Raw genomic sequence first — 65,785 nt, 5'->3', positions numbered from 1 at the left:
CTTGGTGGGCCTCATTGCCTACGATAGAGTTAGGACTCCTCAGCCTCATGGACAAGTCCCTCCATAATCTGTTCCCAAATCTCTCTCCTGCCCTGTTTCCCCTTGTTCTCCCAAACCTGCACCCTGTGGCCCAGGCAAAATAAACTAGTTTTGGGGGGTTTTGGGGGTTTTTTTCCCTTCAAATACTCCCTACATGTACCTTTGCCTATATTTCCTTTGCTTGGAGTTCCCACCTCCTCGTCTTTCAAGGCCTGTGTCTCATATATAAGCTGTCATTGAAGCTTCTCTGATCCCCTTACTGAATTAGTTGCCCCCTTCCCATCTTCCACAGCAGAGGCTACACCTCAAATATAGCTCTGATTACAGTCTGCCTTGGGATATGTCACCCCATGTGTACTCTGAGTACATTGGTGGAAAGGGGCCGTGTCTGTTTCACACCTCCTCTTCCTGGCACATAGTAGGCCTCTGCAGTGTGTGCAGTCGAATGAGTCAGTGACATTTTTTATTTACTCACTTTGGTCTTTGCTTTATGAGCTTTCATGTTCAGAGTGGGCCTTTGTGTTCTTCCTTCTCTTTGTGCCTAAGGAGAGCCATAGTTTAGATTGATGGTGCCCTAATTAGAAGCATCAAAGGTAAAAAAAAAAAAAAAAAAAAGTGCAGTAATTCTGCACAAGGCAGGATTCTTCATTGCTGCTAATGTTTTCAGGCTTTTGTCTTGCCTTTGCTTTGAGTTTTGTTGGCAGGAAGGTGGTGCTCTGTTCAGGAACCTGCAGTGAATGTGTTATAGTTCACACAGGGGGAGGTTCACAGGTGGTTTACTAATCATTTGTCATGGCCTTGCCTTGGCCTTGGCCCCTCTCCTCTGGGAACCAGCAGATACAATTTTTCCTTGCCAACAGCTTCAGCATCTGGAACAGAAGGCTTTTTGTTGATCATAGAAAAATATACCTCGTTGAAGGTAGAAGGAGCTTGGGAACCATCTGGTTCTACTTCTTCGATTTTACAGATGGGGAGAGGCCCAGAAACGGGAAAAGACTTAAGATTGGACAAGACAGCAGTCAGTGGTGGAGATAGTACTAGAAGTGAGAAGTGCTGACTCTCTTTTTTCATTCTACTACATTGTGATAAAGTACCTAACACTTATTGAGTATTTACTATGTGACAGATACTGTTTTAAGTGCTTTAAGTGTAACATCTCAGAGCTCTATATTTTACAGACTTGGAAACTGAGGCAGCTAGAGATCACTCACATCTACTTTTGGTTTCCACGATTCTGCTTTTTAATATGGTTTTAATGACTGTCATCTCCCAACCAGTGGATGAGTTCTCCAAGGTCACCCTACCTCCATAAGTGAGAGACGTCCTCCCAGCCATGTTTCCCTATATCCTGAGGAGATGTCTTGAGCAGAGTCCAGAGTGTGTGGAAAGAATGGATGAAAGAATGAAGCAAACCAAGAGTATGGGTGGCTCTTAGTTTAGGAATATTAATATACTTTTAAAATTGCATGTTGATCAAATCAGGGAGTGAAAATGGAATTTTAAAGTAAACTCAGTCCAGAATCTTTCTGTAAAGCTTCCCAGTCAATGGCAGCAAGATTCAATTCAATAAACACATATTGAGCTCTTGCTATGTCCAAGGTCCTGGTATTGAGAAATATACACAGAGGAGAACAGTGCGCATTTCCTGCCCTCCTATAAGTAATTGTCTTCTTAGAGCCTTCTCCCTCCAGTGTAGTTGGCAAGATAGAGAAGTACATAAATAACTGAAATCACACTGACTATAGTAAATGCAGTAAAGAATGTAAACAAAGTGGGAGTTTGGGAAAAGAAGAAATCAATCCCAACACAACCAAAGGGGATCTAGCAAGGATTCCTGAGGGTGGACAATTTATGCTGGGCCTTGGAGGAGGTTCATTCCTGTGAGAAGGAGTAGCTTGAGCAGGGGGCTAGAAGTGGGGGGTGTGTGTGTGTGTGTGTGTGTGTGTGTGTGTGTGTGTATTGGGGAAGAGGAATGGTGTTGGTGTGGAAGGGAAATAAGTTGAAGTGGTGGATTGTGGCCAAAATGTAGAGAGTGGTGTGGGAAGAAGAGCACTAACATTTATCCAGTCTCTACCCTGCTTTGTGGCTAAGAGTATATTAGATGCATTACACACTATAATTTATTTAATCTTCAGAATCCTGTGGCATGGGGATATTTAGCCCCAATTTAAAGATGAAGAAACTGGGCCTCAGAAAAATTAAAGTGATTTGTCTAAGGTTATATAGCTAGTAAGTGACAGAGCTTGGTCCAAACCTATGAGTGTTGGATTTGAAGATCCATGTTCTTTTCATTATGCTGCAAGATTCCAAATGCCATGACGGGGGCTCTGTTTATTCTGGCAGCAGAATGGAGCAAAGTGTGGAGCAAAGAAAGTCCAAGAATGGAGACCTCAACAAGGAAGCAGTTGGAATAGTTCAGTCCCAGCTTAAAGTGTGAACCACTGACCTAGTCTGGAAGCTGCCTGTTCTAGGTCTGTTTGATTCATTTACTATGTGAGCATTTTGGCAGCTCCTGTAGTTCCATTAATCAGTGCATTGCCATCTTAACTAGTAGAATCTTAGAATCATTCTACAGAGGCTGCTGGCACCTTGTTATTTCAGGCTCAGGTTCCAATGCGAGACTAGCAGTTCCTTACAACAGTGTCTGGGGAGGGAGCCCATTTGGCACATACCGTTCCTTCGTTTTCTCACCCTCACATTCAGCAGGAATCTGTAATGGAGGAAGGAGGGCTGTGCTTGCAGTCAGGAGGCTGGCATTCAAGCCCTGGTTGTCATCCTTATCATCCATGCATCCTCACATCATAGCCTTTTTCTCTGGAATGTGGGGTTCTCGTCTGAGGTTTCTTCTCCAGCTAATGTCATGTGTTGCTTTGTTCTTCCTGGCTTGAGGCAGTATAAGGAAGTAGCTGAGAATATGAACTTGGATTCAGAGAGACTAAGGTTTAAATTCCAGCCTCTCATCTTTCTTACAGGGAGACAGTAGTTAGTAGACTCTACATTGGACTGTGTGGTTTGAGTCCTGGCTTCATCACTTGCTAGCTGTGTGACTTGGGCAAGTTATTTAACCTTCCTGGGTCTCAGTTTCTTCACCTGTAAAATGGGGTTACATATATTACTTACCTTATGGGGTTGTTATGAGGACTGAAATAGCTTATGTTAAACGCTTAGCACAGTGCCTGCCACATAGTAGGTACTATTAAATGTTAGATTTAATAGTAATACTATTAATAATTATTATTAATATCCAGTTAGGTATTGTTTTTATAGAAAGTATGTTTTTTAGGGCCGTTTTCCCTACTGTCTTACTCTGTCATTGTTGCCTTCTCTTTCTTTCCATTGTCCCATCAGGAAAATTTGAAATACAGTCATACCTCATTTTATTGCATTTCACAGATATTGGGTTTCTTATAAATTGAAGGCTTGTGGCAAACCTGCATTGTCACATGATGGTTAGCATTTTTTTAGCAATAAAATATTTTTAAATTAAGGTATGTACATTAGGGTTTTTTTTAAATTTATTTATTGATTGCATTGGGTCTTTGTTGCTGCACGTGGGCTTTCTGTAGTTGTGGTGAGTGGGGGGCTACTCTTCATTGTGATGCACAGGCTCCTCATTGCAGTGGCTTCTCTTGTTGTGGAGCATAGGCTTTAGGTGTGCAGGCGTCAGTAGTTGCAGCACACAGTCTCAGTAGTTGTGGTGCACAGGCTTAGTTGCTCTGCGGCACGTGGGATCCTCCTGGAGCAGGGATCGAACCCGTGTCCCCTGCATTGGCAGGCAGATTCCCGACCACTGCATCACCTAGGAAGTCCCTGTACTTTGCTTTTTAATTTTTTTTTTTACTTTTTAAAATTTTTTATAAATTTATTTATTTATTTATTGGCTGCATCAGCTCTTCGTTGCTGTGCACAGGCTTTCTCTAGTTGCGGCGAGTGGAGGCTACTCTTTGTTGTAGTGCGCGGGCTTCTCATTGCAGTGGCTTTTCTTGTTGTGGAACATGGCTCTAGGTGCGTGGGCTTCAGTAGTTGCAGCACACAGGCTCAATAGTTGTCGTTCACAGGCTCTAGAGTGCAGGCTCAGTAGTTGTGGCACACGGGCTTAGTTGCTCTGTGGCATGTGGGATCTTCCCGGACAGGGATGGAACCTGTGTCCCCTGCATTGGCAGGTGGATTCTTAACCACTGCGCCACCAGGGAAGTCCTAGTACATTGGGTTTTTTAGATATAATGATATTGCATACTTAATAGGCTATTGTATAGTGTAGATATATCTTTTACATGCACCAAGAAACCAAAAAGTTTATGTGACTTGTTTATTGAAATATTCACTTTATTGCAGTGGTCTGGAACCGAACCTGTAGTATCTCTGAGGTATGCCTGTACTAGATTGTTCCATCACAGGACATGACAGAAAGTGCCTGTAGTGCTGTACAGCAGAAATTATAAAGCAACTATACTCCAATAAAAAATTTAAAAAAAGAAAAGGAAAGAAAGTGCCTACAGGAAAAGGGCCAATTAAAAGTCAATGGCTCATTAGAAAATCTTATCCGACTTGTGCTTTCACCCACCTGGTCTCCACAGTAAACAGGAACAGAGCAGCATATTTATTTCCTTTTGTACAGCCTTCAACAAAAGTGCTCAGAGGGGATTCCCTGGCTCTTCAGTGGTTAGGACTCCATGCTTACTCTGTGCTCTCACTGCTGAGGGCCCGGGTTCCACCTCTGGTTGGGGAACTAAGATTCCACAAGCTGCCAAAAAAAAAAAAAGAAGTGCTCAGCAAAACCTCTCCAATTCACTTGCCAAAAAGTAGAATAACAGTATCTTTGGAAAAGTGGTGCCTAATTTGGTTCTTCTTTTTCTCCAGCTTAAACCCCTCTGGCCTTAACTTAAACTATTTCTTCTTGTCCCAATTTCCATGAATATGGAAAAGTTCCCTCTGATTATAAGGGGAGGATGAGATCAAGATTTTCACATGAGAACCTTTTGTAGACTTAAAACCAGAATTGAGTTGGGCCCCATCTTCTCTTCTCCAGGCTAAATAGCCTTGGTTTCTTTTACCTCACTCTTAAAACCTATTTTCCGTTGCTTGGATCACATTGGTCATGCTTCTTTTCTTTCTGTTAGGTCTTTCTGCTTCTTGGCAGTGACCCAGACTCTGCTTAGTCTGCTAATAAGAGTCCAACTAAAACAGTTTAAGGGAGGAATAACTTCAGTTGTCTTCATTCATTCGTTAACATTTATTGAATGTTTGCCCTGTGTCAGGCACTGTGCTAGGTGTAGGGGACCCAGAGGTGAATCAGACAGTCTCTGCCCTTTTGCTCGCTCACAGTCTTGGAGGAGAAGTGCAGTGAACTGTTACAGGTGCTGTGATTGAGTTATGCACAAGTGTGGGAAGCTGGAAATTGTTTAGGGTAGTTAGGTAGAAACTGTCCATTTTGCCTGGACTATAGGTCAGGACTTCTGTAGAGGAGTGGTAAGTTATGATGCAGGAGGGGTGGGCTAGGGCAGGATTGTGGAGGCCCTGAGTAACAGCACAGGAGCTTGGTCATTCCAGAGGTCATTCCATTAGAGGTGTTGGAGCAAGGAAGTGCCAGGCTTAAATGTGGCTTTTTGTACCGAGGACAGAGATACCACGAGATTAACTGTCTTATCTGCCCCCCACTGATGTTCTATGGAGGGACCACTTGTTCGTATACTTGGTTTTTTTATTTGGTTTCTTTTTCGGGGGGTGGGGGGGAGTTGCCCTAAAACTTCTATAGAGAGACTAGTTCTTGAACTCTGAAAAAAAAAAATCATTCCCTATACAGCAGCAAATTCATGAGTAATTGAGAGAGAGTTGGGTGCCTGGCCTATATCAGACCCAGTGGCAGGCCAGTCTGTGAGGTTTGGTTTGGCCTCATTCACCCTTTCCCAGCCCTATACCAGGAAGAGGTGCAGGAATGAGGAGAGGGTTCCAGTGCTCATCTGGGTATTTGGTAAGGAATGCTAAGGAGATTCAGGTAGTGTGAGAGTCAGAAGTTCTTTCTGAGGAGGAAAAGAGGCCCAATGGAATTTGTAATAGTGTCAGAAGGAATTAGGGCCACCCAGGCAGTTAGAATCCTGGGTCATGTGTCTGAAAACTTCCAGATTCTATCTCTGCCTTTGTACTTTGCTCTCAGCTTATTTTCTCCTGATGCCCAGGTGTGGTTTACAGAGTGGCTGGGTTGCTTTCCAGGATCACACCTGAACTGGGGAAGTCATATCCCAAGGTAGAGTAATAATTACTATTTATTGAGTGCCTACTGTAAAGCAGGCATTGTGCCATTGACTTGATACACATTAGCCCATTTAATTCTCACAAAATCCCTGTCATGTAGGTGTTATTGACCCCATTTTATAGATGATGACAGTGAATCACAGCGAGGTTAAATATTATGTCCAAGGCCACCTCATTAGTATATGGTAAGGCCAGACTCTGAATCTCGGCCTAATGGCTCAAAAGCCCATGCACTTTCTACCTCCTCAGCCCTAGAGTAACTCCAAACAGCAAAATAACAAAGCCCATAGAAGAATTGTGAAGGTTGTTTTTACTGTAAGCCTACCAGAGGTGGAAATGAACAGAGGGGTGTGTGTGTGTGTGTGTGTGTGTGTGTGTGTGTGTGTGTGTGTGTGTATGTGTGTAGAGAAATGGAGTTGGTGAGGAAAGGAAATAAGCAGGGCTGGCACACTATGGCATATAGGCCATATCTGGCTCACCGCCTGTTTTTGTCTGGACTGCAAGCCATTTACATTTTTAAATGGCTGGAAAAAAATTCAAGAGAAAATTAATATTTCGTGACATGAAAATCATATGAAATTAAAATTTCAGCATCCATAAATTTTTATTAAAATATAGCCACAGTCACTCATTTTTGTATCATCTGGCTGCTTTCACTCTGCAAAGGCAAAATTGAGTAGCTGTGATGCAGACCATGTGACACACAAAGTATAAAATATTGACCATCTGTCCCTTTACAGAAAAAAGCTGCCAACCCCTACTATAGGCAACAAGAAGGAACAAAGGGGTTAAACCTGTGGCAAGACTGAAACCAAGGAGTTAAAGTCAAGGTGTTCAAGGTTGTCCCAGGAAGCATTGTGGCCATAGGGAGAGGGAACGTAACCTGAGTTTCGTTGGGCTCTGGATATAGTTTCATTGGGCCACAAAGATTTGTTTGGCAATAAAAAGCACAATAGGAAAGATTATTCTATGTGCTCACATTCTCTTTTGAACAATAAAGAAATAGTTTGTGGATGAAGTAATCCATTCACATATTTGCTGGAGCCCTTTGTTTGTGCCAGACACTACATTAGATGCTGGAAATACAAAGATGAAAAAGGTATGTCCTTGCCTTTGAGGAGCTTGTGGCCTCACGGGAGAGCCACATGTGCGTGAGTATAGCCAACTCTAAGTATTACCACAATATTTAGATGTGGTTTCAATTAAATGTTGGATGAAGTAGAAAAAGACAGTCAAGGATTATTCCTGTAATTTGTGGGACTACTTTCAGTAATTTATGATGGTCCTGGAAGGATGAATAGGTGTTATTTTTCAAGGAACTATGCATCAGGTTGAGGGAGAGCCTGACAGTGGGACTATTTGGAGTTTACAGGTTAGAGGATAAAGCAACATTAGAAATGGTTTAAAGGTTCTGTGGCTGGGTGACTGGCAGGATGGTGTAATCTAATACAGAAGAAGAGAAAGGAGGAAGGAGGTAGTAGATGGGGGTTGGGGACAAGTCCAGTTTGGGACATGTGATTTGAGGTAATGGTGAAATACATCCGGCTTCCAGTTAGAAAAACATTTTAGAAATGTTGGCATGAGGGCCTAGAATTTGGATTTAAACTACATTTTCAGAGCTTTTCCATTGAGAAAAGGGGAAGTGCATATTCATTGCATAGAGAAATTGACAAATCACCTTTGACATTTGGTAACTAGAGCCATGATATTAAAAATAGCAGCGGGGGCTTCCTAGGTGGCGCAGTGGTTAAGAATCCGCCTGCCAATGCAGAGGTCACGGGTTCGATCCCAGCTCCAGGAAGATCCCACATGCCGCGGAGCAACTAAGCCCGTGTGCCCAAAAAAAAAAAAATAGCAGCGGACATACAGAAAATGAAGTCATCAGTTGGAAAACAATCAATAGTTACACATTTGGCATAAAACCTTGTTCCTGTTTGTGCCACCTGTTACTCTCTACATCTGCTTACCTTTCTAACTGTTGCCGCCTGCCTGTGAGTCTTGGACCTGACCACTAGGAGATGGAGCCAGAGCTCATTCGTCCCTGAAAAAGTAGACAGCAGAGAAGTGGCAGCTTTTACCTTCCACGTGAGGCTTCTCAGCAAACAGAGGTGTCCGTAATCTGTCATCCAGGTCCAGTTACATCTTTTTGGGTCTGGAATCCCACAATGGAAGCATAATCTGAAAACCTTTACCCAGACCCTTGTTAAATCTTCAAATTCTTTGCATCAGCATTTTAAATGCTCCAGTGTCTGATTTTAAAGACTGAGGAAATCTGTGATTGCCTTGTGATTACCTGCTTACTGGTATAACATAGATTTGGGGAACACAAGTTGATCTTTATCTTCTCTGGTTATTTTTTTAAGTCAGCGTTTTTACATCCTTTCTGTTTCTGCTTTCTGAAGATTTTCATGCCAGGTGTGAAGAAGCAGAGGCCAGTGGAGAACTGAAGAATGTCTGCTATGTATAGAGGCCATTAAAACACTTCCTGAAGCTGAAAGACAGCAGCCCCCTGACAGGCGTATTATTGCATTTGGAATTTCAAGTTTACAGAGGATTTGCTTCGCAAAGTTGGGCAGACCTATAGGTAAGATTGGATGCACATTTTACTTAACCTTTTAGATTGCATCAGGTTGAAGTTGCAGGTTCTCCTCTATCTGAAAGTAAAGTTCCCATGAAACCTTTCTTAAGCTGAAATGGTGTAAAGCAATTATCTTAAGACACATCTTTCTCACAGATGCACAAAATAAATGGAGATCAAGTACAGATGCTCACAGACACAGTTCCAAGCTCTGTCAGTTTGATACTGACTGTAGTTCCTGGGGAAGGAGCTTGGCGGTGCCACTCTCACTGCTCGCGGTGCACACTGCCTCTATAATGTTCCCTGCAAGACACATGCTGAACCCTATTTTCACTTTCCACCCTTTCTCATAAAAATGAAAATCCTCTTAGTATGCTTTGAAAACAGGTACATACTAATGTAGGTCTTTCATATAAGTAAAATGGTGTAAAGCGAACTTTCCAAAAGTGAGGGAGACCTGTACCTGATATTTCCAGAGGAAGGGGTGAGTCAGAGATTCCAGTGTTCAGTTGGGCAGCTAGGATTAGCTGGGCTGTCTGGCGTACCTAAGACAGTTACTGAGTAGAGAGGAGCACATTTCTACCAGAATAAAATGGCAGAGAGGGTCATAAGGAAAACCATGCAGTAAGGAAAACATATTTATTCCCTTTTAATTAGAAAGGTAAACCAACTGTATCATAACGAAACAAAATCAAATACAACAGAAGTATAAAAAGTAAAATGCTGTACCCGCTCAATTTCATTCTCCCAAAGTAACTGTTGTTAATAATGGCTTGAGATGTATCTTCTCAGCTTTATTAAATATTTGTGACATATCTGAGGTCTCATCATGCCTGGTGGGTTGTAAACGATGCCTCATTTGTAGATTGTTTCATATGAGGGCTAGGTGAGAATGGCTTTAGCCTTATCTGTGCTATTGACCTCCTTCAGCTGAAGCTTCCCAGGGACACAGTCTTCCCCTGCTCATCCCCAACCAGCTTCCCTTCCTGAATTCTCCCCTTCTTTGATGGTACTACTGCTCTTACAGTTACATGACTTTGGTTAATATACATTTATTGAGGTCCCCCTCTGTGCCTGGTTCCATACAGGGCAGTGGGGATAGGGAGAAATGAGACCCGTGCCTTCCTTCAAGGAGAGTAGTGGTCTTTGACTCCTCCACCATCTCCAGTCATTGGGCGGGACCAGGACCAGCTTTGCCTCTGTGGCTTCATTCCCTCTCCCCATAACACTCCTCACCTCTTTCTCTCCCTTTCTATCCCCTCCTCAGCCACACAGCTTCCCTGCCTCCTTCCCGGTTGTTGCCACAGTCTCTGGTCCCCCTCCAGCCTCCAGTATGTTCTGCCGCCGCAGCCAGTCCGACGGCCCTAAAGCACGGCTCCGGTGGTGCCCAGTCCCTCAGCATTGCCTAGAAGCGTGGTTCACAAGTGTGCTGTGCACACCCTGGGTATCCTTGAAAACCTTCAGGGTATCTGCCAGGTCAAAACTATTTTCATCATAGTGCCAAGATGCTATTTGTTGTTGCAAAGCAACAACAGGCAAAAGTGCTGGTGCCTTAGCGCAAATCAAGGCAGTGGCGCCGAAGTGCGCTAGCAGTCATTGTATTCTTACCGCTGTGCACTCACGGCTTTTAAAGAAGGCTGTTTTTCACTTAAGTACGTCCTTGATGAAGCAGTAAAAATTATTAATTTTATTGAAACTCAACTCTTAAGTATACATCTTTTTAACATCCTGTGTGACAGTGGAAATGCTCGTAAAGCACTCCTGCTGCATACCAAAGCGCAGCACTTGTCTCAGGGAAAAGCACTTGTGAGATTGTTTGTGAACTGCAAGCTGAGCTAGCTACTATTCATTTTTCCTTGAAAGAATGACTGATTGATGGTTGGTGAGGCTGGAAGGTAGATGGGCATCGGATGTTGGAGAACCTTGTAGGCCGTGTTAATAAGCTTGGGTGAGCTGACCTCAGCCTTTTTCAGCTTTTTATACTGTCCGGCTCACACAAATCCAATCCTTTACTCCTGCTTGCTAGTTCTTTCTTTCTTTTTCTTTAAATTGAGGTATAATTGACATACAGCATTATGTTAATTTCAGGTGTACAATATAATGATTTGATATTTGTGAAATGATCACCATAATAAGTCGCATTAACGTCTGTCCCCATACATAGTTACAGAATTTTTGTGTGTGATGAGAACTTTTAAGATCTACTCTCTTAGCAACTGTCAAATATTCAATACAGTATTATTAACTATAGTTGCCATGCTGTACATTACATCCCATGACGTATTTATTTTATGACTGGAATTTTGTACCTTTTGACCCTTTTTACTCCCAATTTCACCCACCCTCCACCTGCCACCTCTGGCAATCACCAGTCTGTTCTCTATATCTATGAGCTTGTTCTTTGTTTTGTTTTTAAGATTTCACATATAAGTGAAATCCTATGGATCATATAGTATTTGTCTTTCTTTGTCTGACTTATTTCACTTAGCTTAATACCCTCAAGGGCCATCCATATTGTTGCAAATTGCCAGATGTCATTCTTTTTTATGGCTGAGTACTATTCCATCGTATGTATATGTGTACGTGTGCGTGTATCTCCCACTCTTTATCTGCTCGCCTATCAGTGATCACTTTGGTTGTTTCCATATCTTTGCTATTATAAATAATGCTGCGATAACATGGGGGAGCAGATATCTTTTCAGGTTAATGTTTTCATTTTCTTCAGAATAATACCCAGATGTGAAATTGCCACATCATACGGCAGTTCTGTTTTCCTGCTTGCTGTTTCTTAAGTGCACCCTCCCTTTACCCCCTCCGCCTTTCCTTTTCTCAGTCCTTCCACCAGGTGATGCAGTGACAGCTCTGAAGGCTGCATATGATCCCAGAATCAGAACAGAGGAAGAAGATGGGCCCTGAAGCTAGGCCTTTTGCCCCTGGGAATCTTGCCATCCCAGTCCTGTTTGAGCCCTGTTGTGAATCCCCACCCCGCTGGCACCTTCGCGGGCCTCGAGCTGCTTTCACTGTAGTTGAGTGAGACGCTGCAACCTGCGTAATGCTGCCCAGCCCCACTACACACTGGACTCCGCGGCAAACCTGTGAAATACCTTAGCCCCTTGGAAGCACATTCACAGACCGTTCTTTGATCAGGATGAGCTGATTTCACAGGGGGCTCCTTTCATCCACCATGTGTTAAATTTGACTAGCTTCCGTTTGAGTGTACCCTTTCCTTGACCTTGTCCCCTACGTAGTAATGGTACGATAAGAAACCAAATCAACCAACTAATAGGTCAGACAGAAAAAGAATACAGTAGCCTTGTCCTGATACCAGAACTGCCATGGGATAATGTGGTTGGACTGGCTTGTGGCTCATCCTACAAAACAGGCCAGAGCACAAAATACAAAGCTATCCCAGAGGAAGGAGAGGAAACTTCTGATAAATTAGATTTTAGATTAATATAATAGGGATAATATGGTAACACCCTTGTGTTTATGTAAGCTAGAGCAGTGCCGCCCAACCTTTTTGACATCATAGCACACAGAGGAAATGATGTTGTTCAGCCTGGTGAAAGGATCAATATCTCACTCACAGCACATCCATGGGGAGGCTCTGTGCTAAGGTTTCTGAATAGGAGCATTCTTGTTGATGCCCAGCTGACTCTAACTGGCTGTCCCGTTCTGCCTTTCAGCGTTAGTGTTTAAGTGTACCTCAATAGTTAAAAGCCTGAATTCCAAGCCAGACTGTCTAGATTTAAATCCCAGCTCTGCCACTTACTGGCAGTGTGATTGTGGCAAATTACTTAATCTGTTTGTGCCTAGTTTCTTCATCTGTAAAATGCGGATAATGATTATACGTACCTCATAGAGTTGTGAAGATTAAGTAGGTCAGTATAGGTAAGCTGTGGTATCTGTAAAATGCTTAGCACGCTGCCTGGCACGTGGTAAGCACCGTGTAAGTGTGTATGTACTACCACGACTGTCGCTACTGCTTCGGAGAAGCACATATTGCAGGCCGGTCTCCCCAGTTCCTCCTCACTGCCTCCCCCTCTGCTCAGATGTCTTAGTCTTGGCCTCTCCTTAGGTTTTTCCGTCCCGCTTCCTTTCACACCCTCAGTCTCCTTTCATTTTCTCAGTTCTCCATTTGTTTGGGGGCCTCAGCCAGCTGATGACTGAGAAGGCAGATGGATTGATAATTACCCTCATCAGCTTACCATCACCGCCATTCCTTCTCTAGAAAGCTCTAGCAACTGAAGGAACTAACTCTCACACGTTGGGCAGTGAATCATAGAGAACTCCGGGGTGCTTGGGAGAGGGACGTGAGCTAAGTTTATCGAGCTGAGTTCGGCAGCAAAGTCATGTTCTTGGGGAAGAATGATCGTCTTTGGTGTCACATACCAGATGTTGGAGCTGGTTAGTTCTCTTTAGGCTCTACCAAAAGGTGGAGAACAGATCTGGTGCCTTTGGGGGCAGTGTGGCTCATAAGACTTCATGGAAAAATGACCCAGTTCTTTCAGAAGGGGAACCTTGAGGTTGTCTTGTGGGCTGAGCAGTGGCTCGGTACTCGCATGTCAGGAGTATCTGTGGCTCTTGTACTCCCACCAGGTGAGACCCCTCGGCCGATCCTCATCTGCTCTGTGAGTCCTCTGGGCCCTCTCCCCATGCAGGAGCCAGGTTGGTGGTTGGATCTGTATCTTTAACAGCTACTATGCTTCCAATCAATACTTGTCTTACAAAGAAATGAGAATATCATCCTACTCTTATTTTAATGGAGAAAACAAGATACACTTATGCCTAGGAATAGAAACACATATAGTGATGATGGTGATGATATATGGTGGTGAAGCTGCATATGATCTGCCCCTGCTCACCCCATCAGCTGACTTGTCATCACTCCCCCACATACTCTACGCTCCAGCCAGCCTGGCACTAGCCAGCCGTGCTGCCTCAACTTCAGGCCTTAGCTCATATGCCTCCTCTGTCTCTCTCCCCAGCCCCCACCCTGGCTGGTTCCTGCTCATCCTTCCAGTGTCAGCTTAGCTGTCCGTTTCTCTAGTGACCAAACTGAGTTAGATGCCTATCTTCTGCTCTGCAGTACCTGGTACTCCCCTGTCATAGCACTTTGTCCCACTGAATTGAAATTGTTTTACATGTCAGTGGATTTAAATTCCATAAGGGCAGAGACTGTGTCTTCTCTTGTGTTCTCACTGTCTAGCACTGGACTATCAGTGGTGCCAAGTAAATGCAGTATTTGTTGAATGAATAAGTCAGCAGTGCTTTCCCTTCTCATTTCTTATTTGATCCTCACAAAAGCCTTATGAGGTAGGTAGCCCGGGCCTTCCTCACTCTGACCTTATTTTGTATATGAAGAAACAGATACTCAGAAAAGCTAAGCAACTTGCCAAAGCTCACACAGTGTGAAGAGCCAGGACTTAAAAGTGTGTATCTCAGGCGCAAATGTTCAATGCATTATTTTGGGGTTTTTTCACAAAGTTTTTCCTTTTAAAAAATAGCATTTATAAAGATAAAAATTAAAATGGCATTTGTTGTTTTTCCGAGATTATAAAAATGGTATATTCAATGCCTCAATATTCCTGAAATGTTTTTTCTTTACCTAATGTTGAATTTCAGTATAAAGAAATCTAGGTATAATTTGTAAAACTGTACAGACTCTAAATTCCAGTGTGCATTGGAGAAATATTATTGTATATTTTGTTGAAAAATGGAACTTGACTGAAACAATAATAGCACTAAAAAAAGTAGTAAATATCATTGCATACAATTTGGAGAATACTGAAAAATATAAAGAAGAAAATAAAGATCACCCCATTACACAGAGAAAACTACTACAGACATGACCTGGACTTGAAAGGACAGCATAGTGTTTGAATCCCAGTTAAACCACTAACTAAATGTTTGGTGTTTGGTAGATAATTTAACATCTGAGCCTCAATTTCCTCAATTGAAATATGGTGAAATATTTACCTTTGGAGATTTTGTAAGAATGAGAGATAATGTATATAAAATACCTGTGCTTGGCACATAATAGGCACTTTTTCAGATTGTAGTAGTTTAGCAGTTTTGTGTATTTCTGTCTAATCTTTCTACTCTATTGTATGTGCATACAGACTTATGCATGCATATATGTTTTGTTTTTTGAAGCGCATTTATATTAAGTAAATCACTGGGTCCTCACGGCATTGCTGGAAAGGGCAGGTATTATTTTTAAACCTAACCTGTAGATGAGGAAATGGAGACTCTCAGAGGCAAAGTAACTTGGCCTTGGTGCTACATCTGGTAATATCTGAACCGGACTTTCACTTAGGTCTCCTGATGCCAAGCCCATGAACCTTCCCTGTCATCAGTGTGCTTCCTCTCCAACTCCACCTCCGCCGATACACGAGTAGTGGATCACCAAGCCTTGCCCAAGAGAAAAGTGAAGTGCTGGAAGCTTCCACGCCAGCTGAGGTCTGTCTACAGACGTGAAGGAGGTGCTCACTCCCTTCTCTGAAATAGCAGACACATCGCCCAATCCTATAGCAAGGACCAGGCTTCTTGCTAGAAAGTTAAGGACCTTTCAACCCGTAGGGCTTTGTTGAGAGGGAGTTTATCAGGGAATTGATAAACTGAATAAAGCCTTATTCTGCACTGCCTGCAAGGGCAAAGGTGTATCCATGTTTCTTTCAGTGTGTGCACTTGGTACTTAGAGGGCCTGGGTGACAGGCCTGCACCTAACCCCGAGGATGTGCGTCTTCTCATATCATTTTCATTTCAGTGCACATTTTCTGACACCACACCACGACTTATAGGAGATGCAGAGATAAACAGGCAAGGACAGCCCTGGCCTTCAGGAACATTGGAGAGAGCTCAAGGCCAAATAAAACCAGTGCTCTAGTTATAGCTGCCAGCAGGGTGTTTGAGAGCAGAGAATGGAGCACCGGATTCGAGTTCTGTGCAGTAACACCATCTATTTGCATAGATTTCAAAAGTTTTTGTGCAAACCTTAACTTATTCTAAGGGGAAAGAGACTTTTGCGCTAGGTTTTGATGGCTGAGAGGAGTTCTTAGGCCGAGGGAAGGAGGTGAGCCAAGGACCAGCTCAGTTGTGGAGCCTCAGGCCCTGACTGCACGCATGATAAACTAAGGTCCCAGTAGAGTGTCTGGACAGGCTCCAGGTGAAGAGCTATCATGACACACCTCCATCCCACTCCCCCTCTGTAAACAGGGAAGTTAAGCATGTTTTTTTCACTTCACTGTCTTCCTACATCTTTTTCTTCCTAGTTTCAAAAACAACTCTCCTTCAAGTTCTGTTTCCAAGGAAAGTCTTAACCATTTGTCCCTTCTGGCGCACCCTCTTGCATTGAAATCCATGCAGAATAGACCAGGTACTCTATCTTTTTGTGTGCAAAGCCATAAAATCTAATATCGCGTATGCGGCAGTGCTCAGAGGTATGCTTCTTCCACGAGAGGCTCCCTCAGCCCTGCTGTGGTGAAAACCAAGTATAAATTGCGGCTAACGGGGTTTTCAAGCTAGAGTCGTAAGTACATCTGCGCATCCCCCGTGAACTATAACGCCGCCAGCTCTCTTGCTGCGCCTCTCCATTGCTGCCTTTGGGCTATTTTGCTTGTCCTTCGGCCTCCCTTCAGAGTGTGGGCAGGGGAAGGAGAAAGAGAAGTGAATCCCAAATCTGTCCACTCTGCACTTGGCTCGCAGTGCTGGTGAGAAAATGGGGGGGGGGGGGGTGCCACGGGACTGCATGCAAAGGCAGGGCAAGAGGGACGATGGTCCCTCCTTCTCAGCCTGCTGTCCCAGTGGCCAGTGCCCCCTGCCTGGGGTCCTGAAGGTGAGTGACCCTGTGTTTTATTTCTGTAGAATTTCTCACTATGTTGGGCAACTTTTTTCCTTTTAATTTCCCCTGGTGAGGGTGGATATTTGGGTGCTGATATTTAAGTTCAATTCTTTGAATTCGTAGCATGTTGCAGTCCCTAGACGTATCTTGTGCTTGAAGCTGTTGGCTAGAGTAATATTTTGAGATCCTCTTGTGGATTCCTTTTCTCCACATGTTTATCTGCTCTCTAAAGTGTAAATGAAAGTCTGCTGTCATCAGATCCTAAAAATGGAAGGAAGAATGCACCTCAGTTGAGCGTCAGACACTTGACTGCTTACCCAGGCTTGCTGGATGGTGGCGTTGAAACGGGCCATTGTTCTGTTGCTTTCTCCTAATGGCTGTTGTGTACTTGCTCCTGAGAACAGTGTACAATAGACACGCATAGGCTCTAATCAATCTTTCTGAGCAGACTTGCCATTTTTCTGATCATGTTCAGCCGGGGTCCTCTGAGAAGAGGGTGGGCCTTTCCCCTCAACTGGCAAAGAGCCAGCTTCCATTACAAAATCTCAGGAAAAAAAAAAAAAATCCAGCAACCCAGAGCCTGTGTTTATTGAAGGTTGGTCTAAAAGTCTCTCACATTGTATGCCCCATCAGCACTCGAGCACCTCTATTTTAGAAGGATGTAAAGGTTTAATCACCCTGGTGGGGATTTAGACCCAGAGACTTCAGAGAAATCTTATTATTTCTAACTGCAGGCAAAGAGTATTAAGGCTCCACTCTGGATCAAGGGCATGACATGTTCTATAAGTAATTTATCTTTAACAGGGGAAGGCCCTTACTAGAGTGTCTTAGAAACAGGAGTACGATTGGCTGCTGGTTCATTATTCCTCCTTTTCTCTTTCCCCCTCTCAGTCTTCATGCTTATTCTTTCTGTCCCTCCCCTTTCCTGCCCAATCTGTCCAATGTCTGAATGTCTGCCTCACAGATCCTCCCTTTAAGGTGGGGAGCCAGGTGCTTGCCAGAGAGATAATAATGTTTCTGCAGTAAAGGACTGCTTCCAGCAGCCTGGTGGAGACCTGTCAACTGCAGGCATCTGAGTGGACCCTACCTGCCTCCTCTCAGATAAAGAGCTGAGGAGGGAGGGTGTGCACTGGGCCTCACAGACACTTAAGTCTGTGCTCTTGGACAGGAAGTAATTTAGGGCCATCCTCAAACCCACCCCCTGCCCTGTTGTACCGTCACAGAGGCAGTCTCTACTGAGTCCCTATGCACACCCTCAGGGTTGTTACTGAGCATGTGATTTCATTTGCATGGACCCCCCCCCCTGCCAAACCCACCTCCCTTCCAGCTTAGCTCCCTGGGTCCTGCCTTTCTGGTGCTGAGGCTGGAGGATGTCACATGTGGGATTCTGCTTTTGGATTCATTGTTCATTTTGGGGGCAGATCTAAATCTATGTGCTAATGAGCTTGGTTACAGCAGGCTTCTGCTATCCTCTTTTAATCTAGCCTGTCTGTCTGAGTTCCTTTCCACAGTTAATGATCTCCTATAATGGTTTTGCTTTTAGTTTTGCCTCCTGGGTCAAAACAGATCAATAGTCCTCATAGATATTTAAAAACCATGAGTGTAAAGCTCCTGGGTACCCCCCCTCCTTTTTTTCCTTCTAGGTGAGCTTATAGCTTGATCAGTCCTGTGATATTTCCCTTCCATCTCCTCTCTTCTCCCAGAGATGGGCAGCAGTGAACCGGTTCCCATTGCAGAAAGTGACAAGAGAAAGAAGAAGCGACGGAAGGCCCGGGCCACGGACTCCTTGCCAGGGAAGTTTGAAGGTTGGTCACTCTCTTTGCTCTCTTAGAGCTGGGTGGGTGGCTCCCCAGGTGTAGGAGGAGTGTCCTGGTAGCTCAGGGGTAAAGGTCATAGGATGCATCATCTTAGAGCCAGCTTCATGGTTCTCCATGTGATAGGCCTGAAAGATAGAAGTGAGAGCGTTTACAGAAAGGGGTTGACAGAGAGAGTGCAGAGGTGGGGAAAGCTCTCAGATGATGCACAGGCCTCCTCTGAATAGTCTGAGCACTTCATCAGGGAACAGAAAGGCCAGGCTGCCACAGTTGCACATGGAGTGAGATCACCTGGTGGGTTTCAGCCAGTTTTCAGATGTGCTGTTTCCCTCGGCTGGCCCTGGAGGAGCTGCTGAGAGGTAAATCAACCATGTCAGAGGAAGAGGGCAGATCAAGGGCTATGGCTGCAAATGAAACTTAAATCTTCTGGGGAATTCCCTGGCGGTCCAGTGGTTAGGATTCCGCACTTTCACTGCTGTGGTGGCCCAGGTTCAATTCTTGGCCGGAGAACTAAGATCCCGCAAACTGCATGGTACAGAAAGAAAGATGGGATGGGGGAAGGAAAGAAAGGAAGGAAGCAAGGAAGGAAGGAAGCAAGGAAGGAAGGAAAGAGGGAGGGAGAGACAAAGAAACTTAACTCTTCTATAAGCAGAGAATTCAGCCTCTAGAGATTACAGCTGCTTGTGCTGGATGAGTTTGACTCCGTTTTCATAGTGCATGTTGTGTTCAGGGGACACGATGTTGGGTCATCAAACATTTTGAACACTGTGTGTGAGGTACCAAGCTCAGTGCTGGTCCTGTTATCACTGGGCACCGGATGGGATGAAGTGACTCAGACACCTCTGCGGAGGACTAAAAGGATCAGTAGCTACTCCTTGGAGTAACCAAGCCCCTATCATCTATTCTGTTTCTTTCATTGTGAGACCTGAAATAGCTTCCCTTTACGGTCCCTCTTTCCAACACTGCAGACATACTAGTGAATTGACTGTTTTGTAGAATGGTTCTAAAAACAAGCCCTTTATGAGTCAGGAATATTGGACCACCAGCCGCCAACCTACCCTGACACGTGCAAAGGCTAATACCCAAGTGTCCATTGTGAGAGAAGCATGTCATGTAAAATACTTACAAACAGCAGTGTGCTTTCTTACAGACAGCTCTGAGACCAAACCGTGATGGAACCAAGAAGGTGCTTAGTGTAGGGTTTTGTCTGTTTGTCTTTAACAGTAGATGTGTGTGTGGCAGAGGAGGTGGGGGAATGAACAAAAGTCCCAAGGTTTTTTAGGGTAGTTTCCAAATCAATAGATCTTTCTCTTTCAATGAACACGAGAGTATTTCCTGTTATTCAAGGGTGGCTTGTGCAATTATGCGGTTTCTCATGACTAAGAGTGACAAAATCTAATTTCATGGTTAAAAGTATTCTGTTCAGTAGTCTGTGGGTTTAAATACTAGTCTACCTCAAGAGGAAAAAGCTGAAGAATGGAGGCCAAGGGAGGAGGAGGTCAGCTTGGCAGAGGCTGTGACGGAGCCATGGCTTCCTTTGGAAGAGGGTCAGAGAGCTTGTGCTTTTTTGTGAGCTTGGGGAGGTCACCTAAATATGCCTTCAATCCCGGCCTATTGCTGTGTTAGAACCACTCTGACTCAGCAGCCTAAAAACCTCGAGGCATTCATTTGCATCTTACTTCTGTCTCCTGTTTCCTGTGGGTGACTTCTGAAAATGTCTCCAAAAGCTCCAATGACTTCCATTGTGTGTAGTATAAAATAAAACAATGCTTTATTCCCCTTCGTATCACCAGTTCCTAGCCCAGAGCTGGGCACACAGTAAGTGCTCAACAAATGAGTAAGTGAATGAATGATGTCCATTCACACCACACCCCTTCTGTGAGGATGCCCCAGATTCCCTGAACAGATTTAACCTTTCCCTTCCCCCGCTCTTTTTTACTGAGTCTTATCCCTCTGCGAGAGAGTACTGACCACTGCCTGGTTTATTCTGGGGTCACTTGTGTACATGTCTGTCTTCCCCACTGGATTGTGACTCTCAAAGGGCAGGGGCTATATTTTATTCCTTGCTCTGTCCCTATCATGCGTCTAATATGTCGTCTGGCACATAGTAGGTATTCGGGAAGTATGTGCCGAATTGAACCCCTTTCACTGACCTCACCTCTAAAATGAGGGACAGGATCCTTCAGCAACGTGGCCCGGTTGTTGTGAAGTTGAGTCCCGAGGCGGCTGGGAGCGCTAGCGGCCTCTCTTGTCACTGCATGCTGCAGGGTCCTCGTGTGCCTGTGCTGTCAGACTGGGAAAGCTGAGTGACACAGCTCTTCTTTCCTTTTCTGCAAAGGGGTGACTTATCTTGTTATTCTTCTCATCCATTTCACCTCTAGATATGTACAAACTGACCTCTGAGCTGCTTGGAGAGGGAGCCTATGCCAAAGTTCAAGGTGCCGTGAGCCTGCAGAATGGCAAGGAGTATGCTGTCAAAGTGAGTGTCTCATCTGGATGCCAGGCTTTACTCTGCAGATAGTCAGTCTTAGCTTGTCCTAAACCAGATAAGTTTTATATTCCACGATATAGTGGCTTAATAAGAATGGAAGCTCCAAAGCTGTGTTCACTGGATTCACTGGTTTCTCTGCTTACTTGCTGTGTAACAGCGAGTGTAACATTGGGCAAGTTACTTAACCTCTTTGTCCTTCTGCTTCCTCATCTGTATAATGAGTGTAATAATAGAACCTACATAGTATTTTTGTGAAGGTTCAATAAGTTAATATGTGTGAAGTGCTTATAGCAATGCCTCTGATGAATGAAGTTAGCTTCAGGGAACAGACAGTCAGATTTGGAAGTAGAAGGCCTATCTGAATCTCTGTTTTGACAAACTACTACTATTTGACTTGGGGCAAGTCGCTGAACCTCGTTGAGCCTCAGTTCCCCCATCTCTAGAATGAAGATAATAATACCTGCCCTTCCTGTCTCATGGAGTGGTTATGAAGATGAAAACAAAAACGAACTGGTAGAAGTAGAAACATTTTACAAATTACAGGATGCTATACATTAGTGATGTACAGCAATGTGGTGAAGAGGACTGAGCACTCACCTTTGTGGCAGGAGAGGTGACTTCTAGCTGCATGACCTTGGAGTCATGGAGGAAGGGATGGATCTAGAGCAGTGGTTCTCACAGTGTGGTCCCTGCACCACAACATCAGCATGACCTGAAAACTTGTTAGAGATACAAATTATCTGGCCCTATCACAGGCCTGCTGAATCAGAAACTAGGGGTAGGCCCCAGCATGATTAATCTTAACAAGCTGTCCAGGTAATTCTGGTATCCACCAAAGTTTTAAAATCATCTACAGGAGCCACCAGGTCTAAGTGCTGCCTCATGTGGGCAAACCCAGCCAAATTGGCTCCTGAAAGAAATGTTTCATCTTTTAACCAACTGGTCATAGTCCCAGCTGGACATATAAAGGAAAACACTTCTGCTAAGCCATGTCGCTTTTTGCTAGACTGTTACTTCATATAATAGCAAAAGCATTATCTCGATTCCTTGTTGGAAACAGATCAGTATGAATTACAAGTAATTTTTTAAAAAAACATTTCTAAGTAAAAATCACAAATGTGAATTGATTTTCAAAGATTTGAATACATTTATGGATGACAGAACTATTTCTTCAAGGCTGCCCTTCCTCCACGTTCCCTGGCATCTTTGGGAAAACACCAGACCTGGGCTTGGCAATTCTTTGGTTTCAGCAGTTCTGCCCATGTCTCACGTCTCTCCTGTTCTTTGAAAGCTCCCCAGACGTGGGCTACTTCTCCAGCCTGGCTCCACAATACTTGGTTTTCTGAGGGCTTTCCCTCCAAGCATCCAACTGATGAACCCTAGAGTCTCATGGTTGGAATAGAATTTCAAGCGAATCTGGTCCTGAACCTCCCCTGTGGCTCCTCACATAGTTTTCCATGTTTTGCACCCCCTGCCCCCATCTCTGGTAGCAGGAGCTCATTACCTCCTCAGAGAAAATTAAGTCATTGCTGGATAGTTGCCTGCTAGAAAGTTCTTCCTGACTTTGATCTGCTTGGTGAAGAACATGCTATATAGTTTCTGTGCCCCAGAACCACACCTCTCTGACAGCTCAGAAAATGGCTCCAGTGATCTACTAACAGACGTGGACTTCTTTAGAAAATTACTTGGTTGTGGATGTTTGTGCCACTGCATATTGGAGAAGTGTGACGTGTCCTTGGCAGCAGTCTTGGAATGAAGGAACCGGATGTCTGCCACTCGGCACGTGGGACTATAAAGGCAGGGCCAGCTCTGCGGAAGACTTGCCCACAGACTCTACTTGCAATGGTTTGGGGCTCTGGATGGGTCTGTAGAGATGTGCAGAGTCAGCCAGTACCTGCGTAAACCACCCGCTTGTCTGTTGGCTCGCCCGTTCCTTCCGTCAGTACTTGCCAAGCATCTCCAGGTATAGGTGGGGAGGGGGAGCAGCCCAAAGTATCACAGGAGAGACAGAGCCTCTCGGTTCTCTTAGAAAAAGCTGAGTAGGACACAAGCGGGTATAGGACAGCGAGGGCTTAGGAGGCAGCTCTGGGCTTGAATTGCAGCCCTGCTGCTTACCAGAGCCGTGGGCAAAATGTTTTACCTCTGCCTGTCTTTCGGGATTGTAAAGATTTAAGGATTAACCGAGATTATGTACCTAAATGACTTAATACAGTGCCTGCCAAAGGGTAAGTTCTCAGAAGAATTGCAGAGGTGGCATCTGAGCTGGACCTTAGGGCTTTAGTTCCTCTTCACTGTACCCCTTATTCCCCTTGCTCTTCCTCCAGCACTAGAAGATCCTTCAGTGGAGCTTGTAAATTCTTACCCTTAAGGCAGAGAGAGATGCCTTCAGGGTAGGAACTTGGTAGAGCTGGTTCTTTGTCTTGCTGGCTGCCTCCGTCTCCCCTGGGCGGCTGCAGGTAGCAACCTCACAGGCTTCGATGGTGAGATACTTGGCCAGAGTCAAACAAGCCCAGGTGGGCTAGAAAGCCCTGGGGCCAGTCTGTGGCTTTGCTGACAGAGCCACAGTGCCTGTGGCACCAAGGCCTACTCCCGACTTGTGCTCGAAACTGAAGTTGGGCTGAGTTTGGCCTTGCATTCCCCTGGAGGGTGCCCGCTGAGGGGTGTTTTGACCAGGTGGGTGTATGTGAGAGATTTTCTTTTTCCACAGATCATTGAGAAGCATGCAGGACACCGTCGGAGCAGGGTATTTCGGGAGGTGGAGACGCTCTATCAGTGTCAAGGAAACAAGTGAGTATAGGGTTGGGTTACTTGCTGCTTCTCTGGGGGGATACTTGGCTGCAGAAAAGAAAGTTATTTCTTACTGTCTCCTGACCCCAGCAGTGAGCGTTCACTCCTTCCCCCACAGCTGTGTATAACTCCTTCTGTCTTTCAGTGTTGAGAGAGGGGCAGAGAGGAGAAGCAGCAGCAGCAGACACAAAGACGCTGTCTTCTACTTAGGCTGAAATACTGTGCCTATCAGGAGTTTAGGCAAGTCAGAAGAGCGAGCAACCTGAATCAGGGGCTGCTTGGGAAAAAATAGGTTTTATTTCTTTCAGGCGCCTGTGGAACGTAGGCTGAGTGAGTGTTGCCTTGTAGAAATCGGTAGGGACCTGCTTTAGTTAATAGGTGAGGATGAGAACTAGTAAGACTGCGCTGTTTTTGGTTCCTAGCGTTTTCCACACGTGCAGCTACTACTAAGGGTCCTGAAACCTGGTTTAACACTCTTGGCTTGATAACTGGGCCAAGGTGCTCTCTAGCCCCGTCTTAGTCTGCTCACCACCAGCTCCAAATGAGTGACTCTCCCACTGTGGCTTTAAATCAGGGTCACCTCTAAGACTCCGCTTCCCCCTCTCTCTCCCTCCATGGCAGGGTCAGCAGGGAGCCAGTGGCCAGTATTGATGGCTTTGTCATTAAGCTTGGAGGAAGGGGGCTGCTGTTGATTTAACTCCAGGCACTGCCTCTACAATCTTCTTTCAAATTAGGCCATTTGGCCATCTTATTCAGACGCCTTTCTGCTAGTAAAAGCCCGGTGTCTCCCAAAGTGGTCAGCATTTTTTTTATGAGGGACAGATTTTTATTTTCAGCCCTGCAGCTTCTGAGTTCAGCATTACAGACTCTGCTTGGTTTATTTCGTTCTTTGAAAGAAAAAAGCCCCCAACACCTCCGATATCCAGGCTGGTGGCTTCCCTACTGAGTTACAAGACGACCTTGTTGGCAGAGCGCACTAATGCTCAGGCAGACAGAGAGTGCTCACCGGGGAAGGCCACAAGTGCTGCGGTGGCCGGGAACGCGGCCGTTTCAGGAAGTAGCGCTTAGCAGTTAGGGTCTCGCGGTGCCCACGTTAGGCCCCAAGTCTATTTGACAGATGTTTCCATTTTCTCCAGGCAATGTAAATACTGCCCCGTGATTTATGGGCAAGAGGGAGGGCAAGTAATTATTTGCTGCTTGCCTCCAGGACACACACCTACTATTCAGTGTTATTAGCCGCAATTGCTTCCAGTCGGCTGCAGATTTTATTCAGTTTAATGTGACCGGGACTTTTTTTATAACTCTACCTAGTGGGTTTTAGGGTTGGGGTTTGACAGCACAGACTTGGTGAAAACACCAGAGACTAAACATTATGGAAAGATAAGGTGACCTGAATCTTGCTAACACCACTGGCTACTTCTCAAACATGGGTCTTTAATAAGCATTCTGATTTCAAGTTGATTCCTGCCCTGTGCAGGGCATTGGGTTTTGTTTTGTTTTGTTTTTTTCCATTGTATATTGTAAGTGGGCTTCAATATATAATACTATTTTCCCTTTTTTCCCTCTCCTCCTGTTTTTCCCTATTTAAGGAACATTTTGGAGCTGATTGAGTTCTTTGAAGACGACACAAGGTTTTATTTGGTCTTTGAGAAATTGCAAGGAGGTACTTACTGTTGAGTATGTGTTTGGACTTCTGATTAAGACACAGGGTGGTGGTCATCCATCATGAATCCCAGAGACTTCTAAAACGAGTCAAGCTAATAAAAAGGATGAAGGACTTAAAACTGCCCTTGATTTGAGAGAAGGGAGGCCGGAGGGAAGGATGATAATTAGCATTTTGCAGAACTTAGAATGTCACCTGTGTGGGCATTCTATAAATGCCTTCTCATTATTATAGGACTCACATATAGATACATTTTGTCATCAATTTATCAGTCCATTGTTTTTTAACACATTCTCTATTTAACGAAATTAATTATGGGGTGGAAGCTCTTGCATTCATTGTGAAGTCTAGAAAGCCTCACCAGAGAAGAGGGGCCCATTGTTTAGGACACAGACCAGGATAGACAGGAGACCTGAGAAGGCACATCCTTCAAATGGACAGATGCCATTCTTGACCGTCACCACTACCGCCATCACCCACACACATGATCACCGGAATATATATCTAAGTTGCTATTCTGACATAGAAAAACCCTTTCTCTCCCATCACTCACCCAACCCTAGGATGCGTTTGGAAGGTGAAGGTTAGGGAGGATGTCTGGAGCTGAGTGGAGGGCTACACGTAGGAGCTTGGTGGTTAAGGGAGCTCCATCACTTACTAGCTGTGTGACCTTGAGCAAGTCACATAACCTTTCCAAACAATATTCTCTGTGTCTGTAAATAGGGATAATGACAGCGCCTACCTCCTTGGGACACTGTGCAGATTAAGTGAGATAATTCATGTGAAATACTTAGCTCAGTGCCCACTAGGCACTAAGGGTTCAATAAATGTCAGCTGTTAATATTATTATAACAATTGGGTATGGTGGGGGCTATCTTAGAAGTGTGTAGAGTGTTACTCTTCACCTTCCCTTTTAAGAAATTTGGCAACAAGAGACTCACTGCAGTAGAGCAAGCCTGCGTCCTAGCCAAGAGCCAGTTTTCTCAGAATGTTCCATAGTGTGTTATGGATCCTCTGGTTGTTTAATCTGGCAAGTGAAAGGTCTTTCATCGCCTCCACATGCCAAAAACCAGAGATAATAAGTAAACATGTGCCATTTTTAGGACACAGAGATGACACCTTCAGCCCAGAAATACTGGCTTCCAGTGGTGAGCAGAGACCAAACGGAGCCAAGCCATACGGTCATTCATGCCTGTGCCCCTCCCAACCACACTAGCACCGTGAATCACCTGAGACGCTTGATGCAGCCGGGGCCATCGGTAACCGTATCGCTTAGAGTGCAGCTCTGCTGAGGCCAGACTCAGCGGGTAAAGAGAGTGTTTGGGTGGCTCAGGGAAACCCATCCCCCCAGGAGTCGGACCACAGGTCCTGCGGAAGAGAAGTCTGCCCAGGCTCCGAGGCCAGACTTACGGGGCTTGAGTCCTGATGATGCCACCACTTCCTGGTTTATGATCTTGAGCAAACTGCTTAATCTTTCTTGGCTTCAGGTTCCCCATCTGTAGCTATGTAGTGAGGATGACGCTATTTTTTACATTTTGTACAGTTGCAGTGAGGATAAGGTAATCTATTTAAAGAGTGTCACATAGTGCTTGGTGTATACTAACTACCCAGTAAATGTTAACCGTTGTCAACAAAATGATAATAATAATAATAACAATAATAATAATATGGGATGGAGCTGTATGTAATGAGGTGGATAGACCTAGAGCCGGTCATACAGAGTGAAGTAAGTCAGAAAGAGAAAGACAAATATTGTATGCTAACTCATATATACAGAATCTAAAAATGGTACTGATGAACTCAGTGACAAGACAAGAACAAGGATGCAGAGAGTGGACTGGAGAACTCAAGGTTTGGGGGGGCGGGGGGTGAAGGGGAAGCTGAGACGAAATGAGAGAGTAGCATAGACACATATATACTACCAACTGTAAAATAGCCAGTGGGAAGTCTCTGTATAACAAAGGGAGTCCAACTCGAGGATGGATGATGCCTTAGAGGATTGGGACGGGGAGGGTGGGGAGGGAGTCAAGGGAGGGAGGGAATACGGGGATATGTGTATAAATACAGATGATTGAACTTGGTGTACCTCAAAAACTGGTACAAGAGTGTAATGAAATCATATTCCAATTAAAAAAAATAAAAAATGAAAATAATAAAAATAATAATAATAATAAATGGGAAAGTTCAGGGGGAAAAGCCGTTTTTTTCCCCTTTTTCTAGACCTTTACATAACCAGTAAAGGTGTGGTATTTCCATTTGAAGGCATGTGCTCTTGTTTGGACCGGAGATCAGATGCGGGGGAGGAAAAGTTCCTGTAGAGAGGCCCCCAACCCCATGTGGATTCACTTTTAGTCCTTTACGATTTCAGAAGCCAAATCTACCCCAGTGGCATTAATATTTTTTGGTCACTTAGGTAGTATTCTCTCTCCCTTCTGTGCTCATTATAGACAGGTACAGAAGATAGCCTTCCAGTTCTGTTCAGTCCAGTTTTGTGCTGGTACCTGCTCTGTGCCAGATCCCACACTGGTGCTGGACATTTAGTGATGAATACGCCTATGTTCCCACCGCAAACTTTTGAAAACTTGGCCTCTGAGAAGTTACACTTACTAGTGCCTGAAAAGGCATTCCTCTGTGTCCCCGCTGCTCTCCAGGCTCCATCCTAGCCCACATCCAGAAGCAGAAGCACTTCCACGAGCGAGAAGCCAGCCGCGTGGTGCGGGATGTCGCCGCAGCCCTTGACTTCCTGCACACCAAAGGTGAGCTGGGCCTTGGCCTGGGTGGGTGGATTGGGCTGGTTGCCTCTGAGGACCGAGGGAGAGGGACAGGCCAGGGAGAGGGTTGGGCCAGGAGCTGATGCAGCTGGTGGGCCCACCCAGGAGGGTGGGGGGGGCAGGCCAGGGTGGCGTCTAGACTTCTGATGTGGATGGTGGGTAGATGTGGAGCTATTAAGCAGAATAGTGATTACAGGAGAAAGAACAAGGAGGGGTAAAACACAGATTTCATGTTGAACAAGGTATATCTGAGTATGTGTATGTGAGTGGTCTTTTCCTTTACTAATGAAGAATGCAAAAATCATGCATAATACAACCTAGACTCTCGTAGAAATATTTGGGTGTTAGTCTAGTCTTTTAAAATATATCACCTGTATCTCTCTTTTCAAAATTGGCATGGCAGTGTATGTGTAGTTTTATATCTTGTTCACAATAAATTAAAATGCATTTTTCTATTAACATGGTGGGTTTGAGGTATCTGTTGAACATTGTGTAAATAACAGGCTGCTATTGTTTGAATTACACTTCAGTTTACAGCTCCTTGTCTAGAACTTTCGTAGTAAATTAAATACTTTTGCAAATTAAATGTCTTTACATTTCTAGAAACATGTTTGACTATTACATACATTTTTTAAATTTGCCTAACAGCTGTGCCATGGCAAAAATGAATTCTGGCTTACGTTTTTACCAGCCGTGTGCTCTCTCGGTAACAATGCCTTCCTCCTAGAGCTATGGTGGGAATTGAGAGATAATAATGACCTCGCCAATAGTAGCTAACACTTATGTAGCACTTGTTATATGCCAGGCACTGTCCTGGGCCTTTTATATATATTGGTTCCCTTACGTAATTGTGTGTCTCTTGTGGATGCATTGTATACGTGTAACAGTGGAGCACAGTGCCTGGCACATAGTAGTTCTTCAATAACATTTCCTCCACCCTCCTCCCCCACCAGGCAGAAGGCATTTTTACTCCATATACTGATTCCCTTAAAGTAAAGCGTTCTGCCTGATGGGGGTGGGGTGGGGGTGGAGCGCATGCCTTGAGGCTTGGTTGTGCTCCCTTCACGTCCGCGGACGTTGGCCAGCCTCGTTGGTTGTGAGCGCTCAGGTCCGCTTGCAGGCGTGCTGCTCCCACTTTGTGCCAGCGATACGGTGCAGACTGGTGAGGCGTGTGCGGGAGGGAGGTTCACCCACCCACCTCACTTCCTCCGGTGGCCAAGGAGAGCACTCCATGCTGACGGTGCCCATGTTGGGGGCCTGACTTGCACATAGGGTGAAAATTCCTAGAAGAGGGGGATGTCTGTACGTCGCACAGCATGATGAATAGCAGGAGTTCTGTTTCTGAAAGCTGGGATGCGTGTACGTAACACCTGCCTGACAGAGATTTACAACTGCTCCCCAAGCTGCCTCTGTAGATTGCAAAACTGGGTCACGCTTTTTATAAGATCCATACCTTGGAGGGGGGTAAAGGCGGTTTTATTTTTTATTTATTTATTTATTTTTTACCAGAATGCACTACAGGGAACAGAGGCTGGTGGTGTCTTAGGCGTTCCGAAGTGCTGTTAACATCTAGCTGGCCAGCTGCCCATGTGACTAGAAGTTGGAGGGGATGAAAAACGATTTGCAGCTGAACTTGGCTGTTTTCTAAATAACTTCACGCTGCAAAGATGAATTGGGCTAGAATGGGTCAGCCTGCAACAAGTTCCATACTTTTAAATACTGGACACACTGCAGCTCAACCTCTGGGAAATGAAGCGGAGCAGCTCGATGGCCAGTGTGCTCACCAGGGAAGGCGCATTATTATGGCCTGGCTCTCAGTTCTCAGGCCGGGGCACACCGGGGCTATCGGCACCTATTCGGAGAGTAAGGCTCCAGGTGTGGCGCGTGGTCCTTCTGTGGGAGCACTTGCTGTAATGAAAAATATCCTTCACTTTTAGTGCGGCGAGCGGCTGCCCAGCTCAATTTGCGCAGCCTGGACCGAGTTGCTCTGGGTTCTCATTCCATTAGGTGACTGATGAAGTTACTTAGCCTGCTGGAGCTCAGGTTCTTCCTCCCTAGTGAAGTGCCTTTGGTGGGCTGGGCCTCTGCCTCCTGCCGGGGAGCTGGAGGGCCGCCTGGGAAGTTGATCAGCAAGGGAGTTGTAGTGAAGCAGAGCCTGCTTTTCCCGTTATCCCACGAACCCTCTGCTGCTTCCCAGTGGTTCCAAGCAGCAGCTGTTTGGCTTTTGCTTCATTTTATAGCCCTTCTATCTCTGCGCCATGCACTCTGCAGGAGGAAAAGGCAATGGGAGGTCTCTGTGTCTACCACTAGAACACCACGGCCATGAGTTGGTTCTTTGTCCCTGTCTTTGGTTAGAAGGTGGTTTGACCAGGTGCCTTCTTGGCTAGGTCAGCAACTTCTAATACCTAACGGGGTAGGCTGCTATCTGCAGTCTACTTCGAGGAGGTCTGACCAAAGTGCAGGAGAGGTTTCTCTTAAGAACAGCACCCTCGGGCAAAGCAGTCCTTGCTGAGCTTCTGGCAGGACTGTCTTGGACATGCAGAGCAGGTGAGAAGGGAATCGGACAAGCTTTGGGAGATTTGTTAACTAACGCTTGATCCTCTGAACATTCAGGGAGTCCCACTGAAGGAATCTTTTTTTTTTTTAATTGGCCATACAAGAAGAAATGAAGTAGAGCAGTCCCAGCCCCCTGAGATGCTCTGAAACAAGGCACTAATTATTTCTTCATTGCTGTTCCAAGCATGGCTGTTTCTAGGGCTCTTTGCTCTGCTCTGGATTAGGCTGCTTACTCTGCGTTGTCAGTACAGTGCTGAGAGGTAGGCTGGCTGGGATTCATTTAGCTCTCCTCCTCCCCGCCAGACTTCTAAAGCTGCTGCTTCAAAAGAACTTGCAGAATCAACTGTGCTTTTGGTTTGTGTCTCTGGTTACTTCTGCCTCCTGCAGCTCATTGATTTTTTTTAATGTACCATAATTGGGAATTAGTCTGCGAACAGCAGCATTTGGCAAAAACTAATTGTGTGTGGATGTTTGACAATCACGGGCGTATGTTCACCATTTGTTTGCTCTTTGTCATCTCAGGCATTGCTCACCGCGATCTGAAGCCAGAAAACATATTGTGTGAGTCTCCAGAAAAGGTACTGAGGGCCTGATTTGGGATGTCACAGTTCACACTGATGCAGGGAAGCCACCCTTACTGTCAGTATAAATCAGGAGCAGCTCTCTCCACCTGAGGTACCAAGCTGAGCTGGTTGTTACAGACACGTGAGAATATTATACCTGATGTGCAGTGTTTCTACATCCCAAGTAGGGCTAATCCTGGGCCCTTCTGTGCTCTTTATCAGCAGATTGGCTTAAGCCTGAGAGTTTGTAAAATATGTGAGACCTGAACAAAACAAATGTGTTCTAGTCCAGTGCACCTACCTTTAGAGCAGTCGATGTGAGTCAAACAACAATCCAATCTTACGTCAGGCACACCTCTGCCTATAGATGGTGTTTGCGTTATGGTATATATGCCTGCTCGTGTCCACCACTAAAAGTGACAAGTAGGAAGCATGTTCTTGAAAAGAGTTTCTGCATCTATTTTCATTTCCAAAGACGCCCATTAAAAAGAAGACAGTTATACTTGGTGTTGAACAAACACAGCCTATTTTAATTTTTATCTTAATCTGCTAGTAAATGGAAGTGTTTGCGTTTCCGTAAGCATGTATGGATTTGACACGTCCTTTGTTAGGAGGGATTTAGGCCCAGGTGGTTTTCATGGCCCACATTCCTAGCTGTGTGTGTATATATATGTGCATATGCATGACACACGTCTCGGTCTGAACTAGGGGAGAGCTCATACGTGAGGAGTGGCTGTGAGGGCACATGTGAGTCAGCCTCTACTTAAAACGTGTCTGTGGGGAATGGAAATGTATTCGCTCAAATAAGATCTTGTGACTTCCTGCCAGTGGCTCCGGCATAAAACTTCATAATTTATCATGACTATCATTATGGTTATTATTAATAATTATGTTTTAACATTTCTTGAGCACTTACATTGTGCCAGACACTTATTTTATCCAGTATTGATAAACTCTCATGAGGTAGACGCTATTATTATTTTCATTTTATGGGGATGAGGAAACTGAAGCTTAGATAAAGAAACTCGCCCAAAGTCACTCAGCTGATAAGTATTAGAGATTAAAACTCGGGGAGTCTGACCCTGGACGCCACTGGTGCTGTGAACTGCTCTGTCATAGTGCCTCCGGTTTATGTGTACTTTCGTGTCCTTTGTTTCATCTGATCTTCATGACACAGTTTTGTTGCCCCTTTTTATGGCTGAAAAACTATAATTAAGAGAGACTGAGTGTCGGGACTTCCCTGGTGGTCCAGTGGGTAAGACTCGGCACTCCCAACGCGGGGGGCCCTGGTTTGATCCCTGGTCAGGGAACTAGATCCCGCATGCACGCGGCAACGAAGACCTTGTTCACATGCCGCAACTAAGACCCCAGCCCAGCCTAAATAAATAAATATATAAATTTTTTTTTTGAAAAGAGAGAGACTGAGTGTCAAAAGACATCATCAAGAAAGTGAACAAACAACCCACAGAATGAGAGAGAATATTTGCAAATCATGTATCTGATAAGGGTTTAATATCCAAAATATATAAAGAACTTCTAAAACTCAACATCAAAAAGACAACTTAATTAAAAAATGGGCAGGGCTTCCCTGGTGGTACAGCGGTTAAGAATCCACCTGCCAATGTAGGAGACACAGGTTCCATCCCTGGGCAGGGACGATCCCACATGCTGCAGAGCAACTAAGCCTGTGTGCCACAACTACTGGGCCTGCGCTCTAGAGTCCACAAGCTGCAACTACTGAGCCCACCTGCCTAGAGCCCATGCTCCACAACAAGAGAAGCCACCGCAATGAGCAGCCCACACACCGCAATGAAAAGTAGCCCCCACTCTCTGCAACTAGAGAAAGCCCACGTGCAGCAATGAAGACCCAAGGCAGCCAATGAATAAATAAATAAATAGGCAAAGGACTTAAAGACATTTCTCCAAAGGTATACAAATGGCCGGTAAGAACATGAAAAGATGCTCAACATCCTTAGTCATCAGGGAAATGCAAATCAAAATCACAATGAGATACCATGTCACACCTACTAGGATGGTTATAATACAAAAAGTGGAAAATAAAAAGTGTTGACAAGGATGTGGGGAAATTGGAACTCTTGCCCATCGCTGGTGGGAATGTAAAATGGTTCAGCCACTGTGGAAAACAGTTTGGCAGTTCCTCAAAAAGCTAAGCATAACACCACCACAGCACTCAGCAATTCCACACCTGTGTATGTACCCAAAAGAGTTGAAAACGGAGGCTTGAACACCAGTGTTCATGGCAGCACTAGTCACAATTGCCAAAGCTGGAAACAACCCAGGCGCCCATCAGCAGGTGAGTGGGTGAACGAAATGTGGTCTGTCCACACAGTGGAGTACTGTTCAGCCATGAAACAGAATGAAGTTCTGACACGAGCTACCACATGGATGAACCTTGGAAACAGTATGCTAGGTGAAACAAGCCAGACACAAAAGGACAAATTTTGTGTGATTCCACTTGTGTGAAATAATCTGAAATAGGCAAATTCATAGAGACAGAAAGTAGATTAGATGTTACTGTGGCTGGAGGGAGGGGGAATGGGGAGTTACTGCCTGATGGGTACAGAGTTTCTGTTTGAGGTGATGTGACAGTTTTAGAAACATACTGGTAATGGTTGCACACCAGTACGAATGTAATTAATGCCACCGAGTTGTACACTTAAAATGGCATATTTATGTTATATATGTTTTAACCACAATAAAAAAGAGAAACTAAGTGAAAAAGAAGAGAAGAAAGGTCAAATGTAAGGCAGACAAAAGGGAGCGAGGAAAAAGAGGTGGAAGCGACGGCAGGTAAACGGCAAGTGGGGACTAGCGCTCTCAACCCTACTCCGCCTAGCAGGCCGCTCTCACGCGTGCACACAGCACCTCCTGCTTGGTCCAGAGACGACTCATGCTGTCTGTGGTCTCAGGTGCAGCATCCCGTCCTGGCGGGCTGGGCTGCTGTGTTGATTGTCACCTGGAGTGACCAGCCATCCCAGTTTGCTCAGGCCTGAGGGATTTCCTGGAACACAGGACTTTCAGTGCTTAAACCAACAAAGCCCAAGCAAGCAAAGACAAGTTGGTCACCCTAAGCCCCCTGAAGTGGTCGAGGGTTTTGTGCAAAACTCCTTTGCCTGCAGTGAATGAGCTACAAGGAGCCTTTCAGGAATACATACTAAGTTCTCTAACTGCTGAGTTGCAACATACCCTGTTGGCAAGAGTTCCGTAGGTTTGCTCCTGTCGTATACCAAGTTCACAACAGTCTGACCCCATCTAGTACACACTTTTCCTCCTAGTTGGGAAATAAGGAAAGAGCATGGGGAAGAGGACACCCTAGGACAAATCCTCAGGTGCTTTCTAGTTCACTCGGGAAGAGGAAACATGACCGCCAGGTAAAGCTGGGCTTCAGTGTGGCAGCCACACGGCTGTGTACCCGTACAGTCACGTTGTCTCTTCAGGCCCTTTGGTTGCTCCCATTTGTAACTTTGCGTCCTGCTTTCCTTTTCAGGTGTCTCCAGTGAAAATCTGTGACTTTGACTTGGGCAGCGGGGTGAAACTGAACAACTCCTGCACCCCCATAACCACACCAGAGCTGACCACTCCAGTACGTATGGCTGGGCACCTGTGCCCTCTCCTTCTGAGCTCCTGTCCGCAAAGCTGTGGAGACCAGAACAGAGGGCTGAGGACGGGAAACCGGGCGTACCTGCGGCCGCCCCGGGTTCTTTGGCCTCGCTTCTTGTCTTGGTGACCACCGCCCCGCCCCCCACCCCTCCCCTGCTTAGCTGCTAGTGGAACTGACATTAGAGCTTTTGGTTTGCGGTGGGTCCACTGCTAAGGAGGAGACAAATAATACCTGTAAGAACAGGCTGAGCCCTGACTCCCGACCCAGGTGGAGGCAGACACTGCTCTCAGGCCTGCCCTCTTGCATATGAGCGTGTGGACAGCTCCCATTCCCACAGCGGAGTTGGGGCAGGTCCGCGAGGTGGTGGAGGACAGGGAGTGTGGCCTCTGTGGCAAGAACTGAGAGGTCCAGGCTCTTTGCATGTAAGGGCCTGGCTAAGTTATCCTGTCACGTCTCTCACTTTCCATTTCCTGCCCAGATGCTGCTGGGAGCTATTTCTCCCTAAGACATCTCTTGTATATACTGCATATACTATAATTATGATAATTCTTTTGCGATTTGCACACTTCATAAGTGAGTTTTCCTAATAATCTTTTTTTAAGATGTGTTTAAATATGCCCATGTCTCATTCTAAGCAACATTATTAGAGATATTTCTGTATTAGCTTCTGCTACACTGAAGTACCTTGTTCTCAAAGTCATTAACTCTAATTGCCAATAACAAAGAAAATGTCCTTTCTCCACTCAGCATCTTCCCATCAAATTAGTTGTGTATGTTGGGGGGCTGGGCGGGGAGGGTTGTCTCCTGGTGAGCCTGAAATAATGAAGAGGGGAGCAAAAAGAGTTTGTTTTGTTTTTATCAGCAGTTTTCTATTCAAGGATGGGAGAAGGAATCCTGGATTTTTGTCCTGGGTTTGCCACTGATATGCTTAAACAAATCCCTGTCCATTCTAGTCCTTGGTTTTCCCATCCATAAATGGGAGACGAAAGGAGATGGGCTTTGTTCTGAGAGCTCTCCTAGCTTTGATGGTCTCTTAATTCTAAATTCTTATACTTCTTGTACTTCCATGCTCAAAGCTAGCAGGGAAGCTTGGCAGGACTTCACTTTAAGAAATCCTTGCTTTATGGAATTGGGTCTCCTCCCAAGAGCTGTGCTCCTGGTACACTGAAGTACCTGCTCATTAAGTGACTGTTTACAGAGAGCCAGGGCAGGGAGAGCTTCCTGGAGCTTCTTGACCAAGGGTCTCTGCCTACTGGAGAAGGACCTGAGAAGATAAGAAGGTGTCCTGGAACTAACTGGTCCTGTGGCTCGTAGGGAGTGATAGGACTCACTTTACAAATATCCAGTGGCCCAGCTTTTCTAAGTACCTTGGTGGCACCAGGCAAACTCTCTGGCTGACTTTCCTGACAGCTTCTTACTCTGCAACTCCATGCTCTTGCTCAAGTCCCATAACAGTCCCCTCTCTGTGACTGAGCGTCTCTTTTCTCTGCCATTTCCCCCTCCCCACCTCTGGCCCCCACAGTGCGGCTCTGCAGAATATATGGCCCCCGAGGTGGTGGAGGTCTTCACAGATGAGGCCACTTTTTACGACAAGCGCTGTGACCTGTGGAGCCTGGGCGTGGTCCTCTACATCATGCTGAGTGGCTACCCACCCTTTGTGGGTCACTGCGGGGCCGACTGCGGCTGGGACCGGGGAGAGGTCTGCACGGTGTGCCAGGTGCGCACAAGGGGCCTGGCGGCTGGGGGAGGCCAAGCAGGATGGGGCTTGGTGATTGTGCCTGGTCTGCACGGGGTGTACGGTGCCCCTTCCCTCTCTGTCCAAGGGCAGCCACCAGGTGAGATGGAGATAAGCAGGCCCTCAGCCCAACAAGGAGTTCAGGGGAGGATTGTTAGAGAAGATCACCCCTGAGCTGAGTCTCAAAGGAGGAGGAGTCTGGCCCCAGGGGAGGAGAGGCAAAAAATGCAAGTAGAAGGAACAGCACAAGCAAAGATAGGTTTGAAACAGCTGCGTCTGTCGAGGGAGGAAGAGGAAGGATGAGAATGATGGTGGGGGGAGAGGAGCCCGGTCATCTGGATGGAGGGCCCTGGATGAAGGGCCAAGGAATCGGGCGTTGTTCTCTAGTTGACATTCGTCACTCATCACCCACCTGGCCCTCCAAGTAGCATAGCCATCCCACCCCACCCCCCCAGGGCGTTCTGTGCAGTTCAATGGTATAGGGGAGGGTGGGGGTTGGGGAAGGGGCCCTGGTCTGGGAACTACCCAGGCCACCAGCTGCAGCTGTGGCCAATTGGACCCATGTGATCAGACCATGACAGGCACACCCTGCCCATCCCCTGGCCGATGTGGCCTCGGGAGGCACCTTCTTTACCTAGAACAAGCTGTTTGAGAGCATCCAGGAAGGCAAGTATGAGTTTCCTGACAAGGACTGGGCTCACATCTCCAACGAGGCCAAAGATCTCATCTCCAAGCTCCTGGTTCGAGATGCGAAGCAGAGACTAAGCGCCGCCCAAGTTCTGCAGCACCCATGGGTGCAGGGGGTGAGTGACCCAGGGAGGGGGCGTCCACCTCTTCAGGCCTGCAGCAACACCATGAGGAAGCTCTCACAGCCCTGTGGCTGACCTCAGCCAGAGGGAGTCGGCTGGCAGCTTTAGCCCCCGTGCACGTAGAACTGAACGGACCTCTGACCTAATCTCACACTGAGCCCCTTGCAGATATGGCTGACTTGGCTCGACTAAGCCCCTAGGTGACCTCTGCCTCTCTGGAATGGACAGGGGCCTCTGGGAGATATGCCGCATGCATCCACCATGGGCAGAGGCACAGGGCCTGGGAAGCAGCCTGGACGGTAGCACCATCCCCTTATACAGAAATGTCATTAGCTGAGAGCACGCAGAAGCAAGGCCTCGCCACCCTGCTTGCTATGCGGCTGCATAGGGGACTCATAGGTTCTCCTTGTGGTGCTGGGGTCTGGCTTCAGCTTTCCTGAAAGGCAAATGCTGGTGTTTTCCCCAAAGGAAGGATCCAGGTTTTCACTAGAAAACATTTTTAACCATCCTCCTCCGTTAATCACGATAGCAGACCTCTGTCCCTCCAAGGGGTCTGCCAGACCTCCTGTGATTTACTGTGTCTCCTTGGTCTGCCAGGCCCTAGCCAGCCTCAGTGGCCCTGACAGTGGAAGGAAGCAAGCGTTGCCGGCCCCAGTTAAAGGCGGGAACCCAACCCACGGGTCTCTGAATGGCTGATTCCCAGCCACCCAAGAGCTTCTGTCCGTACTGAGCACCTGCCACATGCCAGACACGGACAGCAGTAGGAGGAGCGAGACCCAGGCCCCGTCTTCGTGTCCTGCCGGGGAGAGGGAGCCAAGGGGATAAATGATGGGATAGTATGACAAACGCTTATCGAAAGTGCTCAGGGCTCCAAAGGACAAGGACTCACCTCTGCTCGGGACCAGGTTGGGGGGAGCAGGGAAGGGGGAACGTCTCACAGGGGAAGTGACCCTGGAGTGGGGTCTCACAGGATGATGAGGACTTGGCTGGGTAAGGAGAGGGCTCTCCAGACAGAGGCAGCTGGGTTGGGGGCTCTACCTCGCTTGCTCTCTCCTTGGAAGGTCTGACCTTGCAGGCACGAGGGGGCAAGTCCCCATGCTGGGCCCCAGCCTGTAGTCACCTAGCACTCTGCTGGCTTGGGTGGGGGCAGCTCTTGAAAGAGGGAGCAGTGCTTACCCACACATCTGTCCTTCCCATTCTAGCAAGCTCCAGAAAGGGGACTCCCCACGCCGCAAGTCCTCCAGAGGTAAATGCTCCTGCCACACTCCACGCCCTTCCTCGTCTGGCTTTGACTTTCCCCTCAAGCTCTCAGCCACTCTGGGGCCAAGGTGGGGGACGGGGAGCCCATCTCTAGGCTTGGGTATCCACTCCCTGAATGAGCTCCTGGCCTCCCTCTCCCTGCTCCTCTTCCTCGTCTCCCTCTTTCTCTTCTTCCACCTGGATGGCTTCCCCTGCCCCAGTATCTTTAAGATCCTGCCTTAGGCTGTTTGCAAGAGAAAAACCTGTTTTGTGGATCCACATGAATCCCAACTGGAAATCACTATTTACAGCCCAAAGCATACCAAGGTTTCCTTCTACTGCTGGGGGTTGGTGGAAGTAGCAGGAATCTGGGGCCGTGTAAGGCAGAGGGACCAAGACAATAATAATGGCCACTGTATAGGAAATACTTACCACCCACCAGGTATTGCACTAAGGGCTTTACATATATTGAATCCCATAAGTTTTACAATAAATTTAAAAGAGAGGTGTTCCTATTGCCCCATTTTATAGATGAGAAAACTGAGGAATAGATAAATCAAGTGAACTTACTCAGGGCTATACCGTAGCCTAGGGAGTGGGACTTTGAACCCAGATCTTTTTGACTCTGGTGCCTTTTAACACTAGATCAGGGGAACTTCCCTGGAAGTCCAGTGGTTAAGACTCTGCGCTTCCACTGCAGGGGGTGTAGGTTTGACCCCTGGTCTGGGAACTAAAACCCAAAATACTTGATCATGTTCCCAGTGAGCACTCCCTATTCCCCAAGAGCCAGGGCTAAAGCCTTATGGGAAGCCCTCTGGGAACCAAACTCCTGGCCAGTTTCCAGGAGTTAAACAGGAAAGTCTTGCACCTTTATAGTCACAGTTCATTTGAGCCCAGCTTGGGTTCCTCCCTGATTCTCTAGAGCTGCATCCAGATGCCTTGAGTCTCCAAACCTCAGATGCACCATAAAATACTGATTCAGCAAACCCAGAGTGCCCATTACATGCCACCTCTGAGCTGGGTTCTGGGGACGCAGACATCAAGGCACAGCCCCTGCTCTAGGAGCCTCCTGCCCTGACAGGAGAGAGGGATGTACGTGGGTGAGTTTCATGTGCCGTGGCCCTTCCTCTGGTAGAGCTGTGTGCAGACCCAGGAGCTCAGGAGAGGGGGCTCTGGATAGAAGGGGGCATTTGTCCCGACTCTTAAGTCCAGAGACTGTCCTTGAGGCTCAAAGCCACTCCAGCCCCAGTGAAGTCAGACTCCAAACCCATGCAAGAACTTCGGAGAGAGCAGCCCATGCCGGCTCAGTAGAATCCAGGGGCACACAGAACCACAGTAACTGGGGTGGGTGTCGGGTGTCGAGGAGCTGGCTGGCAGACCCCACTGAGCCCTGCCTCCCTCTCTTCTGTGCTCCCCACCCCATCCCTGCAGAAACAGCAGCACAATGGACCTGACGCTCTTCGCGGCTGAGGCCATCGCCCTTAACCGCCAGCTATCTCAGCACGAGGAGAATGAACTGGCAAAGGAATCAGAGGCACTGGCTGAGGGCCTCTGCTCGGTGAAGCTTTCCCCTCCCTCCAAGTCACGCCTGGCCCGCCGGAGGGCACTGGCCCAGGCAGGCCGCAGCGGAGACCCGAGCGCAACACCCACAGCACTCTGACCCACTCTGGGCCCCACGCCTGTCCAGGCCGTGCCCCCCTGGAAGCCTGTGAGGGGCCTGCTCTGCGGCTCCATCCAGGCCTTTCGTCCACGAAGGCTCTCATCCTCCTTTCCCCAGAGTCCTCAAGGAAAAAGGCTTTTTCCAAAGGGGTTGTCTTTGAAAAGGAAAGCAATCACTTGTCACTTTGCATAACCGCCTGCGGCAGGGACATCTCTTTGCTGGGCTCCTGCCCACCTGCTCACCCGCCTGCGGAAGGAGGATCTCGGCTGCTCTCACTGGCTGGGGCTGTGGCCTTCAGGGAGCCAGCCTTGAGAAGCTCGGCTGACAGAGGCTCTTCCCTCTCTCTGCACTGTCACCCGCCTCTGGCGGTCCTTCCACCTTCCTCTGTCCTCCGGACGTCCTCCCCCTTGGCTGAGCAAAGCCATCCCCTCAATTCAGGGAAGGGCAGGGAGCCTTCTGTATTCAGGAAGCCAGATCAGTCTTCCAGTTGATGGCGCGGAGAAGCACATAATCTTTCTTTGCCGCGACCAGAATGTGTCCCTCATTTATCATCCTCTTCCTTGTTTGGGACTGCTGCTAAAGTCAGTATTATTTCATTTTTTTAAAATGTTTGGGGTATTTTTAACCGTGCTCTTCTGGCAAAGATGAGACTTTACACTCCCACTGTGAGCTCGTGGACTTTCCAGAGCTCTTAGGGCTCACTCTTCTCTCCTGAACGTCCATGCATTTGGAAGGTTTTAATCAGCTATTTCCTATTATTTTAACTGGTTTTAAGCTGTTCAGATGATGAGTGACTTAGAGACCAGTGTGTCTGCTGCTTCCTCCCTCGGGCCTGGTGTGGAGGGCAGCACAGGTCTGGGTCAGTGAGGAGCTCTGTGCCTGATGTGGAGCCGGTCCGGAGGCTGCCCGGCCACCCTGGTCTGAGCCACGTGGTGCCTGCTGCCTGGGAGCACAGAGACACATCCAGCATCAGATAGCTAAGCTGCTTAGTTACCTTAAAAAATCAATTTGCATGTGTCAGATGTTTTTACAACACAAGGATGCTATTATGCATTGTGCTTATTTTAATAAAACTGTTTTAAATTCTAGTGCTTTCCTGGTGGTCCTTTCTTCACTTGCAACCCTGAGGAGGAGACAGGCCTCCTGGAGGGAGGCCGACTCCAGCCAGGGAAGAGGGATGGCCCTTGTCAAGACCTGTAAATATAGCCCGTCATTGGATCCATAGCACAAGTTGAAGGAGAGATCGTTGCTTCTCTTTTTCAGGTGAGGAAGTGAAATTCATCAAACTTAACCAATCTCCTGTTCTGTGCCAGGACTCAGAGATAAGTAGGAAACAGTCTGCCTTTTCGGATCTCCCCATCAAGTGGAAGAGGCCGTGTCAGCGACGATCACACAAGCTGGCTTCAAAAAGCGCTTTAACAGGCGTGCCCTGTTCCCAGCCCCGCCTCCCCACGCCAGCAAAGCAGAGCCCCTCTCCTGAAGCAGCACTCAGCCTCTCTTGAGGCTCCATTGTGCGCCTGGGACTGTGCTTGTCCCGCCAGAGGTGGCGACGGAGGGAAATGGCGCCTCTATCCACAGTGCTCGCGTTGGGCCAGCAGACGGCTTCTGTGCGCGTCGCCTTCCTGATCTTCAGAACCAGACTCGGAGGGCTTTGTGGAGAGCACCTTTAGAAATTCCCAAGGAGGTGGCAGAGGGAGGTCTGAGCGTCAGGGCAGTAGGCGGGGCGCTGCTGCCAGCTTTCCTCCCCGGGAGAGCAGAGAGCCAGGTGGGCTGCGGGGCTCTTCCCTGTGGGGGCGGGTCACGGCCAGGCTGCCGGCTGTTGTGCACTGTGAATCCTCCATGTTGACCAGATGTACTTTCTGTTGATGATCCTTCCTTTGCAGGAACCTTTAGCATCCTCACATCCCTTCTTCATCTACCCGGAGTAGGACGGGCTGGATAAGCAGGTCTGCAGAATCTAAGCCTGTTGACCCAAAGTCTCCTGTCCCAGGGAATTCAGAACCAGGATGTGAGTTTTGTCTCTGGACTCCAGCCCCACCCTGGTCAATCCTCCAGGTTGGCCCAGCAGGGATGTGACTTACAGGAGCTTCCTGGCCCAAGTATTCCCACCATTCCACCCCCCAGGTCCACCTGGCAAGGCCTCTCTCATCCACAGCTCTGCTTAAATGCTACGGTGCCTGCTTCGGTTTTGCTGGCATTGTTGTGCGCTTACTAAGAGACAGGTACTTTCTGAGAGGCCCACAGGCATTATCTCATTTAATTCTCACAGCACTCGTATGAGGTAAGGTGCTATTTTACCCCACTTCACATGAAAAACCAAGCAGAGAAGGAAACAAATAGCTTGCCCACAGCTGTAGAGCTAGGAAGGTAGAACTGGAATTCTTCCCAGAGAGACCTGATACCCAGAGCTGTGCTGCCTGGGTTCACATCCCAGCTCTTCAACTTACTGGCCTCGGCCTTGGGCAAGTTACTTAAGCTCTGAGGGTCTGTTTCTTAAACCAAAAATTGGGGAGGCTAGTGCTTACCTCATGGTACTGCTGTGAAAGTTACAAATTAATAAACGCAAAGTGTTTAGAGCAGTTCCAAGCACACATAGTTAAGTGCTCAGTAAACATTAGTGTGATCGTTGTGATTATTTTTATTGTTTTCTCCTGGGGCAGAATTGCTCAGCTGGGCCCCAGTGATGGAGGTGAGGGAACCTTTTTCTCAGTTTGTGTGGATGGAGATGGATCTGGGCCTTCCACATGGGCCTGGCCTCTGGCCCTTTGTGGGATCCTTCTGCTGACAGGCTACTCTGTCCCTCTGGGCTGGGGTCCCTGTCCCCAAGGGGTAACCATTATGCCAGGGGAAGAGCCAGGTTGGGGGCCAGGGGCCCAGGGTTCTAGTCCTTCCTCTACCACTGTTCACTAGGTGACCTTGGGAAGTCCCTTGCCCTTTCTGGGGACTAGGCCGTGTGCCCGGCTCTGCTGGGCAGAGGCAGACATGCCGAGGGACCCTTTGGGACCTGGAACTGTGGCAGCCAGTGTCCCAAGTCTAGGACTCACGTGTGGGCTGCCCTTAGGAAAGGGCTGGAGTGTCCCAGACCTTGGGCTTCTTGCCTCAAATCCAGTTGGCGGGCCTTGGCCCCAGCCTGCCCTGGTTGAAGTGGACCCTGAGGACGCCTGTCTGAGCTCCATCTGGGGGCCCGGGTACTGGGATGGAGTCTTTCTCCCTTCGGGTGTCCACCTGCCTGAGCTCTAAGGCCCCTCCTCCCTCCTGGCTGACTGCCCCTCACCAGATCCAGCTCGGTGAACAGCAGTGCCCTGGTCCCATGCCAACTGCTCCAGCCGCTACGGTCTGAGGGGAGCAAGTGAGAAGCAAGGTCCCCCCACGGCTGGCACTCTTGTTGCCATGGTAGCAGTTGCCTTGGAAGTCGCTTCCCCGACTTCAGCTTCTGAACAGTCCTGTAAAGCTGCCCGTCCCCCGAGGGATCAGTGAATTAATCAAGCTCTTTTCCAGGGTCCTCGCCCCCCAAGGAAAATAAACAGAACTAAACCAAGCTGAGGCCTTTTCACCCACTCTTCCTCCCCACCCCCATGCCACCCTTGGACTTGGTGCTTCCAGGAAGGAAAGAGCACAAGCAGGCACCCTCCGGCCCTGGCCTCCCCCTGAGACAAAGAGGTTTTGTGACAGCATTCAGCAGTGACGCACGGCCTAGCCACACTCTGGATCCAGGGGCCCGGAGGACCCAGGCTTCAGCGAGGAGGGCTCTGAGCTTGGGGCTGGGGAGGGGTGAGGTGCGCAGGCTCTAGAGCCTTGGGCTCCCATCTCATTTACCTGCGACCGCACAGGCGTCTCCCCAGGGCAAGCGTGCACTTTCTTTCTCAGAGCTAGTACAGCTGATGTGGAGGAAAGAACTGGCAAGTCTCCCTCTCTACATTTGAAACCAACAGAGGAGCAGGTGTCACAAGTTTCCGTCAGCCTTTAGTGACACTCCTGTCATGAGGGAACGACGCAGGCCTTGACTGACTCTTCCGGACACAATGTCTCCCTCTGATGGTGGGGTTGCCAATTCCTCCCACCTCAAGTAAGACAATTTAGAGATGTGCTAGCTTCCCAGCTGAGTGGGGAATCTGGATGCCAGGCTCCATAACAGTCTCTAGGGCCGTCCTCCCACCTCCCCATATCTCGGTTTCCCCATCTGTTCTGGAAAGGAGCTGGGAGGGTCTGTGATCTTGTAACTGACGATGGCTTAATGTGCCTCTCCTGCATGTGCTCTGCTCTGCCTCTGTGCCCTGAGGGATTTACAATGTCAAAGAAAAGCTCTAATTTAGAATTTGTCTCCAGTGTTTAGAGGTCAGGGTGTTCTGGAATCTGAAACCCACGATGCACAGGCATCCCTGACTCCGGCCCCTGCCATCCCCGTCCCCATTCACCAGATGAGCAATGAGGCCCACAGTGCGAGGTCCCCACCTCGGAGATGTGGCCCGGGAACCGCCGCCTTGCTGATGGTGTGGGAGCATTGCCCTCAGCCTGACAGCAGGAGAGGAGCCAGCACAGGCCCTGCCCGGCCAGAGTTAGGCATACACGTAACGGGGGCGGGGACACTGTGGCGGGTGTTCACGTCCCCAGAGCCTGATGTCTCAGGAACACGTTTTCATGGACAACTATTTTGATGGCAACTTCTAAAACTAGTCGGTGGGGATCAATTACGTGTGACAGAGACATGGGTGGTCATTTGATGCCTGATTAGAGGAATGATCAGACCCGATCTGGCGAGAGGCACAGGGGATGTTGGCAGCCGTGGCTGTGGCTGGGGATGCCCACCTCCAGGGGCTTCCTCGTACCGGGGCCAGGAACATGACCCTGAGGCCCCTCGGTGCTCTGTGGTCACCCCTCCTCTCTCCACACCTTTGAGTTCACACTTGTCCCCGCCCTCCAGCTTCCTGGCAGGGCCTTCCCTCAGCTGAAGCTCAGTCAGATGACCCTGGCCTTCCCAGGCCCCTACCCCAACCCAGGAAAGCCTCCTGTTAGAGACAGAGGTCCCACGGTACCCACAGCCTTCCTCTTTGCCAACCCGAGATGGTTGTGCACGTCCAAGCTCTCCCTGAGCTCTGTCCTTGTGCCCAGAAGCCCAGTCCAGGTGCCCTCTAGCGATTCAGTGGAGCTCACTCCCTGAACCTGCCCTCAAGGGGCTCACAGTCCACAGAGGAGACAGAGAATAGGAACAGGTGGCAGGCACTTCAGCTTGGGGACACAGCCACTCCAGTGCCATCAGGAATGGCTCTGCAGCGTTGGGGCTGCCCAGGCAGGGCCCTGCAGGATGAGGGAGGGCTCTCCACATGGCAGAGGTCAGGCACACACCCAGCAGAAGGGCCGCAGAGGAGAAGGGGGGGCGGGGCAGGAGGAGCCGTGGAGGCAGCTGGAGGCCAGAGACCCTGGGCCTGGCTGTGTGGGGCGGCAGACATGGAGGGGAGATGGCCAGAGAACACAGCTAGTGACGAGGGCTGGTGCTGGGCTGCGGGACCGCTGCCCAGCCTGACTTGGTAGATCCTGCAAGTAGCTCAGACGAGCTGGGCAGAGCTCAGCCCAGAGGTCGGGAGGCGCCAGCCTGGTCCCAGTCTCCTGACGCCGGCTGCTGACAGCCAGCCCCTGCCAATTCCTCTTCCCGACCCTAGCCCCCTCGACTGCAGGTGTTTCCTCCCACCCCAGCCCCCACCACGGCTCTTCCCTGTCAGACGCCCCCCCCCCCCCGCCCCGCCCCGCCCCGGCCAGGGATCCCAGGGCCGCTGGAAGGGCTCCCCTTCTCAGCCCACTGGCAACTGAAAGGGAGCCTACCTGAGGAGAAGCGTGTCACCTGAGATCATCCTCCAGCTAGGACCCCTCAGCCCTGCCTGGGGGCCCAGAGGTTGATGGGACGGGGTGGGGGGGTTGGAGAGAGTGGCCTGGGAGCGGGGATGGACTCTCCCCTACTCCTCCGCCTGTCCCTGTCACTGCTCCTGTCTCTTGAGCCTCAGTCCAGGTCTCCTTCCGTGCCTCTGTCTCCGAGTCCCCAGGCAGAGGCCCTAGTGCACCCCCAACCAAACAGACAGCAGAGTGGGTCTGAGCACACGCGCAGGGAGTCTCCTCGCACCTCTGGCTGCCGAACCCCACGTGAAGCCACCAGCCCATCCTGCCCCCTCCCAGACCAACAGTGGAACCTGGGCTGACTGCCCTAGTGGGCCTGTGGGCAGCAGCTCACATTGCAGCCTCATGAATAACTCAGCACCCCCCGCTGCCTGCACCTCTGAGGAAGCCATGTCCTCTGGACCCCCGCCCCCATTGCTTTAAACTTTAATAGGCTGAGGCTCAGCGGCAGCTGAGCAGGCTCCAGGGAGCTGGGGCAGGATGCCCTGGGCAGGGGAGCTCAGGCTGAGCGCTCCTGAGAGGAGGCTGGCAGGGGAGAACCCCGTGGGGCAGTCCCAGCTCTCCAGAACTCTGGCGGCCAAGGCAGGATGTGGCCAGGCAGGAGTCCCGAGAGTGGCTTCCAGCTTCAGAGGGCTTCAGGGGAGGAAGAGTAAGCTGGGGTGACCTGGGAGAGATCCGAGCTAAGACTGCTGTGGGATACGGTTGCAGATAAATCCAAGGGTTACCAGCGCAGAATCTTACTGCCCAGAAACTCCCTCCCTGAAGGTGGAGCTCCAGCAACGAGACATCCAAGAGGACTAAGACCTCCAAGGCTTCTCCTGGGACAGGCTCCGCTGTCTGGAGGCAGTGCCCTGGGTAGGCCTGCATGGACATCCCCATCAGCAGCCGAGACTTCCGCTGCCTGCAGCTGGCCTGCGTGACCCTCGGCCTGGTGGCCGGCAGCATCATCATTGGCGTCTCCGTGTCCAAAGCTGCAGCTGCCGTGGGTGGAATCTTTATTGGTGCCGCTGCTTTGGGTGAGCAGGTGCTGGGCTCAGAGAGGGAGCGGGGGGCTATGGCCAGGTGAACGAAAAATGGAGGGAAGAGCTGGGTCAACATGAATCAGCTGGGGAGGATGGAAGCTTGAGGTGTGAGCAAGGCAGCCATGGAGGGTACTGGGAGGGAGAGGGAGGTTGGGGTGAGATTCCCACAGCACGCTGCAGGGATGAGAAGGTGTGGAGATGGAGCTGGCAACCACTCCTCTCGGGCTACTCCAGCTCCGGCTCCCCTGTCCCAAGCCCTGGGCTCTTGGGGTAGTGGTGGGACCCATAAGCCTTCTGAGGCTGGGCTGATGGGGGGGCAGGTGGAAGAGGACAGAGTTCTCTGTGGGACCCTCCTTGAGCCAAGACAGGATCTAGCTCAGACAGAGGGCTTCCTTTTCTTTCCCCGAATGTCGCAGCAGCCGATCTGTCTGTTCAGGCATCTGTCCGTCTGTCTCTTTGGACCAGCCCCACCAGACATCCCCACAGCGATGTTGGGTACCATCCCTTGCCCCATTCCACCACCCTGGGCCACAAGCAGAACTGGAAGCACGAGGCTGATGGGCTCTGGGCATCTGTACCTGTGAACTCAGGCCAAGGGCCACAGACCCTTGGGAGTGGGCAGAGCAGGACCCACTCTTCTGCTACCCCCTCCTCAGGTCTGGGTGAAAAGGAGCACACTGAGGGGCGCCCCCAGTCCTTCCCTGGGGGCCCTAGGGGAGCGTGGGGCATCAGAGATTTGGGGAATGTCAACGGGCCCATTTCCAGCTAGCTGGGAAGGTAGAAAACCAACCTGCTCATCACCTGGGCAGGGTGGAGCCAGGAGCCTGGGCCTTCACAGCCTATAGCCCCTTCCCCAGAAGGCACTGCTCCCCAGCCCCTCCTGGGCTGGATGTTGGGGAACCCCTCCCACACACACACTCACAGGCTGCATTTATATGACCAGTCCCAACCCTGCCCACTCATGCCCCTCCCGTGCACGCCCATAACCCACCCCCAGGCTCACAGCCCACAGCTCTGTGCAGCTCAGACTAAACAGCTCCCTCACCATCATGGAACCCCTCTGTGTCTCTCTTCTTAGGGCTCCTCATCTTGGCCTACCCCTTCCTGAAGGCTCCGTTCAACCTGGACCGCATCCTACCAACAATAGGTGAGTCCTCTCCCCAGCCCTCAGCAGACCCCTCTGCCAAAGAGTGTGTGAGACACTTTGTGTGTAAGTCTGTGGCCCACTGTGCAGTGGAGCCAAGCCCACGTGTGTGACTGGTACTGGCTGTGTGTGTTTGAGTTGCTGTGTGTGTGTGTGTGTGTGTGTGTGTGTGTGTTGTGCAGGCATTGCTGTGACTACAGCGCAGCAGACTCCAGCCTGCCACAAAAGTGCCTGAACCAGCTCAGAGCACCTGCAACTCCCATCTCCCCTGACGGATCCTCCATCTCCCTGAAAGCCTCCCAGATCTCCAGATGACCCTACTTCATCTCTGAGCCTCCATGAAGACCTTCTATCTCCCCTGAGACCTCAGGACCCTTGTGTAGCCCCCCACCTCTTCTCAGCGCCCCACATGCATGCTCCCATCTCCATCAGTCCTGTGGGGCTACACATCCCTAGCTCTCCCCAGGACCCCCACCTCCTTAAAACTCTGCCGTATTCTCCTTCAAGGGCCCATTTCTTCTACCTTCGCTCCTCTCCCCAGAGCAGCTCAGATCATTTGGGAGACGTAGAGGAATGTAGTGGAGCAAAGACAGCAGCAGGGATGGAGAGCAGACAACAGGAAGGACTTCCCTTCCCAACGCTGGACTTAATTTGAGAATGGCTTAGTAACCACGGGGCTTGGGGTGGTCTCATCCTCCAGGGAGCCTGAGAATCCATCCCCAGCCAGGACCAGACCATGGGGAAGGAAGATCCAGCGCCAATGGTAATAAAGAGGGTAAGTTCCAGAAATTCCAGAGTCCATCTTCCATCTTCCCCCTCTAGGTGTGCAGCTCTGTGGGGCCCTGGAGAAGCCTTGAGGAAAGTGCAGAGGGGGCTTCTCCAATCACAGGGAGGCAGCAGCGTTGGGTAGTTCTTCCGTGAGCTTAGTCAAAACCCTTCTTGCCCCCAGCTGAGCTCAGACCCTCTGGTCCTCAGGGTTTCTCTGTCGGGCCCAGCATGGCATCACACTGCCCTTCCCCTCCCCAGGCCCATGCCCAGTTATTTGCTGACTCTCCTCTCCCATTGTCGAATCCAACTCTCAGAGCTGGTACCTGAAACAGGGCATCTCCCTCCTCCTCATCCCCACACACTGGAAAATTCCAGAGCAAGAGTTTCTCAAAGATGCCCCCGCCCCTCGTGTCTGCCGCCAGTGGTAGGATGCCTAGTACCCAGCAAAAGGTTCCATTCCAGACACTGTTCCAAGCACTTCACGTATGTTAACTTGTTTCACTCTCAGAACAGCCATGTGAGGCAGGTACTAGAATTAGCCCCACTTTATAGATGGGGCGACGGAGGCACAGGGGGAGTACATGCTGCAGCTGGGAAGTGTGGGGCCAGAAACCAGGCCATCAGCCCCGAGTCCTGCCTCTAACTTCCACACCACACTGTTGTCCTCTCAAAGGGCCACTCTGACCACCCGTGCCTCCCTCCCTCTCCATTCCATCCTGCTCTGACCCCCGGCCCCTCTGGGGGCTCTGACCCAGGATCTGTCTACTCAGCCAGCCCTGTCCTGGTCTGTCCCGCAGGAGCCCGCAGCAGCCTGTCCACCGTGAGCAGAGCCCTGGAGAAGCTGAAGCCAGGGGGCCGGGGGGCTGGGGAGGGCTGAGGCAGGGGCTGAGGGGCTGCCCCCTGCCCCGCCCTCTCTTCCCACCCTCCACTGCAATCTCAGAGCCTACCTGGGTCCGAACCAGAGATGAACCAGGTCCTGGAGATGCCAGACCTGCATTCGCCAAGGCCATTGGAAATGGATTCCCTGTGGCAGGGCGGGGCCTGGACCAAAGTGTCTCTGGTTGCAGGCTCTTGACCTGGATTTTCTCTCTGGACTGCAGTTCAGCTTTCCTCCCTTTCTGAGCTACTGACTGGATTCTCTGGAATCTGGGGCTCAGTGATACCCCAGTGCCTTGCTCCAGCCTGGCCAGGGAAGTGAACCACAGGCCCACAGGAACCACACCCAGGGTCTGAGGCCCTCAGGCCCCTAGGCCTGGCCCTGGGCCTCAAGAGCTCACTGGCTGCATAGAGGGGCTGACCAGACTCTTCTGAATATCAAATGCTCCAGGCAGCAGCTCAGGGCCCTGAGCAGCAGGGAAGCAGACAGGGGCATAGCCTAGAAAAACAAAAGGTGACTGCCTTGACAGGAGCCCAGGTGAAGCACGGGCCTGGAGGCTTGCAGGAGGAGGTGGGTCCTGAGCTGAGCCCTGTGCTGAGACTCGGGCTTTGAGTCCAGTCTTTAAGGCTTTTCAGGATCTGAATGCAGACAAGCCCTCCAGCCTTCCTCTTCCCCCTGGCCCTCTCAGCACGGCCCAGCTTCCAAGCCTTGGCTTGTGTTCTCCTGGCTGTCCCCCACCCCGCTCCTCTCTGCTCGTCAAACCCCCACCTTTAAAGACCGCCTGCCAAGGCGCCCCTTCACTGCAGCGCCTTCCTTGGCCTCTCCCACCAGCCTCTGTCTCCCTTTCTCGACACCTTCCCGGCAGGTTGAAGTCTTCTTTTCCACAAAACAGTTACTAGTCCTGTTTAAACCTACTGTCTATTGCCCTTTTCCAGTTACCGTCAGGGTACACAGTAAGTGCTCAATAAATGTTAAATGGCTTAAATTTAATGGAAAAACAATTCCCTATGCTTTCCTTGGAGATCCCCTTCAAGACTTCACTTATGAACAGGGTTTGGGGCCAGGCAGACCTGGCCAGTGTGTGTGGCTGCGCAGAAAACATTTCTCCTCCCTCCACGCTGCTCCTCACGCACCTGTGCCCTCAGGGTGAAGCAGAGTTGTTTGACCTCTATGGAGACATCTGCTCCGGGTGGCTTCTGTCCTGGTTGGTGAGCAGAGGACAAGCTAGAAAGAGTCTATTCTTCAAGGATCAGTGCGGATGACACCTCCTCTTGGAAGCCTCCCCTGACTTCTCTGTGTTTCCACAGCCCCAGGGCTCCCCTCCATCACAGCCCACAGCACATGGAGTGGCCTGTGTCTATTTCCCCTTCGTGAGAGTGGGGGACTGAGAGCCAGGCACATGGAAGGTACCCCGTGCGTGTTGAAAAACCACACCAAAAGGAGGAGAGACCATCCCATTGTACAGATGGGAAAGATGAGGCCCTGCAGGAAAAGGACTCATCGAGTCCCATGGTGAGAGATTGTAGAGCCAGACCTCACATTTAGGGCTCTTCTCTCTCCCCACCCACGGCTCTACCCTCTGCTGCCCTATGCACAGGCCCCAGGGACCAACTCCCTGACCACAGTGGGACAGACTTCCATGGACAGCATCAATGTCACAGATGCTGGTGGGTTGGCGAGCAGCCTGAGGGAAGTCAGCATCCCCCTCCTTGCACTTCCCTCCTCTACACCTTCCTCCTCTACACCTTCCTCCTGCTGCTCCCTGCCCCTTCTCCTTTCCCTCAACACCACCGTCATCAACAATAACTCCGGCCTGGTTTCCTTGATCAGTAAGGAAACCCGTCCTCCAGCCCATCTTCAGTGCTCACCAGCAGTGCCCCAAAGAGATGCCCAGAGGTGGACGGGGTGGAAGGGGGGGAGGTGGGCCCTGAGCTGTGAGGATTTTGGTCCCCCCTTGCCCACCATCAACCCTTCGCAGCCATGCTCTCCCCCAGGCAGGGCTATGGTATCCAGGATGCATGACAGGACCAGGCACAGAGCAGTGCTGGGGATCAGAGTGGAATAAAGTAAGAAATGAACACACGTAAAGGCAAGAGCTATGTCCATTGGGGAAGAACTGGGTGGAGGCTCAAAGGACCCTTGAAACTATGGGAGTTCTCAAGGCCCGGGCCTGTTTCCTCTTTTTCCCCTGCCGTGGGCTTCCTGAGACCTCCTTCCCAACTGCATCTGTACCCCCGACGCCCCACCCCCTTAACCTGGTCACAGGAGTGGCCATGTGGAGACACGTGCCTTCTCCCCATCCATGCTTTGGAGGAAGGTGAGGTTGGGCCAAGCGGGCAGGGTGATGTGGTGGGTAGTGTTAGAGGGAAGCACCCTCTCCCCTCTGAGCAGGTCCAGAACCTTCCACTCAGCATGAGGGTGGGGGGACAGATGTCTCTGTCCATTGGACCCAGCTCTTCCAGCGGTCTGTTCAATAAGTGAAATCAGTTCTGTCCAATAGTCCTGTTCTGATCTCAACTGTGGCTGTTCCTGGCCAGCCTTGGGTTGGGTGCTGAGAATATACTAAAGATGGGGGAGTGCTTGGTCCAGGCAGCCCCCAGGAAGTCACATTCCCCGCGGGGCCAACCTGGAGGACTAACAAGGCTGGAGCTGGAGTCTAGGGATAAGACTCACATCCTGGGTTGCCACCCCCTGCCCGCCCCCCCGCCCCGCCCCGGGGCGGAGGGGCGCTGGGCAAGAGACTATACGGCCTTGAGCCTGTTTCTTCATCTGCAGCTGGAAGATGTGTGGTCCCTCCCAGGCCACTGTCAGGATGAAGGTCGCCTGGCATGAGGTTCACATCAGGGCGGGTTTATGAATGGATGAGTACATGAATGAAGAGGGGGTTGGAGATGCTCCCTCCAGCAGAACTCCCCCAGGTCCTGGAAAACCAGCACCTCAGACTCCCACCCAGTCCTCTCCAACACAGTACAGCCTGGAGATGGGCGGGTGTCCAGCACTCCCTCCCCACCCCCCACCCCCAAGGAAACTCTTACAAATCCCACCAGGAGTTGTATAAGAGGCTCATGGCCACACCTCTTTCTAGGGTGCAGAATTTGTGGCTGGTGATTGGAGAAGGGGTGCTGAAAACAAGCCCCATCCCTGGAAAAATCTTCCTGCTCTCATAACTCCATCCTCCTCCTATTTACGCCCTCCCGCCCCCCACCGTGGGGAATCTGCCAGAGACGGAAGACAGAACCAGTGTGACCTACACCCCTCACTCTAGAGTGAGTGGCAATGTGTCCATCCTGGACTCACAATGTCCGGACTGGAGAGCGTGTGGGCGGCTGGGAGTTCACTGCCAGGTGCTTGAAAAGCGTGAAACCTAGAGGCGGGGAGGGGAGAAGGGTGGTGTGGAGCTGAGCCAAAGAGGAGAGGAGACTTGGAGGGAATGCTGATCAGCAGGGGGGTTAAAGGGAGTCGAAGGACCCCAGCGACACTGAGAGGGGCGTGCTGAACTTGCTCGGCCCGAAGCCTGGCTCCTCCGAGCCCCTCCCGGCCTCTCCCTGTCCCTGGGGGCCTGGCACCCCAGGCGCCCTCACGCCCCCGCCCATCCGCTAAGCCCAGGGATCTGCAAGCCACCGGCCAGCCGGATGAGCGAGGGGGACCAGCCACCGCTCCTCCCAGCCCCCCTGGCTGCCCTGCTCTCTAGGGATCCTTCCTCCCCTGGGGGTCCTCGGGGCTGGACCTGCAGAGAAGTGTCCACTGGACCGACTCAGGCAAGTGCAAGCTACAGGCTTTGGGGGAGGCTGGAGGGAGGGCAAGGGGATGAAAGAAGAGGGGAGACGATGGGGATGGTAGCTTTAGGATTGGAGGAGACACTCCACCCAGCCCTAAACCCCAGGGGAACTGAGTAGTGCCCAGACAAGGGGTTAAGGACTTGTAGCCTTGAGCATAGATCTCTGGAAAGAGATGAGAACAACAGGGAGGGAAACAGGAGAAGGGGGACTCACAGCATGGAGAGGCTACCTTGGGCCGCTCTGCTCTACCCTGATCCCACCCCTCTCTTTAACTGAGTAAGAATCTGCCCTAGAACCCACCTCCAGTGCCCACCCAGGTGTCCACTACACCCTCCCAAGACCCAAAGTGAGGAGGGAACCAGAGAGAAGCGGACACAGAGCAACTTCAAAACCAAGGCAGGTGACAGTGACCCCTCTGACTTTAACCATTTGTTTAACCAATATTCCCTGGGCACCTGGAGAGACCCAGGCACTCCAGTGGGGATGTGGCAGCAAACAAGATGGATATAATCCTGGTCCTCAAGGTAGACCAGTTGGGGATGCAGACCTGGACACAGGAGTTCCCAGTCACCGCGGCAAAGGAAGGCTTCCTGAAGGAAGCAACATCCCCGCTGCGCTCTGACGGTTGAGCTGGAGTTAGCCAGGTGCAGGTAAAGGCCATAGGAGCTGCATGGTCACCGGACCACAACTGGTGCGTTCAGCTCCACGCCAGCAAAATCTAGAGGGCTGTCTGGAGGGAGCCAGGGCTGGGAGAGCCCAGGAGGGGTTTCAGGAGGGAGAGCTGGGGGAGGAGAGCAGAGTGTGGTAGCAGTGAGACTAGAGAGGAAGGGATGGGTTCTAGAGGCTCCCGGAGGAAAGAATCTGCAGGGCTGGTGACAGACTAGATTAGAAATGTGTGGAGGAAAGCCTGGGGGAGGAGCAGGAGGAAGGATGAAGCCAGGTTTCTGGCTGGAAGTCTGGGTTTTGTGGGAGAAGATGACGTTCAAGGGGCCTGTTTCCAAGAGGAAGAGAATGTTTGGCAGGGGGCGGGAGCAGGGGAGGGTTCAGTGGGTCCAAAGCTGTCGAGACATCAAGTTATCTAAGGACGGAACAGTCCTCACTGAATTCAGCAATGAGGAGGCGGCTGGTGGCCTTGGCGTGAGCAGATACAGAGCGTGGTGGCGCAGGAGCCAGATGGGAGTGGATTGACCTTTGAGAAGGAGGTGAAGTAGGGAGTGCAGACAGTGCTCTCAAGAAGGCGAGCGAGGTTAAATGGGGGCAGACGTAGGGGAGATAGGGGCTTTGTTTGGTTTCAAGAAGGAGAGGTTCAAGTGCCTCCAGGACGGGGTGCGGTGAGGGGGCGATGAGCACTGACGAGGAAGAGGGACGTTTCCTGGGAGCCTTGAGGGCCCAAGTCACGCCAGAGACAGGGATGCACAAGGGCCCTGCTGCCCAGCTGGTGATTTTCTTCTCACCTATAAAGCTTAGCAGTTTGGACACAAACGTGGAGGAGGCAGAAAGCTGGACTGGCGCAGGGTCAAGGCATCTCTGGGCAGCTTTGACAGAAGGACAAAGGAACAAGTTGCAAGACAAGGCAAACTGCAAGAGGGTAAGCAAAGTAAGGCCGTGGGGGTTCTCATGTGGACACGGAGCGAAACAGAGGCAAGGGGCTCATGGAGAACGTGAAGGAGTTGCAGGATTGCATTAGATCAGAGCACAGGTACAGCAAGAGGCTGTGGAGTCGTGGTGAAGAGCACAGGTTTAGAAGACACACGGCCTGGGTTTGAATCCCAGCTCTGCCACTTATCTCACCATGTCTGTGACCTTGGGCAAGTGACTCAACCTCTCTGAGCCTCTCTGTCCCCATCCAAAATTGGAAATGGCAATAGTATCTATCTCTAGGGTTGTCATCGGGCTTGAGTTAATAATATAAAGGGCTTAAAACAGTGTTTGGCACACAGTAGGTGAGGTACAGGTGTTTCTCTAGTGGCAGCAATGGGGTTTAGTCAAGAGCAGGATGTCTGGGTTTCTCAGAGGTGGAAGGGTTCAGGGTGATGACAGGAGTGACAAGGTCCTTGGGGTGATGAGGGGGAGGGTAGCTGGGGTGGAACGGAAGAATTGGGCCTCGGAGATGAGAAGCCAAGGAACAAGGAGGGCACATGCTTGGGCAGTTGTGCAAAGGATGCTGAAGTCCCTCAGGGGACTTGGGCTGGAGGAGAAAGAGTGCATCCCAAAGCCTTGGAAGGCGGTGGGCAGGAAGGACAGTTTCAGTGCAGCCAGTCTGCAGTCCACCTCCACACTCCTGGGCAAAGAGAAGTCTCCAGAGGTACCTCTGCTGGGCAGCAGCCTCTTTCCACCAGATAGGCAGGCAACTGAGAATGTCTGGCTGGCTGGCTATGTGTTGGCTGTGTCTGCAGCTCTCAGTGTGTAATGCATCTGTGTGTGTGTTTCTGGGTCTGGGTGGCCGCTGAGTGTACCCGTGTGAGGTGTGTGTGCACATGCACTCAGGGATGAGGATCGTGGGGCCCGCGTATCAGACACAGGAGCTGGGAAGCCACACCTCCAGACTTCATTCTCTTGTTTGTAGCCTGGGGAATCCGTGTGAGCATGTGTGTGTGTGTGTGTGTGTGTGTGTGTGTGTGTGTATGCGTGTGTGTGCGCATGCGTGCATGTACACGTGCTTGCATGTCTGTTGCCTGGGCGAGGGTAGGGGAGCTATGGGATTGGCTAGCGTGGGGGTGGTGGCAGCTCTGGGGTCTCCCAGGAGGCAGAATTCAGTTGGCAGAAGTTGAGAGCTTCCAGGGTAGTGAATAAGCTGGCAATGAGTAATGGTGATGTGGGAGGTTCCCTGAGGATGGGGGTGGAATGGAGGTGGGGATGGGGAGGCCAGGGTTGGGGGCTGGCCCAGAATTTCTGGGACTGAAAGGGAACAGAAGGGCCAAAGCTAAGGGAAACCAAGGGGTTCACAGTCAGGGGTAAAGAGCTCAGACTGAGCAAATGAGGGACTCAATCTCATATGGAGGACAGGTGGCTGGGACCGGTGCCTGATGTTCGGATCGAAGCCCCAGCCCCCTCACCCAGAGGCTCTTGGGCCCTTGCAGCAGGAATCTGGGACCAGGAGGCCTGGCAGCAGCCCCTCCTCAAGGAACTGCTCTAGAACAACACAGACATCCCAGATTCAGGGACTGGGTGGGGCAGGCTGACCTGAAGGAGTTTCAGACAGAGAGCCCTTCGCTAGGCGCTCTGCATCCACCTACTGAGGACCACCCTCCTTGGACCCGAAGCTTGTTGATGATTCCGAGATAGTCATAATCAATGACTAATTTTTAAAATAATCAAAGATCTCTATAGCTTCCAGTAAGCGGAAATTCTGGGGTAGCAGAAAAAATGTGGCTTTTCAATCTGACAGAACTGGGTTCAAATCCAAGCTTTACCTATTACAACTGAGTAAACTAGGGAATGTTCACCTCTCCCAGCCTCAGTTTCTCACTGTGAACTGGGTTCAGGACTGCAACAGCTCACGGAGTCACAGTCAAGATTACATGTGTTAGTGCAGGGAAAGTGCTTAGCACAGAGTCGCTGTTTACCGTGCACGCCCCTCCCCACCAAATCAGAACCGCCACCCCCCACTCCCCCAACCCCAGCCCCAAGCAGCTGAGGAGCAGGTTACTTCTGCGGGGCAGGGTGAGGGGAATGACTTAATTCCAGCCCAGAGCAAAGAAGAGCCATATTACAGATGCGTATACTGGTTTTTGGGATCTTCTGATATACTGGCAGTAATTTCTGAATAGGTTTCCACGTCCACCGTCACAAACCCCCAGCAGCAGGAGGACAGATTCAGAGACAAGAACCTGGTTAAGCCTTGCCCTTTACGTTCAGCAGCTGAGGCCCAGAAACCGACCCTAGCCCTCCCAAGTTGCCCAACCAGACCAAAGTCAAGAACTCTGGTGTCTGCCTCTGCCCAAAACTGTTTATGGCTTGGACTCCCCAACAGAGTCCACAAGGTCTTCCAGGCTGAGATAGGACAGGGGGGACTCTGGCCGCCTTACTCTGGTGCAGGTGAATAGCAGTGGTCAGAGCCCTGGCTTTGTAGGAAAAGGCCAGGTTCTCGTGTAACGTGGCCACAGACTCCCTCCATGAACTTCCTCACTCTAAGCCTCAGTGTCCGCCCCCACCCCACCGCACCCCCACCCCCCCACATATGAAGGAATTGAACGAGATGATCTCTACAGGTTCAGCAGCTCAGGTGCTCACTAAAGAGAAGGTACCAATTCTAAAACTCAAGATTCAGAGCAATGACCTTCCCTCCTGCTCAGACAATGGGTTGAGGACTGGACTTGGGATGGGGTAGAAAGGACTTGAAGGGATATTTGAAGGGATAGCAATAGCACCAGCTCAAAGGGTCCTGCTTCTGAAATTAAATACTCCAGCCTGGAAGTGACGAACCTCACACAGCCCCACGTAATCACAAATTGGCCAGAAAGTGCAATCAAAACATGTTCGGAGTGGGAAGAAACAAAAAGATTTAGTGAACAGCACCAATGACACCCAGAGAGGAGCAAGCCAGAGCACCCACTACAAAACAGTATCCAGGACTTCCCTGGTGACGCAGTGGTTAAGAATCTGCCTGCCAGTGCAGGGGACACAGGTTTGAGCCCTGGTCTGGGAAGATCCCACATGCCACAGAGCTCCTAAGCCCGTGTGCCACAACTACTCAGCCTGTGCTCTAGAGCCCATGAGCCACAACTACTGAGCCCATGCACCACAACTACTGAAGCCCATGTGCCTAAAGCCCATGCCCTACAACAAGAGAAGCCACCACACTGAGAGGCCCGACCACCACAACCAAGAGTAGCCCTCACTCGCCACAACTAGAGAAAGCCCACACACAGCAACAAAGACCCAACGCAGCCAAAAATAAATAAATAAAAATAATAAATTAAAAAAAATAATAAAAGGATCTAACAGCCCCAGCTGGAGGGCCACAGTCCACCAGATGGAAATGGTAGTGCAGACTGAATTGCAACAGCTGAACGACCTCAACACCTCACCTCTGCGTACTTCAGATCCCAATTAACCAGGATGGAGCAACTTCAGGAAGCAGCTCAGCACCCATTTGCCCTTAGCCTGTTCTCTGCCTGGGGTGGAGACTCTGGGAGTAGTCTGTCTTCCAGAGTCAGTTCTGCCTCCCAGGAGCAGATAAGAGTCATTTGTTGGCTATTAGCCCCTGGAAGCTCAGCCCTTGGGCAGGTATTTGCTTTAGCTGAACTGAGTGTGCTAAGCCAAGGAAGGAGCAAAGTGAGTTTACCTTCCTTAAGAGACACGCAAAACACACCCTGTCATCCTCTGCTATTGCTATTTGAGCAGCATGAGTGCTGATTACAGAAGCTTATCTACAGAAGCCTGTGCCCTGTGCTTGTCATTCAACAAGCACTTTGCAAACCTTGCGCTATATTGGGTTAAGAACTCAGGCTTTGGTGTCAAGACACCAGTTTTCAAATCCTGGCACTACCACTGCCACTCAGTGGTCTTGGGAAACTTGAATCTTTCTGTGCCTCAATATCCTCATATATAAAATGCAGATATGACAATAATACTTAATCTCATGCTGTGAAAATTAAATTAGATGTTATTGCAAAGTGCTCAACATAACACAATTTAGTTAGCAATCTGAAAGTGCTAATTTCAGATTCTCATCTAGACTTGTTTATGGCTAAAAAAGACTAGCTTGTATCAGACCAACTCACTCACTGAGGATAACTAAAAAGGCTGGACTAAACACTTAAGAAATCTGTTTAAAGTCAAGGGCGAGCTATCAAGGCAGTAAGGACTTGAGGGGCCAAGATCTTGGAGGGAAGTAATATTATATTTCACTTTTTCCTTTAAGGCATTTTCCATTTTGTAGGGGGCAGTGGCCATGGAGTTGGGAAGTCAAAATTGGAATTTAGGGCTTAAAAAGCAGAAAGGCCCTGTTAAACACCTCCAGCTTTTAGTCAGGGGGCCCAAAAGGCTATCCTTTGGGAGTACTGGTTAACCAGATATAGATCAGACTCAGGAAGACTGAAACACAGCTCCCAGTCAGTGCAATCCCAGACTGGGTTAAGATGTCCTGTCCCTTCTTCAGCTGCATGTCAGAAGCCAAAGTAAATCTTCTCTAAGGGAAGATAGCATCATCCAGGGCCTCAAGCTAGTTCTACAATGTTGGGCATTTAATAAAAAATTATCTGGTATTACAGGAGATAAGACTTAATGACCCAAAACCAAGAGCAATAAAACAGACAATAGAAATAAGAGATCCAGATGTTGGAGTTTTCTGACATGGACTTCAAAGAGTTTAATATGTTCAAGAAAATACATAAGAGGGAGTTTTCAGTGGAAAACTGGAATCTATGAAAAAGAATCAGGTGGCAATTCTAGAACTGAAAAGTTACAGCAACTGAAATTAAGAACTGAATAGATGGATTTTACAATAGAGAAGACATAGGTGGAGAGAGGATTAGTGAAATGGATGACAGATCAGTAGAAAAATAGCCAGAGAGAACCAGAGAGAGGTGGGGAAAAGGCTAGAAAATACAGAACAGAGTGTAAGAGATGTGTGGCACAATGTCAAATGGTTGAACATGTATGCAATTAGGGTTTTAGAAGGAGAGAAAAGAGACAATGGGGAGAAAGATAATGGCTGAAAATTTTCCAAAACGGGCAAAAATCAAGCCACACATTGTAGAAGCATCAGAAAGTCCACAAAGGATAAATACAAAGAAAATCTCACCCTGACACATCATAGTAAGATGGCCAAAACTCAAGGATAAAGAGTCTTCTCCACAGGGGAAAAGAAAGGAGAGCCTTGGACCCTCTAGCCACCTAGGCCTCCTCCACCCTTGTCCAATATCAGCTTTCAAGAGTCTGCTGTGAGGTAAGGTGAAAGGTCAGACCCCATCCCCTCCATCAGGGGCTCCCTCTATCAGCCTCAGACAGAGCCTTCCCCACAGGAAGGACAATGTCAGATAATGATGAGGTGCAGAAGGAGTGAAGTTTGAGACTCTCACAGTGCCCCCTGAGGGCAACAGGAAGAAAGTGTTGGGATTTACCTCCACATCAACCCTAAGGGGATCAAACCCTTCTTTTTAAAATGAAGCACGATTGCATATGGTGTGAATCAGACCATGTGTTCTCTGATTCTGGTCTTTTAGTCCAGCCACTAGACCCAGATCATCTTCCCTCTCTGAGCCTCCCTTTCCTCCCGTTGTAAGATGTGGCTGTTAATAAGTATCAAGCAGATGTATCATTCAGTGATGTCATGGATGTGAAGGTGCTCTGCAAACTGTGAATTGTACCCCTTCAGCGGTTGCTGTTGCTGCCGGGCAGAGCCAACAGCTGCAGATGAAGGAGAGCAGATGGTTCATGCAAATATGGAGCTTCCTGAGGAATCTGTTGTTGGTAGATGCCCTCAAGGGTCAACACGTGCTTTCTTTGCCAGGATTTTGGGATTTCTGAACCCCTGCCAGCTTAGCGTGTCTGCCAGGAGCTTCTGGCTAGAGTCCCGGGAGAGCTGCAACCTCCCCTGGTGCCACCTCTCATCGTGGTGCCAGGGGAGGGATCCCTGAAGTCATCAGATTGGGCAGGCCCGGAGGTGACCTCCAGGCCCTCTGACCTGCTTGGGCCAAGCTGTGATTCCTACCTGTGTCCAGAGCTGCCCCTCCCTGGCACTAGTCCTCATTTCACAAACCCCGTCACCAAACTTTCTCCAACTCCACTGCGTATAGGTTTTGGCCTCAGGAAGGACAATTCATGGCCTGTCCCTGAGGCACCTCCACCTGAAGAACAGAACAACCGTTCTGTTTCCAAACTTGACACCACTGACCCCCCAGATCTGAGACCTCAGAGCCCCTTCTCTGTCAGCCACCACTTTTGCATGGCTAACATGGAATTCTCACTGTGTTCTTCTGCTGTGTTCTAAGCACCTGATTTAGCATAAAGTATTTAGTTATCACCACACCCTATCAGGTAGGTTCTCTTATTAGCCCCACATTACAGGTGTTGCCACTGAAGCATAGAGAGGCCACGTGACCAGGTCATGCTCCACTACTCAGCCAGCATGCTCTGCGCCAACCAGTGGTCCCATCTGATTACCCCCTCCCACCCCAACTCGGAGCCCTTTTCTGACTCTTTTTCACAGTTCTAACACAGCTCCATGGCTATGATCTCATCCTTCGAAGCCTTAATACCTGTGATTTCATGTTATAGAACAGAATTCTCAAATAGAAGTCTTAAATTCCCTAGACTCTGATGACATTAGCCTTGCTTCTGTATGCACTCCCAGAATTCTAGAATCCAGTAATAGATCCCACAACCAGATACAACGAGAAAATCCTAGAAAGGGATCCTAGTACCCAGTGATTGGGCTTCTGAGTCCAGGTTCAACAGTAGAATCCTGAGAGACAGGATGGGGGTAGGATTGGAATCTAACAGAATGCCCAGTCTAGGAAGGACCCAGAGCCTTGGGTCTGCTCCAGCCCAACCCATGTAGGGACTGTCTCTTCTCACTGGCCATCTAAAACCTCAGCAGCTCCTCACTCTCACATGGCCACTCACTCAAGGGCCTCATCTGATATTCGGGAAAGTTAATGTCATTGCTATGCCTACCAGAGCCAAGGGTGGTGACACCCAGGCCAGGCAGCAGGTCATGAGGTCCTGTTCCCAGGTATTGCATACATCGCTAGACCTCTCTGAGCTTCAGTTTCTTCTTCTGGACAAGCTGGGGCTAGACCAGACAATTTCTAGGGCCTCTGCTACTCAGGGAAGGAAGCTGTGTAAATCCCAAGAGCTGCCACCTGCCCTCAGATTAGGACTACTGATGGTGATTATCACTTAATGAGCACCCAGGCACGTGCTGAGCACTTTACAGCTATTTACTCAATTAGCTCAAGAAGGCTTCCCGGAGCAGAGGAGGTGCAGGGCCTGTGTCTGTCTGGAGGACCAGAGGAAGTGGGGAGGGAGGGAAGACGGCAAGATTAGCCACGAGGAACTCCAGGGACCTGGTGGGAAAGCGACTCTTCCCCTGTGGGGTGAGCTGTTGCTTCCCAGAGGCAGAGGCATGGCCTCTGCACTCCCAGGCACTGAACACCGCCACAGAACCGAGAGTGGGGCGGGAAGCCCAGGTGCCCTGCTGACCTCTCCCTCGCTCTGTGCCCACAGGACGACTGTGAGCTGGGCCCCTGACATGCGGGCTGGCCGGGGCCGGCGGCAGGAGGGAGCTGGGTGAGCGCCCAGAGTCCCCAGGCTGATGCCGCCCCGGGAGAGGAGCCAGGGTCCCCCGGCCCGGGTGCCCGCGGGCCGCGCTCAGGGCCGGCTGCCCGGCCCGCCGTCCCCAGCGCTGTTCTGCGCCTGAGGCCTGGGCGTGCTGCTGGCGGGCGCGAACGTGACGCTGGCGGGCGCCTTCGCCTACTTGGGCCCCGGGCACGACGCGCCGCTGGTCGTGGGGCCGGCTCTGCTCGCGCTGGCGCTCGGCTTCTTCGCGGCCTGCCGCGTGTGTAGCCGCCGCGGCCGCGGGCCCGCGCCCCGTTCGCGCTCGGCGGCGGCCGCGGGTCCCGGCAGGGCAGCGGCGGCGGCGGCGGCGCGCGGGTGGCGCTGGAGATGGAGAGCGGCGAGCGCCCGGCGCAGGACACCACGGCCGTGCAGCTCAGCCCCGCCGCCTCGGTCGCGTCGTCCGGCCGCTCCAGCCCCGGCCCCGGCCCCGGCCCCTTCGCCCTGGACGCCCCCGCGCCCGCGGCAGTCTACGCGCCTCGCGCCGATGGGGTCCGGCTCGACCTGCCCCGCCAGCGCGGCGCCCCCTAGCGGGCCGGGGCCCCGGCCCTGCCTCCCCTGTCCCGGTTCCCTCCCATCAGCGCCATTTAAGAAAAAAGAACGGGAAGAGGAGAAAGAGACAAAAAGAAACTTTTCATACGGGTGTGGTGCTGGACACAGGTGGCCTCCTCGGTCTCATCCCTGGAACTCCCGGGGGCGGGGTGTGACGACGGTGTCCAGGCACAGCCCTCAGAAGAGGGAGCAGTGCCTTGGCCCTCTGGGTGGGGTCCGCTGGGCCCTGGTTTACCTCACTCCCCAGATGGCACGAAGCTGGGCTGCCGGACCTTCCCTCCCTGGGCACTGTGAGCGGAGCCACTCTGAGGGGGCGGACTCTCAGCACGGCCCGCGCCCCCAAGGGCTGGGAGGAAGAGGGGGAGCAGGGAGGGCGTCAGCCTGGGCTGCCTCCTGTCCCTGCCTGCTGCGAAGGGCTGCCCGCTCCCCTTCTGTCCCTCCCCGCCCTCCTCGTCTCTACCCCAACATGACCTTTTGGCATTAATGGGGGAGGATCTAATTTGAGCCAGACCATCCCTAAGGTGGAGCGCAGCCTGCCCTTCTGCCTAACTAGAGCAGGGGGAGCTGAGCCGGGGGCAGACAGGGAGGAGTGCTGAGGGGGCTCCTCCCACCCTGAAGGTCTGCGCGTGAACCTCCCTGTGCATTCCCGCGGCGCCTCGCTTGCTCCTTAATAAAGCACCTTTGGCGTCAAGCCCTCTGCCATGGTGCAGCGCAGCAGGGCGGGGCTGGCCGCGGGGGGCCTCTGACCCGGCACCCTGGAGTCCGCCGTCTTCCCGGCCTGTGGCGGAGTGCTTCATCATCCCAACACCTGCCCCTCTTGGAGACCTGGAAGGGAGCCCCAGGGGAGAGGAGTGTGTGACTGTGAACAAAAGACTGTAGGAGATTGTGGGTGCCTGTGAACATCTGTGGAAACAGGGTGTCAGATGCAGGCGGGGGGGGGGTGCAGGCAGGGATGGATGAATATATGAGTGTGACTGTGGGTGAGACAGAGATGGGGATGTGGGAGTATTTGGGGTGACACTGTCTGACATCGCACCTGTGTGGGGGAGAGAGAGAGAGAGTGTGTGTGTGTGTGTGTGTGTGTGTGTGTGTGTGTGTGTTGGTGGTTGAGGGCTCCGTCACCCAGCAGGGATGGTGAGGGAAGAAGCGCTTCCTAGGTCCTGCAACGCCTACACCTTTCTCCTGGCCTGGGTGGGCTTGCAGAGTCTAGACTCAGCCTGTCTTCTGTCCAAGTGGTATAGGAAGGCAGGCTACCTTGCAAGAAAAAACACGGGAGCTAGGGGCTGGAGGAAGACACTGCAGTCCTGGGCCAGCCCCTCCTCTCACTGCAGGGACCCAGGCAAGCAGTGCCCAGTGATGGTGGAACACACTGGCCCACCACCCCTGGCTGGCCATGCTGCTCTTAGCTTCATCAGCCTCCCTTTCTCTTTCCAGGCTGGGCTCTGCAGCTCTTCAGCCCTGGAAAAGTGCCCCAGGCACTTCCCACCAGCCCTGGGGCTCTGCCTCCCTTCCTCTGAGCCCCTCTCTGCCTCTCTTGCTGTCTCCCCTCCCACTGACCTGGAGAAGAGTGACTTCCTCTCAGTAGGCACTGAGCAAGTCATCTCTATTAATTAGTGTGGGTTGATGGTCCTAACCTTTGAAGCATCGAGTCCCTGGAGCTGATGACTCCTCTTCTCAGAGCACTTCCCCACCCCCACCTGCGTGTGTGTGTGTGTGTGTGTGTGTGTGTGTGTGTGTGTGTGTGTGAGTGAGGGGGGGGGGCGGGGAGGGGAAGACCACCTCCCCAGGCTCCAGGCCTGTCTCTTCTGGTCCACTGGCAGCCTCAGACGTCACCTGCTGCCTTGGTAGAGTAGAAGGTGAGAGGGGCCACTGCTGATGCCACTGCTTGGGGTGTGGACCACCCTTCTCCCACCACCTTCTTAGGAAGAGGCACCCAGATTCTAGCTCTGGGATGCCAGGCCCAGCCCAAACCCCTCTTCCTCCTGCTGGCAGAGGCCTGGAGTTACACCATCAGGGCTTCTTCCTCTTCTACATCAAGGCGGTGGGCCACAGA

At 50.2% G+C, this 65,785-nt stretch overlaps 3 protein-coding genes across 5 annotated transcripts; all 3 read left to right on the top strand.

Annotated features, from left to right (window-relative positions):
• Positions 1-8,742: 8,742 nt before the first annotated feature.
• On the top strand, positions 8,743-41,510 carry MKNK1 (MAPK interacting serine/threonine kinase 1). Of its 3 annotated transcripts, none has more exons than XM_057709786.1 (12): positions 8,743-8,875; positions 18,416-18,517; positions 20,908-21,005; positions 23,725-23,804; positions 25,394-25,467; positions 28,119-28,223; positions 31,317-31,372; positions 34,866-34,961; positions 36,502-36,696; positions 37,353-37,517; positions 38,726-38,769; positions 40,194-41,510. In XM_057709786.1, exons 2-12 carry the CDS (start codon positions 18,418-18,420, stop codon positions 40,420-40,422), a joined length of 1,242 nt encoding a protein of 413 aa, XP_057565769.1. In that variant the 5' UTR covers positions 8,743-8,875; positions 18,416-18,417; the 3' UTR covers positions 40,423-41,510. The 3 variants fall into 3 exon arrangements, with proteins under 3 accessions (XP_057565769.1, XP_057565785.1, XP_057565777.1); XM_057709794.1 differs by lacking the exon at positions 8,743-8,875 and adding an exon at positions 15,207-15,331; XM_057709802.1 differs by lacking the exon at positions 38,726-38,769 and having other exon boundaries at positions 40,194-40,362.
• A 5,663-nt stretch (positions 41,511-47,173) lies between these two features.
• Positions 47,174-50,119, top strand: KNCN (kinocilin). Its single transcript, XM_057747911.1, has 3 exons — positions 47,174-47,324; positions 49,175-49,249; positions 50,040-50,119. The coding sequence occupies exons 1-3, from the start codon at positions 47,174-47,176 to the stop codon at positions 50,117-50,119; spliced, it is 306 nt and encodes a 101-aa protein (XP_057603894.1).
• Positions 50,120-63,160: 13,041 nt separating this feature from the next.
• Positions 63,161-63,711, top strand: TMEM275 (transmembrane protein 275). Its single transcript, XM_057736834.1, is given in 2 exon segments — positions 63,161-63,475; positions 63,478-63,711. Coding segments are annotated over 2 exon segments (549 nt in total).
• Positions 63,712-65,785: the final 2,074 nt, after the last annotated feature.

Source organism: Hippopotamus amphibius, chromosome 1 (genome assembly GCF_030028045.1).
Source record: "Hippopotamus amphibius kiboko isolate mHipAmp2 chromosome 1, mHipAmp2.hap2, whole genome shotgun sequence".
Classification (NCBI taxonomy): Eukaryota; Metazoa; Chordata; class Mammalia; order Artiodactyla; family Hippopotamidae; genus Hippopotamus; species Hippopotamus amphibius.
Note: the sequence above shows the minus strand (reverse complement) of the source record. Positions and strands in the feature narration are given on the sequence as shown.

Bases quoted from the DNA above. Each gene is read 5' to 3' on its own strand.
- MKNK1 (XM_057709786.1), top strand. From the start codon at position 18,418: ATGGGCAGCAGTGAACCGGTTCCCATTGCAGAAAGTGACAAGAGAAAG. The intron at 21,006-23,724 runs GTGAGTGTCTCA...CTTTTTCCACAG, and splicing joins GCAAGGAGTATGCTGTCAAA to ATCATTGAGAAGCATGCAGG. The intron at 36,697-37,352 runs GTGCGCACAAGG...TTCTTTACCTAG, and splicing joins AGGTCTGCACGGTGTGCCAG to AACAAGCTGTTTGAGAGCAT.
- KNCN (XM_057747911.1), top strand. From the start codon at position 47,174: ATGGACATCCCCATCAGCAGCCGAGACTTCCGCTGCCTGCAGCTGGCC. The intron at 47,325-49,174 runs GTGAGCAGGTGC...CTCATCCTCCAG, and splicing joins TATTGGTGCCGCTGCTTTGG to GGAGCCTGAGAATCCATCCC. The intron at 49,250-50,039 runs GTAAGTTCCAGA...TCTGTCCCGCAG, and splicing joins CGCCAATGGTAATAAAGAGG to GAGCCCGCAGCAGCCTGTCC.